At 40.3% G+C, this 69,914-nt stretch overlaps 1 protein-coding gene and 1 long non-coding RNA gene across 3 annotated transcripts; one reads left to right on the top strand and one right to left on the bottom strand.

Annotated features, from left to right (window-relative positions):
• Positions 1-10,621: 10,621 nt before the first annotated feature.
• LOC139593404 (uncharacterized) lies at positions 10,622-25,483 on the bottom strand. Its single transcript, XR_011680284.1, has 3 exons — positions 25,293-25,483; positions 11,334-11,384; positions 10,622-10,786 (listed from the first exon to the last, which is right to left on the bottom strand). It is a non-coding gene; the product is annotated as an uncharacterized lncRNA (long non-coding RNA).
• A 3,379-nt stretch (positions 25,484-28,862) lies between these two features.
• Positions 28,863-69,282, top strand: STAT4 (signal transducer and activator of transcription 4). Of its 2 annotated transcripts, XM_071434512.1 has the most exons (24): positions 28,866-29,116; positions 31,320-31,448; positions 32,942-33,086; positions 45,469-45,567; positions 46,361-46,453; positions 48,323-48,401; positions 49,968-50,053; positions 50,659-50,810; positions 51,960-52,118; positions 53,048-53,140; positions 53,972-54,031; positions 54,817-54,834; positions 54,916-55,009; positions 55,930-55,974; positions 58,166-58,249; positions 58,513-58,611; positions 59,875-60,010; positions 61,401-61,453; positions 62,249-62,343; positions 62,889-63,025; positions 63,455-63,646; positions 64,860-64,926; positions 65,394-65,502; positions 67,626-69,282. In XM_071434512.1, exons 2-24 carry the CDS (start codon positions 31,321-31,323, stop codon positions 67,650-67,652), a joined length of 2,250 nt encoding a protein of 749 aa, XP_071290613.1. In that variant the 5' UTR covers positions 28,866-29,116; position 31,320; the 3' UTR covers positions 67,653-69,282. The 2 variants fall into 2 exon arrangements, with proteins under 2 accessions (XP_071290612.1, XP_071290613.1); XM_071434511.1 differs by lacking the exon at positions 67,626-69,282 and having other exon boundaries at positions 28,863-29,116; positions 65,394-67,602.
• Positions 69,283-69,914: the final 632 nt, after the last annotated feature.

The raw sequence follows: 69,914 nt of genomic DNA, 5'->3' as shown, positions 1-69,914 counted from the left end.
CTCTGAAACTATCTGCAGTAAATAATAATAATAAAAATCTAAAATAGACTAAAAGACTTGCCTAGTCACAGATGATCAGTTGGACCCCAAGAATTATTTTCTGTAAAATATGGCTCATTTCTTAAAGGCAAATAGTATCTCCTGGGCCATATAAGAGATCAGGGATAATCAGTATTCAGCACACATTCAGGTCTCTCTCAAACACAGGGTATAACCTGGGGGATATTTAAGGGAATTTCCAACTATTGAATCATTAAATATCCTCTCTTCAGCACACAGATGTCACTCTGAAGGGGCATAGGCAGGGCTTTGTTCACCAACAGCCTCCAGCCATTTCAGAGAAGAAAATGGGAATGTGTCTGCATCCCTTTTTGCAGGTCCTGCATCCCAATTTACCAAAAGCTGTGACAGACATCCACGTACATCAGAGCAGCTTAAGAGCTGCTTATTTACAAGAGCTCTTATTCACAAATAAATAAATAAATAAATAAGCAGCTCTTTCAATTTTTTCCTTTTCTTTTTCTGGATGTTTCCACAGGATGAATTACAGTTTCTTGATTGCAGCCTTGCAGTCTACAGCTTCACGAGGCAAGGAGCTGGGTACAAAACCCACTGTGAAACTGAGACTGAAAGGGCCAAACTGTGGAGATTTAGGGTATGGTTTAGCCTGACAAACCATGAATCAAACACACAACAGCCCTTGGAGTGGCCTCTGACAGTCCCTGGCAATCAGAAGAGCACTAGTCAGGGGCTGGAAGCACCTCCTAGCCAGCCTTGCAAGGAAGAGAGGTAAAGAAGGGCTGACCCAGCCGCTTCAGAGAACAAAATTATTGTGAGCTGCAATTTGCACAGCCTGTCAGGATTTGCAGCAAGGCAGGAGAGGAATCTAGTTCCAGTTCATGGTGCTAGGATAAGGACAGCTCACCAGAAATACAGAGACACCTGATGGTATCAATTAAAACTGGATGGGAGTTTCCTCCAATGCATTGAGTTGGTTGAACCATGTATTTAAAGACCAGAATTAATAAATCAATACATAAGACAGGTATTATTATTTGTAACTTAAAATTAGTTTGTGATAGCTAAAAAGAAAAGAAAAATATCAATCCTTGTTTTTCTTAATCTTTCATACTGAAGGATATTTACTGATTGCCACGTTTTTATTATTTAATTTTTTTTTTGAGATACAATTTCCATATATGGTGAGATTAACAAGGCAAGATCAATTTTTTTTCCTATTCATAAATGAAGAAATTGAGTCAGCAAGAGTAACCCAACCACAAAAAACCCATAAACACAGCATTTCCTTGATAGAGTGGAAGACAGTTTAGATGTCAATGTTTCTTAGCCACAAGAGCATGCTCAGCCATTTTTCCTATAATCGGTGAGAAAATTCTGCCACATTTCATAAAATGTGGTAGCTATACCTCTATTGTAAGTGTATCAGGAGTTGTGGGAATATACTTTACAGTAGTTGGAATACTTTTCTACTTCAGGCAAAAAGAAAAAAACCCAGTACTTGTAAAACAACAGAAGATTTTACTCTAGGACTGAGCAGGAGATATAACAATGGAAAATGGCTACAGGTTTGAGCTCTGGCTGTACTCAAGTGAATGATTCAAGAAACTGCCAGGGCACCAGCAAACTCCAGGTTTTAGTCAAAAAACCCAGAAAGCACAGCTCATCCTTCCTTCAGCCACCTGTGGCAATTGAACTGCACACAATTAGTGGCTCTGTGCAGCCACTGGCTGGAATTGTCTTCAGGTGCTTTGGACAACATCAATTCATTCAGTACTGAGAGAGATCATCTGCCTCCCTTGAGATGGAGCTCACACAGGATTTGTATTTCCACCTGACAAAACACCATCAGATTTCCATTTTGCCATAATGTGTCCTCATTTTGCCAAGGAGGGACTTTGGCTTTTTGTCCAGAGGCAGCAATATTCCTCCAGTAACATGGCATTTTTCTCCTTTCAGCAAAAAACAGCTTGAAGGTCTAAACCCAGAATTTAAGGGAAGAGGTCACCCAGGAAAAATCTTACCTTGTGTGATAGGATGAAGTACAGGATCTGACAAGCTGTGTTCACTTAGTAATTCTGCTTTTCAGTTCAAGAGTAAGCACAACCATTAAAATTAAGAAAAAAAACAAAACACAAGAATTACAAACATGAGAGCTGCAAGAACCTTCTGAACTGCAAGAACCTTCTGAACTGCCATCTTGCTAATTCTGCAAACTTGGAACATATTTCAAGAGGTCAAGGAAGAGTCTGATCAGAGGTAAGTCTTGAAATTGCAGGTTTTCTAAGTAGTATTTCCCCACTCTCACAAAGGATTTTATCATTGATGTTACAGAAGAAGACAAAGTCCTATTTTTCCTAGTAGAACAAATTAATCTTTCCTCCCTCTGCAAAAGAAGTATTTTTAAGACATAGCTGCATGCATCCCTTCGCAAGTATCCCCTCAAGCAAGTCACAGAAATTGTAATTAGGAAAGGGGAAAGCCCAGTGTCTCCTGTGAGATCCAAAAGTTCCTATCAGCACATTTAATGGGAAGAGAAAAATCTTCAGTTTGAATCCACACAGCAGCAGGGAGATGTCCCTTATTGCCAACAAAATCACCCAACACAAAGGCATTGAAATTGAACTGTAAGTATATAAAAGCTTACTTTCAGAATAAACCCAAGTATATTTTATAACACTACATCTCCCATGCCACATTCTGTGGTGTAACAAATTGCTAATGTCTGGGAATGACCATCCCTGTGTGGTACTGTGAAAAGATGTGAAACTCTACTGAGGAGTTATGTTGTCTTATTATTTTTCACACTATTTAAAACTGTCTGCAATTTCCACTAGAAATTTTTAAATGCACTCCCACTCCTTACATAAGGAATTGACAGAAAGTGGTGTTAGAAAAGCAGTAGCCTCAGAAACTGAAAAGGAAATGACTTTTTAAGAGGTCTTATCCTAAATACTAATACTGAACAGCATCCAGGCAGTTTACAGACAAAGAAATGATGATGCACGTGATTTCTTTAATGTATGGCTCCCCTAAAGAAGGGTTTAAAAGGGAACTGACTATGCAAGTTTTAAGCTGTGGATCCAAACCCTTTTTGAGTCCAAGCAAGAGAGCAGACAAATTCAGCCAGGCTCTTTGCTGGCTATGCACCAGTCTATAAATGGCAGCAATGATGGAAGCAGTAGGAATAAGAAAGAATCACAGCATGGAAAAATCAATGGCTAAAGAACTTCAAAATTAGATGTTTCTGGAAGTTCCTTCTTACTAATTCTGTAAACCCAAGAGCCTTCCAGTTTGCCTGCCAGCTAAAGAAAAGAGATCAACTTATCTAGGGCACATAAGAACAATTATTTCTTCCACCTTAATTGCAAGAAATACCCATGAAAGGTAACCCATCTGTGAAGGATGTGACTGCACATGCCAGGCAGATGTTGCCAGCACCAGAGCTCCTTCTATGTTCTCCAAATGTTAACTCCTCACTAGGGATTATGCATGTCTTCTATGTGGGCAAAGAGCATTTTCTTTGTTCTCCAGCTTTATTACAACACAGTGAACTCTTTGGGAGTGCAAATTTTTGCCAAGAAGCAGCAAATTAAGAACATATGTATGTGGTGTGTTTCTGCTTCCATCACAGGTGAATGCAGTGCTTGTAAGAGAAGATATTTACAGCTTTCTTCCAGCAAGGATCTTGAACCCAGCCCAGCCAGGCCACTGGGAACCAACTGCAGTTCTGCTGAAAGAAGCAAGGCAACAGAGATGAAACTGCTTCCTCACCAGTGCTGCTACCGAGCCGTTCCACTGCCTGTTTGAATCCAAGAATATACTTTATTAAATGTCACCAAATTAAACAGTCTCTCTCTGTAAAAAGTGTCATTTATAGGAGCATTTCCATTGATTCACTGATTGTGTATGATTTACTTATTCTGTGATTATATAGATTCTCATTCTCACATTATTGTCAAATTCTATGTATTTATGGTGTTTGGTCCTATGCATGTCCTCTCACATGTATTACAAACCATTTGCTTTCATAGATCACCTCAATTAATGCTTACAGCCTGTCTTTCCTTCAAAATATTCACTTTATTTTGTGTTCAATTATTAAGAAACATTTACCTCCAATACTGGTTTAACTAAAAAGGCCCTTCTGCTAATTCTCAGAGGGCTGCAGCCACTCAAGCTCCTAAACCACGTTCACATTTAAGTGCTATTCCTAAATGCATGCTAATTTGAAGCAGAAGAATTGGCCTGAGCCAGGCTTTAAACAGAAAATACTCTCTGCAAAATCCATAATGACTGCTTAACACAGATTACTGCTTTTTTTCCTCAAACAGATGCACAGGTTTGGGGCTGACAACCCACAAAAATGTGCCCACTTCCAATATGGGGTAAAAAAGGTGAACAGAGAACAACACAGATTAAAACCCCATGCCAAGACATTTTGGGGGCATTACCCAGCAGACTACAACAGGTCTGAAAGTCACATTTCATGGGCATATATAGAGATATTTCTAACTGACACTTACTGAACAATCAGACTGGATACTTTCTTTAGACAGCCCTGAACAAGTATTAATTGAAACCATCTGCAGGACACGCTATCTCTGAAGTAACTAGAGATGTTCAGCTGACTTTGGACTAAATTACCCAACAGCTTCCACACAGAAAAAGCAAATTCATGGAAGTGATTTACTGTTTTAATATAACACACACAACTATAAAGGGCTCAACCACGACCCTATGGTTTCTATGATTATTCTCTTTAGGAAAGCACAGCTGAGAGAGAAAACAGCTAAAAGCTGCCTGTTCTTCTGCATAATTTTTTCATGAGCTCTGAAGTGCCTGCTTAAGGGATGAATTAGTTTTTTTGCCTTGAAAAAAATAAAGGCAGTGGGGGTCCTGAGGGAATGAGATAAAAACCAAACTTTTCCTCCTGCACATCACCCGTCCCAGTGAGAGTCAGATGCAGTGTACTGAGAACACAGGGATTGTTCCTGTCACATATTTTATAAATATTGGAAAACTGATGAGGAAACAGTGCCTGCTCCTCTTACCCAGCCCATTTACTTAATACAAAAATAGTAAGAGTCCAGACTGATCAAAATTCTTGCTGTACTGCTCCATATCTAGCTAGGGAGATTCGGTGATCTGGTGAAAGAATGGCTAAAACACAATTTGTCTCATTGGAAGAATTAGGGTTGGTATCAATATCAAGATAGCACAGCAAAAAAAGATAGCAAAGTCTCCAAAAGGCTGGAATCTTTACTGCAAACAAAGCTGGTCAACTTCAGTAAGGCTACGTAGGCTATAATGAATGTTTTTGACTGTAGAGAGAAAAATGCATGGCTCAAATCCAGGAACTGTCTCAGCCTACATACAGAACTAGGTCTGTAGGAGATCCTTATTCAGCACGTTTCCTACAAAAGACATTAATTTACATTTTCTTGTTTAAAGAACAGATAACTTCTCCATGTGAGACATTCCAACCCAGAGGAATGGAGGAGCACTGCAGAGACCACTGCACATTTCATACAAACACTCACCAACTGCTGCCACTTGGAGATTTCAAAGCTCACAAAGAAAACTGCCTTTTTTTTCCCCCCAGAGCAGAAACTAGGATATCAATCCTGATTACTTCACAGTTGCTCACCCTTAGACAGTGCAGTTTGAGAGGTAAGAGGCCTTAATCAAGCTCAGATGCAAGGAAGGATTTCTTTTAAAGGCTATTAATGTTAATGAACAACTCAGTCTTCTTTAAACATCCACAGTGTGATATGGGCAAGTGTCTGAGTTTATCATGTCCTCAATCTTTTGAACAGCCAGGTTTTATTTGCTAAGCATTGATCAGGCCAGAAGGAATGAGCTTATCCCAAGTGACAGTGGCTGGACTTGAATTCTGGACTTTAGATTGCAAAATGTTCAGGATTTGATGCAATTTTGCCTCAGCCAGCTATGCTGAGTTTTGGGCTGTCATTGTAAATCCAGAGACTAAAGGAAGCTGTTCTGGAGTCTGGTTGGAAAACAGAAAGGCACATCCTCACTCTAAAAGGCTTGTGTATCCAACAGCTAAAAAGAGATGCTGAAGCTTTGTGCCAAAGGTAACAAGTTAAACAACTGGATGTACTGATTTGCTATTTCTTATTTATGCTAGGAGACAGGATTCCAAATTAAAAGCCATACTGAAAACCAGAAACCAAATATTGGTTTTAAAAATAAACCCTTTAGAAAACTAGTCCCTTCATCTCATCTATGAGGTGAATTTATACAGGTTCCTTTTATCCATTCGTTAGTTATTTTATTGTCTTCTGATTATGCCAGGACTCTACAGCTGCAATATTCTTACAAAAAGCACACAGGTGTTCAATTTAAAATAAAAAGGCTTTTGTGCAATTTTTTTAATAATGAAACTATTTCTACTAGCATGAGATTTTTATGAAGCCTTTTGAACTTATGCTTTTCATATCTATTGGTTTAGCTGACCCAGTGAAATATCTCCTGTGAAATTATAATAGCCCTGCATAATTATCAGTCTACTAAAGGAAAGTTTTTCAAATGCTTACCTACTGTCCTTTTCAGTGCCCACACACACACAATAGCCCCTCATGAACATATTAATCCTGGACATATCACTGTTAAAGCATTCAATATGTTACACTGGAGCTTCCCACTCCTCCCCTCAGGGCAGAATCCTTTCTTACTGCACAGGCTCACTCAGCATCTGTATTATTCACTTTTGCAGTAATACTGCAGTTTAATCTTTGAAGCTTTTCTAAAAGGGCTGCAACAGAAAAACGTGCGTGGAAAGAGGTGTGGAATAGCAATTAATATGTTCAGCAATCTGCAGGAACACAACCCTATCCTCTGCAAGCAAGATTCAACTAATTAGGGGGCAAGTGCACCCTTACTTGCCAGTGATACTCAAGCTACTTCTGCATCCTTCTTGCTTTTTCAGTCCTCACTCCAAACAAACTTTCAGGAAATTTGGTAGAATTCCAACTGGGAGAACAAATTGCTTCCTGCAAATCATGCACTTACCCTTGAGCTTTGCAGGTATCAGGGGATGAAGGCCATCACCTTTTAGCTTGATCCTGTGGCTGCATTAACACCTCCTCAGGAAAGCCCGGGTTTATTTCTGATGCTCTTCTTATCTGCCACCACTCCAAATACAACACATCACGAAGCCCAGACTCCAAGCTAATTACAGAAAGAGGTGATGGACATGTCATTGTTACCATCATCATGCTTTGTCCACATTACAAGGACATTTTAAAACAGACACACATTTCAGGGCATTCTGTTTAGAAGCATTTCATCTCTGTACTTCAGAAAAAATATATAGCAAAGCCAACTTCCTGAAGCTCAAGCACAGTGCAGGATCATGCCACAGCTTCATACAGGGTTAAATTCACCACCACACTGTTATCCTACAAAAGAACACCCACTTAGCACTGAAATAGCAAATTTTTCCTTTAGGACACACAGCTCCTCTGTCCTCTTTAGCAGAAGACCATGTCACAGCTGAGAAAACTGCTCCCCTCAACTTGTGTTTTCCCATAGTATTTGCTGCAGTTGAGACAGACAGAAACAAAGGCTCTTATTTATTGCTGCACACTCTCCTCTTTTATACCCTTCATCACACATGCATTGCACCTGTGTGGGTTCTGTTCCCTTTGGTGAATCAGCTCACCTGGGCACTCCATGGCTCATTGCTGTCAGTGCTGCTCACAGCTGTGCCCACTGGGCATGAGGCTGGGCCACAGCCCCACTCCCAACCACCACAAACTGTGTGTGCCTACAAGTATTGACAGAAATAAAGCTGAAGCTGAAAAAAATAAAGGAAGAGGATCCCTTTTTCCAGACACCAGGAGAATACCAGCTACAGCAGCTGAAACTCTGGCTGGGAGCCCCAGACTGACTCTTGAACCACCTTTGATAGGGCCAAAAGCACAGTCAGGGTGGAATGGAGCATAACAAGGACTCCTACCACAAGCTGAAGTCATCTTTTAGTCCTCACTGCAGGTGTTCCCATAGAGTTGGTCTATTGAGACATAATCACCCATTTAATTTAACATTACAACAGTTTGTAATTTTAACTAGGGGCACCATATATAGCTATAGTCTTGCCTTAATATTTTTAAGTAAGACTGATGACTGATCTTAGAAATCACATTTTTTTCAGTTGGGGCACTTAAAAAGTAAACCAAAAAGCAGGCTTATTTGTTTTTTGTTTGTTTCAAAACTAAAAATCTTTCCCATTTGCTTGTTCTTTTCTTTCTCTGAAAGAGAAATCTTGAGCAGCATTTCCTTCCCCTGCCCCTTCCCTTGTTAATCACTTTGCTAAAGCTGCTTTCTAACACAACAGTAATGTATGGTGGCTCATTTTATTGGCACAAAGGATGTGCTAAACATTGTCTTGTTCTCTTCCTTCAGTGTACACTTCCTAGAAAATGAAGAAAGCATTACGTATTCCCACTCTGCAGGATGCCAAACACAGACGTCTCCTGAGCAAACAGAATAAGTTATTCTGTGTAATAACTATAAAGGCAAGAATGAGATTACAAGAAAACATCCTCTACAGCTGTAAACACTATCTGTAAGGCTCACTATTCACCACCATTACATTTCCATGCTGAGCCATTTCCAACCCCTTCTCTTCTCAATGCTAAAGCAAGCACTGTTTCTTTTTTCCATTATTTTGGATCTCCTATGTAGAGTTTTTGCATAGAGGAAGAAACATGTGTTGATACATAAGTCTGAAAGTCAATCAAAACCAACACTGAATCATGCATCCCTTCTTTTAAGGTTTAATACCCCCCCCCAAAAAAATATTTTTAAAAAATCAGGAGTGAATAGCCTAGGGAGTTTCTGCTTTGGCAGAACTAGAGTGAGACAGTAGCCAAACACATTGCTGCTGGCATTCAGTCTTGGATATTTTAAGCCAGCAAAATCATAGCTTGATTCAGTATAATTAAAAGAGATGCTCAAAGGGGGCACTGTAAGGCTAAGTGGAGAAATTATACAAAATGTATTTTAACAATCAACATTACTTGGGCAATCAAAGGAGAGGGAAAATGGTGTTTTCTATGCTTTGAAACTAAATCAGGAAAATTGAAAAAAAGACACGCATAGTGGTAATTAGATGAGAATTCTCCCCAGCTCCCTAAAACAGTCTGTTTGGAACAGTGCTATGTATTAAATCTTGTGTGCTCCAGGCCTGCATTTCCTCTGCACACAGTCAGAGATTGTACAAAGAATTGCAATCCACTAACCAAGGTCTGCTTAAAGGCAGGTGTTGCCCTTGTCTTTAGAACAATGTTGGACATTTTGCTGTCATTGTAAAATGGACAAACTTACACCCACATGGAAAGTCTTTCATAGCATTATCCACTGCAGTGTTTCACTGCAGCTGCTTTATCTTGATTATGGTGAGGAAGGAAAAGCCATTAACCAGTTTGATGATTGGTTAAAGACAGCTCATGTCTAAAACTTTTAGTCTCATCTCAGCTATTCTTGTCAAGCTCCATATGGTCCCTATAACAAACAATTATCACTCTATAAGAAAATGTGAATTTCTGTCCAGTTTGTCCAGTTTCTAATGGAGTTTGGACACGTTCTGCTCATTCTGCTATTTTGAAGTCACTCTTCTCATTTTTTAATGACTTTATAAACAGAGCAATGAAGAGGGCTATTGTGTTCTGCTGCAGCTGATTTACATCTGCATTAAATACTCCTTATGGCTCCCTCCAGCAGCACACAGCACTTTCAAGGAACCATATGAAACTCAGCCTAAGGCCCAGGGACAATGCCAGAATCAAGTCAAGGCGTCTCCTTACCAAGGGAGAAGTTGGGGTCCCCTAGCACTTAAAGGGAGGGGGAAAGAGAACTATGAGCCATGCACACTGATTTTATGTTTTGCATGCATGACAGTGATCCATATGGTGACATTTCATCAATAAATTTATTAGCAACATTAAGCAACACTTTTCTAGCCTTGTGTTCAGAATTGATGCCCACTGTACTCAAAATGCTACAGTGGGCTTGTGGCAGGGAAGTTGTAAAGATCTTTGACTTCCAAGCCTTCAGCATTAGTAATTTGGTGGCAGAATAAAGGTAATTCAGATTGCATTTTTATAATCAGGCTGTGTAAAGCAACATGGATAAGATACAGGTATGGCATACAAGATACAAGATAAAAGAAACCCCCTTTGTCCAGACTACAACATGGTCCCTGCACCCCTCAAGATCCATGGTAAAGGAAGCTCTGTACAGTTTCTCCTTAGAGAAATCTGATGGGGATCATAAATCAGGTCAATATATTAAGGCTGTTAAAAGAATGACTGGAAATATTAACTTATTTCCAATTCAGCTTAGTCTAAATTACTTTACTGAAGCACAGTAAAGTGAAGCACTGATGCAGAGGCATCACAAACTGCTCATGGCCAAGCCCATGCTCTGTCCTACCCTTCCAGCCACTTTTTACATCACCTTTCAGTGCACTGAGCAGTCTGGCTCCAGCCATCACACAGAACAATTGCTCCACATGCTAAGAGAAAAACCTACCTGTCACAGGCAGATGTAACTGGTATTCTGACCTTACCTTCAAATAAATAGATGATTATTTTACTTTGGTGTTGTTTCTTCAATGTATTTATAGGCACTTTTTTATCATCAATTGGGAATGAATGTGAATCCAGAGAGTACAGGTGGTGTGAAATGGCATTTTAGAGTGGCTTCACTTTTTGAGAAAAAGCATAGAAGGCACATGAATCTGTAATAAATGTAAGATTAATTCTGTATTTGTCCAAGTTCTTTTGATTAGCCTTAACATGCATCTTGTACAGTATAAAAAAATAAAGGCAAACATAAAACCACAATTCATTCATTCAGGTAATGTTCCAAATGCATCCAAAAACTCTACTCAAATATAGAGGACCACAGCCCAGCCTGAAAATCTGGTAGTCAGGCTATCCATAGTGATCTCATTGTTCTGCTATGATTCAGGAACATAGAAATCCATTAAAATGCTTTCATTAATCCCTGATGCTTTTACTGTATGCAAAAGGCACGCAGCTTAAACATCAAGTTATTCAACAGGTTTTAACCTTCTGCCATGACTCCTTCCCGAATCTCACTGGCTTGGGGAGGGAAACAAATGATGAATCTGAACTGCAACAATTAAACATTTAGAGACAAGTTAGGGCAAAAGGTTTTGCAAGACATGACTACCACGACCAACACATTTGAGTGAATATATGGTATTGTGAGGGCCATGGTTCATCACCTTTCTAGATGAGCAGGAAAACATTCAGCTTTACCTTGCTGCAAATAAATTGTGCAACTCCCATACAAACTGCTGCAGACAGGAGCTGAAAAATGAAAAAGGAGTTAAGGTAGAGCAAGAGCCTTTTTTACTGAAAACAAGCAATTTATCTGTATTTCACCTCAAAGCTCATTGATGCTCATTTACATGCATCGTTACGTGATTGCTTTTGGTTTTGTTGCTTGAAGACAGATGGTAAAAATTGGATTCTGCTCCTTGAGTTTTCATTAACCTAACAGCCAAAAAAGGGCACCAAAAATAAAAATAATTTATAATAGTAATAATATAAACATCTCATAAGCAGACACAAAAGATACAGACTAACTCATCAGCGCTATATTCCCAATGAAAAGATGTGAACACTGTCCAGCACAGCTCCTTCCAGACCCATTGGAACTTATCCTACTCACAGGAATCAAAAGTAGTAATAACTGTGGCCTTAAAAAAAAAATTAAGCACTTCCATGAACTCAAGAATATGGCTTTTTATCTTCCAAGTCTTTCTGGCAGCTCTTTTTCACATGGCAGCACTCAGGCAGCTGCAAACACAGGCACGCTACAGAGCCAGCCCTGCCAGCCAGCCAGCTGCCACCATCTTCAGGCTGTCTGCAGCATTTAGCTCCTTGTAGCTCTCTGCCAACTCAAACTGTTCATTTTTTCCTGATGGATTGCTCTGGTGCTGGGTCTCTGCCACTGTCCCCTCAGCCCCACACAAGCACCATCCCTGTTAGGGGAGGTGAACGCCTCTGCTTTGTCTCACCGCAATATCGAGGCACCGGGTCTGGGATTTTACAGGGAATTGTCTCCCTGCAAACACATTGACACAGGTACCCAGCTCCCCTATCCTGATCAAGCCACTTCAGTTTTGTTACCGATGCCTAGAACACACCCACCACACCCATCTTTTAAAGTTCACTGCAGCAACTTTAAATTAGTCAGATCAAGGGGAAGGGAAAAAAAATGCCAGAACGAAGGAAGCAGGGTTTGCGTCATGGGACATTTGCTTGCAAGCTTCTTTCAAATCTAAATCAGGACCCACCATCTTTTTGTCTGCCAATTTTTTTTTTCCAAGCTGTGCTAAAACTTTAGGCAGCACAATCACAATAGTAGGTCTTGTAGCATTCAGTGATAAACATTTACCAGAGCAACAACAACATAAATTTCTTAATTTAAAAATCAACCAAGAAAAATAATTTTTCCTTTAGTAAGATAAAAATCAAAACTGTCTTTATTTCCTTTTTTTTTTAAGATAAATTTTAAATGAACTACTATGCTGGAAATACATCAGGGGAATTTATTCTTCTGTTTCAGATTTGAAGGATTAACTCTTCAATTATTAAGTTGTACCAACTGCTGATCACTTGCTGCGCAGTCTATTTTTAAAAGTACATGAAAGATTAGTGTAACCAGAATACCTAGAATGAGAACATTTAGCAAAACCCTGCCATGCAGAAATCTGAAATTAGTGTTTGAGAGCCAGTATATCAATTTACAGTTAATGCCAGGCTTGATCTCAGGGGGGCTCAGGTCACTTTTTAATGGCCTTCAACAGCTGCACACACACAACCCTCCTCCCTCCCCAAACCACCACCCAACATACAAGTATTGTTTCCAACTATGGAGGCAATTCAAATCCTTACTAAAACATTTGATGCCTGCTTTACATTCAAAATTACATATTAATTCACAAAACGAAGGACATCACAATTTTCTCTTTTAAAAAAAAAAGTACTGGGGGCTATTTTAAACTGGGATTGATGCATTCTTCTGGAGCTGTCAGCAGGTCCCTTTGAGGTCCTGCTAAAATCCTGGTGGCCATATCCCAGAGGACTTGTACTTTGCAGAGGTCCAGGGTGAGAAGAAAAGAGAGAGGAACCAGAAATCCCTCCAAAGCATCATTCTCTGCTTACTGGTACTGTTTGCAAGTCCCTCTAACTGAGGTGTTGGTCCTGCAGGAGCTGCAGGCAGGTCAGGAAACAAGAGCCCTTCATGCAGGTCCTGTCTCCGCTGAGTGTGTCTCCTGAATGTCTCACCCTGCCTATAAAACCCAGTGATTTCTCTGATAAACCCCTCAGTATGCACCTCTCTGCATCTGTTTCCTTAAAAAATTCAGCATGTCTAAACCCACCAGAGTGCATCTTTCTGTTTAAAGGAGCACCTCACTTTGTAAGAGCTCATTTTCAGGATCTGTCCCCAGGCAGAAAGTCTAGTAAAAGTTGTCCAAATGAATGATGGCTTTCAGCATATCCTTCTGAAAATTGCACCCCATGAAGGGTTTACTGCTGTACCATGACCTGCTAGCTCCAGGTTACAAGGACCTGGCAAATACCAATATCAAACACAAGTTACCTTGTTTTAAAAACTCCTTTAACTTAAATAAAGCATTACCTCACAACTCACTCCATAGACCTGAGTAAGCTGAGACAAAAAGGGACATGAAATAAATCAAGTCCTAATAAATTTATGTGACCCCCTTGAGCACAAACTTTATTTCTCCAGTAACTTCTGCACTGTGCAAGCCAAAGCAGAAGAGAACTCAGGCACAGCAGCAGCCAGGTGAGAGGGTACAATGACTGATCAGCTTTGAAACAAGAATTACAACTCTAGCAGGCATTAACAAGGCATCAGCACAGCAAGAGTTAAGAGCATGGCCTGTACTTTGCTGGTGGGAATAGTTTGGAAAACAGAAATAGTAGGAATAGGATCCCTTAAAATTACTTTAGTTTTTATTAACATATTTTTACAGGACATCCCAGTTAAGCCAGGCAGCATGTTGACAATAGGGTCCTGTCTAAGGACAGCTTAAAACTATTATACAGTACATACAGAAGGACAATACAGTCCCAGTACAAGCTACCAGCAGGCAGTAAATCACTCAAAACCTCATGTTACACCTGATTAACTGCTTGGCTCCAGTACTGCAGCCTGCTCCAAGAATGCTTGCTTCAGTGTAGTTAGGAGTTGTCAGAGAATTTATGTCATCTGATGGCAAGTTACATAAAATAGTGCCCCAGTGCATCATTTAAGAAGCATTACTTGGCATGAGCTGCAGTAGTGTGTGGCTTCACACCTGCAGTATCCTCTGGTGCTATGTATTCCTTAAAAGTGGACACCATTTAGATGTCTCATTTACTAGAAGAAATCACATCACCTCTGTCCCAATGGGATCATACGAGCCTGGATTACAACTCTATCTGAATTACAAACACATCCAAAATTTTATCACCCATGAGTGAGTCTACCCTCAACATGGTAATGCAATGAAATGAAACTTCCCACAAAACTCCCTGATTCTACACATGGCTTAAAAATAGATACCTTTGTAAATATGAAGACCCTACATTTTTCACTAAATGTTCAAGCCTGAGAGTGGACCAAACAGTAAAATCTTTCCACCACCTGCACTCCAAGGAAAACTTGTTTCTCTGACGTTCCAAGTCAACCCAAGCCACTAGAGAGGCAAATTTCAAGAGCATCCCAAGGTCCATAGATTGGATGTTTCTCAAACACACAAAGTACTGTGAAAACCAAGGAATAATCTTTATGAAGTCTGTGTTTATCTGACAGTCAATCAGCAAGACACTTGGTATTATCTGAGATGTTGTGCATCTTGATCAAGGGTTAGAATCCTGTAAATCAGCAAAAGTGTTCAATTGTACAGTCTGCTAGCCCTGCCTCTGTGTGCTCCTGCACAGCTTTTTTCAGAGTTGTGCTGGAATTCAGCAGAAAGCTGGATGCCAATTTCAGCAGTAATATCATCTACATCACACACACAATCAAATGAAATATTTCTATGGAGTTCATCACACTTGGCCAGCAGGAGGAGGCTTGCTTATATTCTTTTGTAAGATTAAGTAATCATCACATATTTTAAAGTGCAGTCTTATTATCTCTTTCCTCAGGCAAGGCAGTGATACTTCAGCTTTACCCTGGATAAACTGTTGAGGTGGTCTGTACTTCAAGTGTCTGCAGGAAATGTAAACCCAGTAAAGAGGACAATTTCTTGCATTTAGCACATGGCAATACACACAGTAGGCTGAGCCCCTGAATTCCTCCTCTTACTTATTGGGACAATTTTGTATTAAAACAATTAGATCATAGGAAAGCATTTTCTTCTAAAATTAAACAAGGAGTTTAATTAAAATCAGAACAAATTTTCTAGAATAACAGCAGAACAACAGAGCACAGATGTCTGGACTGCAAACATATTTACCTATGTTTTCTGCTCAGTCAAAACAGCATTTCCACAGCTATCACAAGAAGAGCTTTAACAAATGAAAAGCCTGATGTTAAATCACTTTTCCCTGGTAGAAGATGAAAAAAAAAAGTCTTCTTGTTTTAGTAAGGGGTAAGACCCAAGCAAAATGCTGAGGCCATGGTGAAACAGATATGAAAAATCCATTAGAAAGCCTGATATGGAAATGCAGATCCATGCATCCACAGCTGTAGTGAGATTTTAGGGAGAGGAGAGCATCTGAATGGTGCCATCATGGTGATCTTTAGACTCAAGCACCTGAGGAACTGACAGGAAAGAAAGAAACCAGCACCTGTTTCCTAGCAAGGTGTGACATGAGACATAAGCACCGAGCACCAGGGAGCTGCAATCTGAAATGGAAATACACACAACAGCAACAACAGGAAGGTTTTTGGCTAAGCAGTTAATGCTGGGAGAAGGGTTTGAGGATTGCTAAGATGAGAGCAGCTGTTCAGAGAACTTCTCTCTGAACCCAGAATAACACAGGACTTGTCCTTACAGATGGCAAAGCTTCAAGGGACAGTAGCTCTGGCAGGAACACCACTAATGATGCCACATTTTTGGATTCAGAGCTTGTAGCTGGGAAAGGACGAAATGTAGGTGCAAGGGAAGCAGCTTAGCAGTTGTAAGAGTCAGCAAGGCTCCCGGGATTTAGGGAATTGCTCTCCAAGCCTTTGGGTGAGATGTGGCCAAGGAGCTGTGCTGCTGAGACACAAGCCACTGGGCACAGTCCAGGATCTTTGTAGCTACCAGTCACACTGCAGGGCACAGAGAGTCCAGGAGTGTGCTCACCAGTTGCCATTTACAGAGCTCAGGACACTGTGCAGCCTTGACCTTTGCAGATTTGAAGTGATCACTTCAACCGGCTTTGGTTTGGAAAATACAAAATTAGTAAAACAGCTTTCACCCAGCTTTCTAAACTCCGGGTGCTTTTATTTAATGGCAAGAAAAATCAGAGGCTCATTCTCAACTAAAGTCTCAGTGAATTTAACAGCTGAAAATGTGACAAAGGCTGGCTCATTGCCTTGCTCAATCACCTGCAGATGCACGAAGTGGAAGCAGTGGTGTCTGCCCATACAGAGTCAATGACTAAGTGCAGGTATTACTTGTACATGATTTTCTTTTCCCGGTATTGCAATTCTTCACCTGGAGCATCAAATACCAGAGCCGTGATGTGTTAACACCACCTTTCCTGTGGGGCTGTGCTCTACCACTTCACAGAAGGCTTCCAAGAAGCTGTGTGCCTCCGGTGATTCAGACTGCTAGAGACACCCAAAAGGCAAAACTGAACGGAAACTGCTGTATTACTTCCAAATGGATCCATGCAATTTTTAAATCTACTTTCAAAAATGCACCAAACATACCCAGGGGAAATAAGCTAACAATGTGGATTGCTGCCTGAAATAATTATACAGATAGCTCAGGGCATTTAGAGTAGTGATGAAAGAGAAGAAACAAGAAAAAGCTATTACCAGGCTTCACAGCAATAACGTGATTTAGCAAATCCCGCACTTTCCATTCCACAACAAGAACTTTGACATTGCCTAGATTTATAAATACCATACTGTATGTATTGGTTTTCCCAGTTTAGGAGTCCCTGCTGAGAAGCTCAATATTACACTGCAAACACTCCTATAGCAGAGGGCTATCCACTGCTCTCATTTTGACATACCTGCAGATTTGTCACTCCATCCTTATTTCAATACACGGCTTTGTGAAAAGTGATTTTACTGCAAATAAGACCACCTGCTCATAAAAAGGCTTGCACATTCAAGTGCAGTACTGAAAGACAGCTGTGCTTTGCCAGGGTGCCAGGCTAGATCAATTCTTGCTGAGGAGCAGCACAAAAATAGGTAATGGACTTCAGGATGCCTCCAAGCCAGAGCTATGAGCTGAGCTGTCTAAACACATAGCAAGCCTCAAAATCCTGACAAGCTTTCTCTTATTGAACTTCAAGAGAATTTAAAGGGAACTCAGGCATAATTTCTGGGTGAGCACAGTTTGACAAAGCTCTGAAAAATAAGCCTTTGGAGTTCTTTAATATTATCTTTAAATTAATATTCATCTGATAGCAGTTAAACAATATAGTGGCAAGTTTTAACGTGTGCAATGAAATGGTATTTCACTACCCTCAAATAACCAGCAGGATGAGATATCAGAGGCATTAGCCCTGACTGTATTATTCTTCCACTGAAACTACACCTACAGTATTTCAGCATTACAACAACTTGCACTTGCATCATCTTTTCCCTTATTAAAAAACCCTAACACAACCTGACCAGTGTCTCTACAAGCAGCTCTTACTCAATTAAAGTACTATATCCAAACAGATTTACACTACACCCTCTTTTGTCATGAAAGCACTAAATTCCAGATGATGAGCATACGTGGGTGCCTGCTCCTGACTCTAAATCCTGTTTTAAACATATATTTCAAAGATACTTTCCATTTGGTCAAGGTCAATGGGGAGGAAGCAGGAAAAACTGAATTGTTAAAACTGCACAGAAGGATTGAGAATACTCTGCACAAGGAGTTTGTTTCAATGCTAATTTTAGCAGGATTCAAATCTGTAACTTATTTGAATGCCTTAATTTATTAAGGCTTGAAATCTTGGAATCCATGAGAGGCAATCACCAAGTAGAAACTACAGTGTGAACACAAACAATAATAAATAACCTAGTTTGGAAGATGCCTGTAAACATTTCTAGTACTAAAGCTGCCAAATTACACCTAAAGTCACTTGTTTGTCTCATCTCAAAAGCATTCCCTTTGTTTGTTACATATCATATCCCAGAATGTCCATTTCAATAGAAACCCAGGCTGTTTGAGACCTATGTGTCAGGGCCACAGCACACCTCCCCAGAAAACTGAAAAGAATAACAGGGATACAAATAATAAAAGAAGGAAACACAAGTTAACAGATAAAGGCAGAGGTGATCTCAAAATTACCTAGGCTGTACCCAAATATCCTTATTTATTTATATTATGATGATTTTAATAACACAGTCTCCTCGGGAAAAAAAAAAGTTTGGTAAGACAGTTCTAATCATATTATAAGCTCCTATTAGCAAAAATAATGCCAGTGCCATCACAATGGCATTCTTATGCAAAGCCAAGAACTTTGCCAGGAAACACACTTTCCAGATGGATATAGCTACATGCAATTTACAGATAGGGAAACAGAGCCACTGAAAGCCAAAAGCTCCACCCTCAAGGGCTTTGCCTCAAAGTTTGTGTTAGATATTCAGCTGAGCAACTTGCCTACTGCTTCAAATGCTGATCATTGCTCTGCTTCCACCTTCTACTCCCCTTCTGCATTTCTAGTGTTTATTGAACTGCACACCCTCTGAACAGAGCACACCTGGGTTGAGACATGCATACAGTGTTTAACAAAATACAGCCAGGGCCTCTAAGGATCATCACTACACACACATTATCAGAGTGACAATAGTCCCAAGGCTGGCTCTAGGATGGATGGGAAAGAATGACTGCAAGAGGGAAATGTTACTGAAATAAAGCTCTAATACTTCTATTTCAGAAAACTTATGCACAACCTCACCACTCTGGAGCACCTTTGTTATGAACATGTGTTTTTTTTTCTCCAGGTCAAACAAGAGTATCTGCCAGAGCTTAAGATATAAACACTAAAAAAGAACAAAAAAGGAACCATAAGTAGAAAAATCCATTTTCAGACAATACCAAAACAGCAAGTAAAGCAAGTACTAGAATGATTGAAATATTTTATTACAGTGGACAAGTGCTTAGTGCTGTGATCTGGCAGATACTCTGACATAGACAAACCTGAATTCTGATGAAAGAAATGGGCTCCTACAATTTGAATCTTGCCTTTGCTCCTGGACTGCTTGAAGCACCTTTTCCAAGCAGCATTCTCTTTAACCAATTTTCCATATTCAGAAAGGCTATTTGCAACTGATGGAAGGAATGCTGATCTCATGTTTTCATGGACAACAACTCCTTGGATTGTCTGAATCTCAGGGCGAGACACAACTTGCTTTACAAAATGCTGGAATTAAACACACCCCATAACACCCGTTACTTTGGCTTCTTTTCAAGTGATCCTCCATGTCCTACCCAGCTGGCAGAAGATGAAGCCAAGCCAATGTTTAGGCAAGTTAAAGTAGCTATGGAAGGAAAATCTGGTTTGGAAAAAAGCTACGTCAAACAGGTCCACAGGAGTGCCATGAAGACGATCAGGGGGCAGGAGAATTTTCTCCATGAGGACAGGCAGAGAGAGTTGGGGTTGCTTAGCCTAGAGAAGAGAAGGCTCCAGGCAGAGCCTGTAGCAGCCTGCCAGCACTTCTGGGGGCCCACAGAGTAGATGGGGAGGGACTCTTTTATCAGGGAGTGTGGCAATATGATGAGGGCTAACAGTTTTAAACTCAAAGAGGGTAGATATAGATGAGATAGTAGAAAGAAATTCTTCACTGTGAGGACAGTGAGACACTGGATCAGGCTGCCCAGAGAAGCTGTGGATGCCCCATCCCTGGCAGTGTTCAAGGCTGGAGCTGAGTAACCTGGTCTCATGCAAGTTGTCCCTGCCCATGGCAGGGTATTGGAGGTAGATGCTCTTTAATGTCCCTTGCAAACCAAATCCTTCTGTGATTCAGTATCTGTTTCCTTTCCATAATATGAGGCAGAGCCTAATTTTAGGTACTGTCTTCCTCAAACAGGATCTTTTTCAATGGCAACACAGTTCTTTTAATTTTGGTAATTACATCAAGATAACTGTTTATAGCCACCTCCTTGCTATATAATTACTTGTTGCCTTGCACAGCACTAGGTTTTGGTAAAGAAAGCCACATGGAAAACACAGTGTTTATCTTGGTGAACTCAGCAACACAACCACACTGCTTAAAAACAAATGCATTCACAAAAATGCTGCCACCTCTGAATTACCACACAAGTCCCACATCAGCACACAGCCTCCTTAATGTGAGAGCCTCATTAAACTTATCAACACACATATCTTTTCAGACTGATGAAACAGGAAGAGTTTTGAGACAGCAGCAGGCTTTGCTGTCCCCTAGCTATAATATGCTGAATTTGGGGATTCCCTTCAGAGTTGTTTCCCCTCTTAATGCTAATGGACACAGCACAAAGACCATAGATTCTGCATTTATTCAGAAAAATTATTCTCCCATTGAGAAAAAAAATGCAGTCCACATAGCAATGTAAAGATACTTGTTCTCAGCAGAACTGCAAAACGACAAATCTTCAAATAAGCAAAAGAAGTCTGATTTTTCAAAAAAACCCACTTTAATTACTGTGTGGTTTGTTCAGTTTCCTTTTGAAGATGCCTAACATATGGTATGATTTACACAACACTGGCAGTGAGCTTGAGACAGAAGATTCAAATCTAGCTGCAGAAGCATGCAAAACTTAACAGTACTCATCAAGAGTGTCCTTCTCATCAGCTGAGGATGGCCATTTAAGTTTGCATGAATAATTCCTGTTGCTAAATATTCTTTAAATACTAAAAAATGTAACTTTAAAAATTTTTATATGTACAGCTGGTCCTTGTAGCTAGTGGCACCAGAGCCACCAAGGGGCAGAGATCACTGGCTTTCTCAGGCAGGGCAGTCCCCTCCTTACAGGAGTGCACTTACACTCCTGCCTTCAACAACCTCAATTTAAAGAAAAAACACTCATACACAAAGGAAACAGCACTTTATAAGGTGCAGCATTCAAAGTGTGCAGCACACAGACCCCAGCTGTGCCTCCCTCCCTCGAGGGTTTGTGCAGGTCCCTTCTGAGCCATGAGTCACTGGGCAGCCATCTCTGCCAGCAATGGCCAGCAGGCTGGGCAAAACCCCTCAGCTGCCTGGTTTATTTCTAGGGCACCAAGGAAAGAAGCTGCAAACAGGGCCATGTGATACAAAATACTTCAGCCTTCAATAAGAGCTCTCCTTTTTGTCTCTCCCAGTGCCCTGCACCTCCCAGCGCTGTGTGTTCGAATGCAGCATTAGGTTAGTTCCTTCTCAGTAAAAAGCACCTTAAAAAACAGCAACAGAGGGCTTGTAAAACAAAGTTTGAAAAAAAAAAATACCACAAGAGTTTAACTGAGAACCTCATGCTCAGTTCTCAGGAGTTCAGAGAACCCAGTGGTTTCTTTTTTGACAAAAGATAGTTCTAGTGGTGTAAGTTATCTGCACTCCTGTAGTGTTGGTGCAGCACTTCTCAGGTCACAAGTAGGTCATAAACCTTCACTCAGCAGTTTGCAAAACAACTACTCAGAGTAAGATGTTTTTGGAAGATATTTGTACCTTCCTTAGTATGGAAAGAACTAAACAAAATCAGCACTGGAAAAATGATAATAATTCAAAAGCTTTGCCTCATTATTTTGATTGCAAATGATAACTACTGTGGCAGCACTCCACAATGCATTTGTGATTCATTTTTTCCCCAAAGAGGTTAGGCAATTCTCAGATTTTTTCCAAGAAGTTTAGAAGGCCATAAAAAACCCTTGGTCTAGATGGCCTCACTATCAAGGCTGGTTGTCTGAAAATGTCACTTGCAGATTCTCACCAGGCTGATGCTGGGGACCCTGAACTAGAGGAGGAAAATTGAGATCACAGATTTGCACTCATGTTGGGTTTAGAACCAACCATATAAACGATACAGAAAGGAATTGTTTATTCTGTGTTCAAAGCATCAAGAGGTTTAATAAATACATTAAGTATTCAAAATTATAAAAGAGTCAAAGAACATGAGGAAAGGGATTTATGATTTACATTTTAACATAGAACCACCATTTTCATATTTTGGCTGTATTTACATTACTAGACACAGGGTGGAAGAGGAAAAGTCCTGGTTCAATTCCTGTTACCCAGAGGGAATCTAAGAGCAGACTGCTTGCTGGGATGCTCCCCTGCACACAAAGGCCTGACAAGGACATATGCAGAAATACTCGAGCAGTTCCTTCCTGTGACCCATCCACCCAACACAGCCACATGCACAGAGCAGCAGCAAGGCAGGAGCTGGCTGTCTACCACAAGGCAGCACAGCAACACAAACCCCATTTTTAATTTTCAAGACAAGATCCTAAATGCACTTAAAATGGAATCTGGGCAGTGTTTAAGAGCCAAGCTGAGGAGCACATCCCTGGAATTTCTGTGCAGTCTTTCACACACTCAGAATTTGTGGGTGTCCAAGTGATGCCACTCAAGTTGTGCTGCCCACACCCAGCTTTGTTCAAAGCCTGCTGCCCACTTCAGCCCCAGCCCTGTTCTGATTTGGGACTCCCCAGTTTGGGAGTCTCAGCATGCTCTAACCCAGAGCACATCTCAAACAACATGACACACTCCAGTCTCAGGGAGGATTTCCTGCTGCAAACGTCACCCTTCCCTTCAAATTCATGCACTGCATTGCAAATAAACCATTAAGTCAGTATTTAAAGCACTCAGCAGGACTCAATTTTCCAACCAGACTGAAGGAACCCAGACATATTCTGTCTTTTCCTCTCCCAGCAGACTCCTGCAATCCTGAAACTGCAGGGGGAGGATGTACTTTCTCCCCCAGCTGAAGCTATGCCACTTCACCCAGACCAGGAATGAAAGCATCATTATGCCCAAAGACAAAGGCCCTCAGCTTTTACTGGGAAGATAACTGGGCTTTGATTCCTTCTGCTTGTATCAGACGTCATAGCTTCTTCCTGTTAAGCACAAAATCCTTGGATTCTGATGCTGGACTGTCTGAGTGACCAGGCAGCAGTGAATAAGTTAATGGTCTCCTTGAATCTCAAATCTGTTTCTCCAGGAGAAATAGAAGAACACACATTTCACTCTACTGGAGCCTCATGAGCAGAGCAATTTTAGGGGCAGTACAAGACAAGAACTTGATAACCACAAACTGACAAAAGAATCGAGCTTTTGTTTTACTCATGTCCTTTTGCAGCCACAAGCTGCTTTCTTGTGTATTGGCATTTCAACCTCATGCTAGCCAGCCCTAGAAATCACTTTTCTTTCTCCTTGGGAAGGCAAAGGAACAACATGAGTATTGCTTGCATCAATAGAACAACTTGCAACATTAACTGAGACTGTATGTAGAAATTTATTTTTGTCATCCCAATTGTCTCCTAGTGAAAACAAACCCATTTTTGTTTCTGGTATGAACTGATTGGACTAAAAATTGCTTCACCTGAAAATTTTGAAACATCCTATAAAAAGCCACTAGGAAATTCAGACATTTTCAAAATAAATAAAGGATGGCTACACTCATCCATAATGTTCCTCCTTCCCTGCTGCCATGGGAATTGCACTGAACAGGGAATATGCCATTTGCAGCTCAATTTCCCTCCACAAGGGTCTTTATCTACAGCATGCTGAGAGGCTGAGATCCAGAAAAAAAAAAAAAAGGCAGGTTTACAGAAATAAAATAAAATCTCATCTGACCTGTTCTTTTTAATAGGAGGCTGGACAAGAAGAGAAGAACCCAATCAAATACCATTTCTTATGCAGCCCCAAAGAAAGACAATTAGTCCATAACAGGTGTGGCATTACCATCCTGCTTGTGATATCCAACAACACAATTATGATCAACTGTACAACTGCTTCAGATTTGTTCATGTCTTATTGCCTAGCCAAGCCAAAGCTGACATGATTTTTGAAGATGTGTGCTTTGTCATACAAAGAATATTAATTGCTTCCTTTGTGAAAATATTTTATTAAATTAATTAACCAAGCTCTCTTCTCAGTCCGTAATACACTACTAATTCTAAAATTACTGATCTTTGCATTTGGAAGTCATTGTTTGGCATCAAACTGGTTTTTGCAATTCACATACACTAGCAGGCTTTATAAAACTCAAGGACTCCTCTAAGAGACTACAAAATGAAAATATTCCTAAGTAAGCTCAGAAATTACCATTATGCATGGTCATCTTGACCCCAGGCAAGGAAGGCATAAGAACTCAATCAACTATTGACAGCACAAATCCCAAGTGAGCTAACTAGGAAAAAACTCTCCTTTCTCTTGTCCAGCCAACACTGACCTATTTAGTAACCAGGTTAGCAGCAAGGGCCTTCATTTTACCCTGCAAGCTCTACCTCACAGGCACATATATAAAACCTCACAGCATTCACCAACTAACACTGATTTTGTATTCCTTTCTCACATTCTAATTTGGAAACCACTCATCTTAGAGTCTTCGAGATCTGCACAAACCAAAAGTAATCATTGCCAATTGTCAGGGAAGCTGTTGTATAAGAGAAAAGCTTCCTGAGCTCCCACAGATGATACTGAGTGAGAAAGCCTGTTAAGGTAACACTACCAGCATTCCTAACAATTTACATAATCACAACCAAAAAAGGAATCCTGACTCTAGAGTAATTCAGGAACAGTAAAAATCAAATATGCATTATATCATTCAGGAAGTGGACAGGTTAAATCAATCACACATTTCAAGAAAGAAAACTGCTGATAAAATCATGACTGGAACAGACATACAAGGCAAAGTTTATGTTCAGTGGTGTTCTGCATATGCAATATTTCATTTATACTACAAGGTAATTAATACAAGACTCCCAGAGTTTCTCTCCTTCTCCTGCCTCTTCTAAATTTCTGTCTTTACCCCCCCTTCTTTCCATGCTTCCTTCATTTCTCTGCACATGTCCTTTCCATAAACAATGACAGATTGCCACACTGGTGGAATTAAGGCCTTTCTTAATGTAATTTCTTCCTACCTTAATTTTGTCAGTGTAGAAATTTGTACGGTGATTGTAGGACCCCAAGTGGCGCTGGCCTTAATTTCCACAAGATGCACAGGCTTCTTTCTCTTTAAGAAAAAGATTTCACCAGAACTATACAAATCTTTTCTTTTGAGAATAAACACCTCCAAGTCTTCCCAGGATACACATTGAAGCCCCAAGTGCAAAACTGCAAATATGACATCAAGTGGTAAAGTGATGAAAAAGGCATGCATCAAAACAACACACCTGTTGTTCAAAGATAACAGACAATACAAGATGAGAATTCCTACTGTCCCAGCTCAACAGAAGCTCTCACCTGCTGTGAACTGGTGTAGAAGATCCTCTCCCCAGTGGTAGGGATGGGCATGGACCCTCCATTAGTGCCTGGGCAGCAAAAAGGACAGAAGTCATCTACCTTCAGGGCACTCATTCTGACCTGCTCATGCACTGCCAAGTGGTCACTGTACCTGCACCGACCAAAAAAAGAAAGGACAGAGATTGCAGTACCAAAAGGCCAAATTGCCCTGAAAGCAGAAACTTCAACAAATCAGCAGGAGAAAACTTCAGTTTCTGTAATTCATTATTTCTCATTGTTCTCCACGTAGCAAGTCAACTTTTTTCTAGTTGATGTTACATTGAATTTGGGCAAGATACGTACCTTTATATAGATTAAACATCTACACATATAGTTCACTCATCACTGGAAGAGGGAAAGCAGTAAGTATTTCAGCAGTTAAGAACCACCAAACAGCCAAAACCCTCTTTTTCTAGGCATAACAACTGTTATTTTAGCTACATACAAACACAGAACTAAGAATTCTTTCCAGCATCCATAAATAGATTATTATAACACTTAACTTTAGGTCAATGCTGCTGCTCCTTATTGGAATGACAGTGGAGGCACAACCAACACCAAAGAAGGCTTCAGGCATCTGCCCATTCAGAGTAACACCATACTACTCCAGAAAGCTTCAAATGTCCACAGCTCTTTCTTGTTCTTTAGCCCAAACTTTTATACCCCTCATGTTGATGCATTGCACCTGTGTGCGCTCTGTTCCCTGTGGTGGTTGGTCAGTGCCCCTGGGCACTCCATGGCTCGTTCCCTTCAATAGCATTCACCTGTCCTGCACAGCTGTAGCTCATTAGGGATGAGGCTCAGCCCAGCCCCACTCCCAAACACCACAAACTGTGTGCCTATAACAGTTTCTGTCTTTTTTCTCCAAACAGAGGACAGAAAGGGATGTCACTTGCAGACAAAATTCCTGATTTATGGTGTGCTGACTAGAAGGGACTACTCTGCCAGCAGGACAACTTCTCACAATTACAGTGTTTACTTGCCTCACTGAGACCAGAAGTCCATGTTCTGAATGCATGAAAAAAAGCTATGGACAGTTCAGATACAAGACATAACACATGTAGAGCATGTTCAAGCTGAGTGTCTCCTTTATGTAAAAGACAGATGACACATACTCTAATTAATGGTTAGTCAAGGAGTATAATGACTAGAGGCCAAACATGAGAGATGGTAATCTTGATTACAGGTTGGTCAGAGAGATCAAAGTAATAAATTGGCTCAGTGTTCCTAGAAAAACCTTTGTGAACTCTTGATGAGAAGATTACTATGTCCTGAATTCCTTTTCCATCACTTGAGACCTTTTCTTCCCTTAAACAGCCCACACAATGCAGACACTTGCTTCTTGTCCTCTGCTCTGACCAGTGCTGAAGCACCAATGAAGTGGAATGAAATGTTACACAGTGAAGATTAGCTTTGACCCACTAAACCCTCATGGGTTTTAACCTTTGAGGGTTTTAACCTTTCCTGGCCTTCCCTATCTGTACTCACTGAACTCCTCACTGAGTGTGAGCCACAACTCCTTGCCCCTAAGCTTCTCCTTTCAGCCCAGGCACTGCCCCTTCACAGCCTCCTCCTGTGCTAGACCAGCAGTATCCCCCACACGCCTGGAGCCAGCTCTTTCAGGATCCTATCCACACAGATCTCCTCCAGAGCTTACCTGAACTGCTCTAGGCCATCCTTTCCTACCTCAGTCCAGCTTCTCAGCAGTTTCCCTCACACCTCCAAACACCACCACATCCTTCACAGTGCGCTAACACGCCCCCAACCCTTGTCCAAGAGCACAGAGCTGAGCTATGCTTCAGGCTCAGAAGGGAACCCTCAGCCCTCCCCACCCTCCTCTCCCACCCATGGTCCTCACACAGCCCCCATCAGGCTGTCCCTGCACACCTCAGGCCTTGTCACACCCAGCCACACCTCAATGCTTTTGACAATCCAACTCTAATGCCCTTGGACCACAATCCTCTTTATTCCTCTCCCCCAAACAAAGTGCCCTTCCCTTCCTCTTTCTCCAACCAGCTTCTGCAAAGCCCCAGAGGTCCCCGACTCACTGTAACATCACAAGTGACTCCATCCATTTTCCTGCTCCCCTTGCTGTGAGGATCATGCCCCTGTTCTCTTGCCTCCACAGCTATGGCTCACATCCAGCATCCTGCACCCCCAACAGCTGGCTCCACAGCTGGTTTCCATCCCAGCCACTGCCCTGCCTTCCCTGCCCTACCTGCCAGGAAGGGGGGGAGAAAGGAGGGAAGAAGGGAACAGTAATGATCTTCCCAGAAATGGATCTACAAACCTCTCATGAAGAATGACCTCTGATTACCCTGGATTTTGAGGTCACCGAGCTGAACTTCTGGGTTATGGCTTCCTGAAGCAGGCCTGAACAGATACTTCTATCAGATAATAGGAAACATTGTGTTGTCTTAATATCAACCACTCCACCATAAGGATAATTTTCTCAGTTAAACAGAGAAACAGCAAGCAAAAAGGGGATTGAAAACCTGTTACTATCTTGTTTTGTTGCAATGGTATGAACTACCTGTCTTCTCATCATTACAGACAGCAGTTGCTTAAGGATGCTCAGAAAATGAGTGCTTAATGTAAAAAGAAAAATAAATAGCTACCAATATTTATTTAAAAGAAATACAGTGCAATAGTTCCCCCTACTGACAGCACAAAATCATGTTGCTAACCAATGATATTTCCTGAGTGGTCTTCAAATTACTAATTCACTGTCCTGACGTGGTCCACACAAGCTAACCAGCCTCCTATGCTTGCTGAACCCTAAACGACAGAGGGCAGGTCTGAGCAGAGAGCCAGTCTTAAGCTGCACCAGGGGATGTTCAGGTTGAACATTAGGAAGAATTTTTTCATGGAAAGGGTGGCTAAGCATTGGAATGGACTGCCCAGGGAAGTAGTGGAGCCACCACACCTGGAGGTGTTGAATAAACAACTTGACTGTGGGTCTTACGTTGATACGGTGATGCTTAGCCAAATGTTAGACTCGATGTTCTTGGAGGTGTGGTCCAACCTCTGTGATTCTAAGTCGCAAGAGGTTGGAGAGTTTGTTCCGCGGCCCAACTCGTCCAAGAGCCGTCCTTTGCCTTTTCACTGAGCAGAGCTCGGGCCGTGGGGACACCGGTGCCTCCACGGCTTTTGGGATGCCATCGGTCCCCCAGCGCGGCGGGACCCAGCCCTCTGCGCCGACAGCAGGAAAGGGAAAGATTTCGGTACTTTTCAGCTTCCTGAGGGCAAGCAACTCCCTGCAGGCTCTGAGCTTCGCCCCGCTCCCTGTGGGGACGGGGGCTGCTGCGAGAGGCAGCGGGCAGGGCCGCGCCGCGGGGCTGACGCACAGGAAGGCGCCGCTGCTGCCGCGGGCCGGGGGCGGGCGCGGCCGCTTAAAGCCCGCGGGGAGGGACCGGGGCACGGCGGCGGCAGCGGCGGCGGAGATCGGCCCGAGCCGGCACAGGCAAGAGCGGCGGGGCGCGGGGGACAGCGCTCCGAGAGGGACGGGACGGGATGAGATGGGACGGGATGGGGCGCGCACCGACCCCCGGCACGGGCAGGGTGGATGGAGCGGGCTCCAGGGCAAAGCCGGCAGCCGGGAGAGCGCCGGGGCAGCCGGAAATGGGGCTGGACACGGCTCCGTCCCCGCAGCACCCGCTCCCTGCCGGCCGCCTTACAGTGACAGGGTGCTCAGGACGGGACAGCTTGCACCAGAGACCAGGATGCTCAGAGCCCCATCCAACCTGGCCTCGAGCACCTGCTGGGATGGGGAGTCCATATCTCTGGCCAGCCTGTTCCTGCCCTCACAGTAAAGGATTTTTTTAAATGCCTAATCGAAACCTACTCTCTTTCATTTTGAGCCCATTCCCCCTGTCCTCTCTTGTAGACAGTGTTGCCCCATCTTTCCTGAAAACTTTCTTTCGGTTCCCTTCAGGGGGCATTCACGATGAGCTACAGCTGCCCCACCTTCCCAGCTGTCCCTGCAAAACCTTTTGTGCAAAGGGAACATGGGGTGTACGAGCACGTCACAAAAATCCCAGGGACAAACGTTACCCGTGTGCTTTGCAACAGTTCATGCATGTGAGCATCCCTGCAACTTACATGGCAGGCCTAAGGAGGCTGCAGGCTGGACAAAATCTTGCTTTTTTTTCTTTTCTTTTTTTAAGCTTTGGATAAAAATATTAAATTTCCTCACTAATCTTCTTAGGATATCATAATCACCAGAATTCACTAGCATTTACAATAAAAACTCCCACTGAAAGTGAACAGACTTTAAAATCGGTTGGTTTTTTTTCCTGAGTGTGATTTCAGAAAAAAAAGTTAGTCAGACTCAGTGATCCTGGAGGTCCCTTCCAAACCTTAGCAATTCTTTGATTTTATTCTATAAATTATTAATGCATTCTGATTTGATTCCTTGTGTGTATCACCAGAAATAATAATATAGGATTCTTTCTAACTGTCAATACAGCAACACAGACAGCAAAACACTTCTGTGCCTAACTCCTCCCCAGCAATTTAAAAAAAACAAAGCAAATATTCAGGCAATATTTTTTTCCTCTCAGAATGGAAGTAATAAAGAGGAAGGGAAAGTGACTGGGCGCATTTCCACTGACGTTATATACAGTGTTCTCCATACCACACACAGAATCATCCTATCAGCCTTCCTTGAGAAACTAAAACCTGTCACTTTTACTTTTGCATGAGTAAGTGCTCAGGACTCCATTAAACCTTCAGATACTACTTTTTTTTTTTTTTTCCCTGACTTTAAAAATGCAAAATGAAAGACTACAGCATTAAGATATGATATCCTTATTTGAAACTGTTGACATTCTGAAACTACAATTCAGAACTGGAAATAGAAAAGCTGCATATGAAAAGGTCAGCTTTCTACAAAAATGTCCATTTTGATGAAAACTTGTCTTTTTCTTCAGGAAAAGTTTCTATCAAAAGTGTTCAGATCTATAGTTTGTTGGCCCACTTCAGTCTTTAGCCCTGAATGTATTCTGTGACTTTTGTTAAGAGGAAATGGAAGAACACCTATGCTGTGGGATCAGGGTGTTGGCAGAGCCCACTGATCTCAGCCCTAGGACTGACATCCCAGGGCACATCAAATATAATTCTCTGGCAATTTAAAGCATAGATTTACTAGATTTAGGTTGTAAAGCACTACTCTCCTAACAGAAAATGTGGGGCTTTAGGAACAGCACAGTGACACACAACCATGATGACTTCAGGAAAAATTTGAGTGGTATGAATTCACCAAGAAGAGAGAAAAATCATTGCTTTCCACTACCCTTCAATAAGAATAGTTCTACCTGGGTTTGAAGAGTACAATCCTAAACTTCTTCTCTTGATGAGAGATGGTGTGTAAATTTTGCTACTTTATAAGCATCATAAAGTATCTCAAAAAATTTACATAAAGGAAGGGAATTGACAGACGTGCCCATTGAAGTGTAAGAGACAAAACTTCTTCAATGGCCTTGCTCACTTTTCCCCCTCTTCCCTTTAACTGACTAAATTTACTCAAGTACCAGCTGTTTTGATAGACAGAATAAAATGTCAAAGTATATAAGAGCAACAATGAAAATAACCAATTTATGCAGTTTAGATTAGTAATTCATGTTCATTTTTCAGTTGCAAACATGTTTAATTCCTTTCTTTTGTAGTATGTCCCAATGGAGTCAAGTTCAACAACTGGAAATAAAGTTTTTGGAGCAGGTGGACCAGTTCTATGATGATAACTTCCCCATGGAAATCCGGCACCTGCTAGCACAATGGATAGAAAGCCAGGACTGGTAGGATTTCATCCATTCTGTCTCCTCTTGTTTCAATCACCAACAATTCTTTTGTTTGCTGGAAGGCTTTAGGGTGCTCATTTACAAACTGTGCAGGTATCTACACTCCAGTAATACTATTTCACTAGTTAATGGATTTAGCCATTTCAACTTAGGGAATATTGGGAGGTGAAGATTCACATTGGAACTTACTCCTAAACAAAATCCAATAAAAAATGATTTAAAAAAATACAAGTTAATTTTTAATGGAAATGTTATACACTTACCTCTTGCAGCAGTGAATAATAAAATTATTCACTTGTCCAGAATTGACCTTAAAGTTGGATAATTCTGGGGAACAAGCCAGCTGTTTACAGGAACTGTTCTCTAGGAGGTCCATTTATGTCCAAATTTGGATTCAATTCACTTGAGCGTTATCTTAAGAAGATTCAAAACTAAATGCAAAGAAAAAAAAATTATTAGTCATACCAGAAAGAGACATCTCAATTTTTCAAGCTAACTCCACAGGACTATTGGAGGACTACTGTGCAGGGGGGAAAAAAACTGCTAAGGAATAGAATCTTTCTTTATGGTTTATAGCTCCGTCTTTATGGGTCTGTGGCGACATGGGTAACATTAAAATCTCCTTTTTGCCAGATGTGCAGTTAGCAGGCATATCTCAAACAGGCACCTGCTGTTTGTGAGGAAAGGAGAGAGGCTATCCCAAGGACAAGGATGCCATGCTGTCCAAACTTTTTCCTCCTCAGTTTTCTCACTAATGCCATTGCCCTGCACGTACCAAGCTGTACCACAAACAGCAGAGCCAGTAAAGCCTGGCTTTGTCTGTGTCCCCTACATACCCTTGACCAGTAGCCTCAGAGTCCTCCTGTATCTCCAAATAGTTTGGCTGGGGGAAGGCTCAGCTGGTGCCTGGTGTGAAGAGATGTATCTTCTGCCTGACCATCTGGCTGTTGCCTCCTGGAGCAAGTTATTGCTGCTGTTTCCCTCAGTGGAGGCGCTAATTTGGATTCCTTTCTTCTACCAACCTGCCAGATTGCCATGAAATTTGTAAGAATTCTATCTTTTGGACTTCAAGGCTGTTGCCAACTTTGTCTGAAACTGGGCAGCAAATTCAGAAATCATATCTGTCTGACTGAGTGAGAGGGACAGTTTGCATAAGCCCCATTTCCTCTGACAAGTGAGCTGGAAGTATTTAAATATTCACTGGACCAGAGACTAGAAAACCCTGGTTGTCTCCTCTGGCTGACTCTACTGTCTGTGCAAATACCTCACCCTCTTTTTATGCATATCTGTAGGAATATTAAAAAAAAAAACCACAAAATCATAAAAATCATTATTCACAAGCTCTAACTATATGCAAGTCACCATATACTTCAAGTCTCTTTTTTTGCTGCCTAGATTTCTGAGTAGATTATAATTTTCTGTACTGCTAGATTGACGCATCATACAGCATTTTAAATGTGCCTTGTTGTTGCTGTTCATTGACTCTTTAGGGAGGCTGCAGCCAACAATGAAGCAATGGCAATGATCCTTTTGCAGAATTTGATAATACAGGTGGACGAACAGTTGGACCGGGTTTCGCAGGAGAAGAATCTGCTCTTGATCCACAACCTGAAAAGAGTCAGGAAGCTGCTGCAGGTGGGTCATTGCTCCCAATGCCAAACTGCACTGCACACTCACTGCTCTCTGGAGGCACTGCTCGAGCTCTCTGGAGTGCAGTTTGTTCCAGTGCCCAGCTCAGAGCTGCCCCGATTGCTGCAGACTCCGAGCAGCTCTGGGAAAACTGAGCCTTCAGCAAGATAATTCAAAATAACAATTCCACTGTCCTTCTGTGGAACAGTAATTCCTGTTTCAATGCATGCAGCTTGGATACAAATGGTGTGACTTCTTAGCTCTGTGCATATCTGTGTTTCACTGAGCTCTTACAAATAACCCTGTACAGTGCTTATAGATGCTCATATTTATTACAAATGTAATTACCACCTCTCAGAGACACCTACAGATATTTAACTGTGGAATAAAATACATGCTTGGGGCTTAAGGCAGCACCAAGAAAAAGGAACCTCTGTAAATCATTAGCATGCTTGCTGTTTTATGCTTTTCTGGGATTATTTGTTATGAATTACTTAAAAGGATTTACCGTTAGGCTTCTGCAAAATGATATTTATTTTGATTGGCTGAGTGTTTCTCTAATAATTGTTTATCTAAGGCAAGAATTCTCAGAGTTCCACTTCATTAGTCACCTACTTCCTGACATCTATCTGTCTTCTGCATAAAGCAGATATGCCATGGAGTTCAATGAAAATGTGGGGGTTTTTCTCTTCTTTGATGGTGTTTTCCATAAGTACTTAAATGATAATTACATTGCTTGCCAAACATTTTCTTTATTTGAGACATATGTGCATACACACACACTGGCCTGGAAAGTCTTAGCATGATTTCATCAATTACTTTGTTCTCTCCATGGCTGTGTCTTTCTACTCTTTATCCCTAATGGTGGCCTCTTAAAAATATGACACTATTTCCATTGCTGCCACTTTTTCATCCTATGCTATGCAAGCAGCCTCCTGTAGTTTAAAAATAAGGTCACTGTTTGTTTCTTTTCTGGTTTTTGGAGCAGCACTTTTCATAATTTCAGTACTCTTCAAACACCAGATTTACTCAACTGCAGAAATCCTGTTGTTTCTGTAAAGATCTTGGCACATTTTACCACAAAGCTGTATCACCTTATAAAGGATTCGTCCACAGGGGCAGATCCATGGAAAGAGCATTTCAGGCCAAGCAGTTACACTACTGTATTCCTGCCTTAAAAGACATTGCATTTATGATTGTACCATCACGATGCGCACAGGCAGAAGGACTAGAACATATTTACATACAAGCTCTACAAAATTAAAGCCTCTCAATGTTGTTCCTTCTGCTCTCTACCCCATTTATTTTGTTCTAAATTTTTTATCAAATCTTGAAGCATCAGCTCTGTGTGCTCTGCCAAATTGGGCACATCAAGCCAAGCAATCAGGCCTTGGGTGAACTCATTTGAGTTCATGTAATAATCAGTATGAACATGGCCTGAATAAAAACCCTTCTTTGAAGTCCTGTCATGTTTGGAAATTATATAATTATGTGCTTGAGGAAGAGCACAAACCAAAGGAGGGTCATTCCAGAAAGGCAAGAAGAGGGGAGTTTCAGGTGATTTGTGATTAAATGGTTTCTCAGGTGCTAGGGTCTGAGTCACAATTCCAGAACAAGCCAAAATGCTCAGGCATCCCCATTACAGCTGAAGAGTGTTATGAACTCCTTGAGACCACATGTGTGATATTGCAATTATTTCTACTGCTTATAAAACAGGATCAGAATCTTGAATATTGCAGTAGAATGTTTCTAGGTGAGAAAAAAAAGCCCAAAACAGCAGCTCTCCCCATCACTAGTAATGTTGACCTTTCTTCATTGCATTAAGACAGCACATAACCTGAATTTAGACAAAAAAAGCTATCCATTCACTTTCAAAATACACATGTAAACCACCAAAAACTGGATGGCACTTTCACTGTTGGAGCTTTTCCTGATCTTGAACACTATCACCCACAGTCTATATTCTGATCTCCAAAATAATTAGAATAGCCTGGAGTAGGACCAGGTTCTTGCAAAGCTTGATAACAACCTATTATTGGATAAGAAAAATAATTTATACTGTCTTAAGAAATCTGTGACACCTGAATTTTTTACTTTTGTGTAAACCACTGTGTTACTACTTATAAGGTATAGGACATGGAGGATAAATGCATTTTCAGCCAAGGTATGGACTGCATGTTCTGTAGAGCTGCACAGGTAGTCTTCTGCTGCAGCTGTTAAAATTATTTCTTCATTGATTAGGTAAGTAGATCAGTAAAGAAATGCTACAGTAGCTGAAATCAGCTGACAGCCTCTCCTTGTTATCAACTGTCAAGTGTTATTAATGGACTGAATATGACACATAGCATTGACAGTATGTTCTGTAATGTCCTTAACTTTGAGTATACAAATTATCTAATTATGGGTCTAATCTTTTGTTAATGCATGGCTGGTTGCATTTTATTGCTGAATATGTGAGAAGATTGGAAACGGGTGTTTGGCTTCCCAGCCACAGCTGGAAGCCCTTGCAGATACCTAACTCTTGCAATTTGAGCTAGTTTGTGACAGCTTTGTGAGACAGCACCAGAAAAATGTGACTGATGTACAGAGCAGGATGCCACGGTCCTTTTTGTCCCAGCACACCACCTGGGAACAGGAGGCTGGAATGCTACACTGTGAAACTAATGAGATTTTTCAGCGACTGATGAAAGAAAGACTCTGTTCCTAAATAGGGGAGGAAGTTGCTTCTGTAAACATCTTTTCCTATCTGGTGACTCTGTGAACAGAGTTGGTTTGACTTTCTCTGAAGGTTGGTTACCATGAGCCCACCTTTATCTCTGCTTCGCTCTCTAGTGCAAGCACTTCTTTGAAATTTCACAGTTCCCTCCTCTTCCTTCCCCTCCCAACCACACACAGATGCACAGACCCTTGTGCATGGTGCACACACACAAAGCTGTCCAACCACAATACAAGATCTGAGTGCAATGTTTGTTCATTGCTTTGAGCCAAATTGTGTTACCCTATTGAGTAACACTTGACAAAATAGATAATGCTGGAAACCAGCACTTATCACTATGTACACAGTGTAGTGTGTTGAGCTGTGGGAAAGGCTATGACAATAGCAATAATAAAGAAAAATTCAATTAGAGAACACACAAAAGCTATTCAAAAGCAACCTGCAGTTCTTGACAAAACACAAAAAGAGAGACTAACAATCAGAAACACAACTGGATGGTTAGTGAAAGGCAGTCTTAGAAGAGGAAGCAATGCACACCTCATAAGTGGCCTCTGCAGCTGTTTTCTAGACAGACAAGGACTCCCTTAGGATCAAGATTCCTGGTGCTGTTCCTGAGTCTGGAGAGCGTTATTTCTAGGAGTCTCCAGTACCACAGCTAAGCACACCTCACCTAAAAGATTTCCCTGAGATTTTTGTTATCAAATTGAGAAAATCTTCTATTCTGACTGTTTACTGAAACATCTTTCATAAATATGTTAGTTGTTCTGTGAAAATAAGAATGGAAGTAGTGAAAGAAGAGAGAATTTGCCTGCCTCAGTTGCAATACAAAGTTTTAGGCCACCTTGGGGGTGGTGGAGGGCAAGGAGCAGAAGTCCAAGCAGGAAGGTGGGTCTGCCTGGCAGCCCTGCTTTTAGATCACAGGGACCATCCCTATTCTCTCAACATTAGAGAAATAACTATGGAGTGTGGCATTCCTGCTTAGACTGCTTACATTTCCAAAATTATCTGCAGGCAAAAAGAAACACTGAACAGTGTTTCAGGAAATATGTAATTTGAAAAAGTTATAAGCACTTGAAAATAGTGTTAAGAAACTATGCTAAGCAGCTGTGGTCACCGCTAGCTCTCTGTAATTCGCTTCTCTATTTCTGACTTTCATGTAAAATCTCTTCTTCTTGACATTAATCTAGTATAAATGCACATACTGTATTAAAATCAGGGTCAGCATTTTAGGTTAAAATCCTTCATATTTGCTTCCTACATTATTATTACTTCTCAAGTCAGTAAATTGGATTCATTTTTATAGCAGGGCAGCCTTTTGTTGCTGTGCTCTTCAGTGGGAGACAGAACAGCACAGCTCCTTTTTAAGGTTTAATTCTCTGTCCATCTTCCTAGACAGCTCCTGCTCCCCCCCAGCAGCAGTCTTGGAAAGGGAAGAGGGAGAAAATGTTCAGAGGCAGTGGGGGAAAGAGCAGGGAAACCTTAAAATCTAGATGGAGAAAAGCAAAGCAGATTAGTCACAAGGAGGTGGTTTGTGCTGTTGTTATGACAACAAAATGTAAAGGGCAGATGTTAGGAAGAACTGCCTGGCACTTCTAGGAACCAAATTGCAGATGTAGGAGTCTGCATGACCTTGGCCTGTGGAGAGTTTCATCCCAGTTTTCAGAAGGAATGTTTGTATGTGACAGCGTACACCTGTCCCTGATGTAACCCCCAGTGGATTTAGTGCTCAGAGACTCTCATGGAAGACAGGCACTGTCCACATTCCTGACTCACATGCCAAAATCCTGGGTTGGGAGAGAGCAGGCAGGCTGCAGTGCAGCCAGGGAGCCAAGGGCAGCCTGGGAATCAGAGATGAGCACTGTGCCCCTGTGTCCCACCCCTCCATTTAGGAATGGTGCTGCTGGCAACTGCCTGTTCAGCTCTGGGATGTCCTTCCCCACACACAGTCCAAGCTGGAAAGCTGGAGCACTCCTCCTGCTAGACAAGAATGAGCTCCATGGAATGAAGCCTGGCCCAAGTGTGGGTTCAGGTGAGCTCTCAGGAGGAGCCTCTGTCTGTGCTGTGCTCTGTGACAGGTGCAGGACAACCCCATCAGGACAAAAGCAGAAATTCCCAGAATCATCCTACTCATAACTGAAGCCCTTATTTATGCTCTAGTCTCAAGATAACTTCTGAAAGCAATCCCTTCTCATTAATGGCAACATGCATCTGTGTCAATTCTCTATTTATGGTATTCAGGGTGAAATCTGATTACATAAATTTTCCTTTATAGAAGTGAAATAACAGATTTCAGGAATAAGAAGGGCTGCTCTGCTCATTTACCATTGAAGCCTGAGTTAATGAGTATACTGTGTGCTCTGGGGAACAATTTGCTGTAAATTATGTATATTCATGAAATTCATTTAATTCTCACAGCAGATTCTCCAGTATTGGTGAACTTTATCAACTCCCCAGCCCTGCTAGAGCCTAGAGATGAGGGGAGGGAGGGTAATGGGATTATGCCTGGATGAACAGGTCTGTGGGCACACACACCATTAACACCTTAGGGTCTGTTTACAAAGGGAGAGGTCAGGCAGAAGCACCAGATCTGCTGATTCATACCAACCAGTTATATAAAATCAAGCTTTTGGAAGTTATAGTAAGTAGCTGGGAAATAGTTTTTTAGCTACATAACTTTATCCTACACAGCTCTGGCTGTTTTTATGGAAAGGTCTGAAATAGCTTCTGAAAATATCTTCTGTCATCTAAAACAACATATATAAGGCACTTTTTTCCACGAATACATCTTTACATGATGCTGCTTAAAACAGTAACCCAGCAGTGCATTCCTGATTCTGTGTCATGTTCCTGGTTATACTGCCCAATTTGTTTCCATCTGCAATGGGCACTGAACACCCCTGTGCTTCTCCAGATAGAACTAAGTGAACAAATAAAGGTTCTTTTGTTCAAGTGACAGTTTACAAAAGCCTCTGTACCAGAAAGGAACATGCATGAGGAATGAAAGGAACAATCCTAAGATTATTCATTTCACTATATCAAAGAAAGTGGACAAAATAGCATTAGATCCGAAACAGGACATTCCAGTTGGTGCTCAACAAACAATTCTAATAAGCCCTGTGCTGAGAAACAGTTGCAAAGAGTGGAAACAGCCATTGGTGTTTTAGTTGCAGTTTCCTGTTAAAGCTTACAAAGGGGTTAGAATGGAACAAAATAGAGAAAGTTCCTAATAAACCACGGAATATCCGTTTCAAAATGTTATTTACACGTATTTAGCACTCATGTAGCCTGCCAGATCAACAACTCAACATGGTAAAGTAGGATGTGTTTTGAACCAGCATGTCCTGCTGTCTAACACAATTCAGATTGTATTAGACTGCTCCCAGTGAGTTTTTCAGTACAACCATTAAAGCTGTTTACAGAAAATTTTGGCGTGCAAATGGGAAACCCCGCACAGAATTCTGTTTGCTGAAGCAGCTAGGTGTCTGCTCCTAGCAACTGCAGCCTGGTGACTGCAGCTAACAAAGGTTTTTAAGAATTACTGGTACAAGGCTGAAAAACGTTGCTTGTTACAAGTAAAATACAGTGGGGTTTCTAGATATTATCTAAAGAATGCAAAAAAAAAAGTTTATAAACTTTCAGTTTGTTTTTGTAGAATGAAAAAGAGTTAACTTGCAGACTGAAGTAAAAATACAAGCAAACTAAACCTCTTGTGGGCTTTGTTCATTCTGAAGTATTAAGACCCCAGTTGCAGCTGAACATCTGCCTGAGAGATTAGTTAATAATATTCAAGTCTTTGTGCCCAGAGGAGGAGGGGCATGTGGAGATCAGTCCTCTCTGTCCTCTGATGTTTTTCCCTTTCTCATAGGAAATACGGTATTTTTACTTACTTTCAAATAAATCTCATTTAAAGAAGTTATTTATTCTCAAGTAAATATCAAATAAGAACTACATTATTCACCCCTCCATGTCTATACAGTTCTACTGTCTGATGATGATTTCTACAGAAATGTATTTTCTGTAGCTTTATCTCACCCTACCTGCACAGAGATCTGCTCTTTCTGTAGGTTGTTCCTTGAGTGGTTTTAGAGTCTGCCAGGAGGGACCCAGCAGTGGAATTTGAGGGGTGGAGAAAAAACTTCTGCCTTCACAGCTCATTCACTGTGCTTTTACAGCTTTGTCTATTGCAATTTAGTTGCACATGCCCCCCCAAAAAAAATTATGATCATCTGGAAGTTATGCATCATACACTTTGAGGAAACGACAAGACTACAAAGCTGTGTATTAGGACTTCCCACACATCCACAAGAGCAGTCTAAATAGATGGTGTCACAGGTACTTCCTCTTAAAGACCTAGATAAAACAGAGGCATCTTTCTAGTAGAAGAAGATTTTTTAGTAAGAATACTGCCTGTTTAAGTACAAGCTTTCCAAAAACTCCCAAGCACTTAGCATTTATCAGGCTAACACAAGGACCAGCTCTTTCTTTGTATTCTGCTGTTGTCTTCATTAGACTTTCTGCCTGGATGCATAAACAAAGACAGAAAACAAATCAAGGTGAAGTGTTATTTGTCATATTTGAAGGTGAAAACGGGAAATATGTATGTACAGCTATGCCTTCCCACCCACACATCCGAGATACACAGCTAAGCCAAATCTTTCTTTCTTTTAAAAAATGAAATGATAGACAAAAGGGGTTTTTCTCTCTGTTTTTGATTTTATGAAAGATGAGATATTTGCTTTTCCAGAAAGATGCTGAGTATCAGACTTAGAAACAGCAAGACAAAGTCAAGCAAAAATACGTTTCCTTCCCTATTGCTTACTTGTGATATGATTATTTTACAATCTCGCCTCCCTTCCATCAGCTTCTTTAAATATTCATTCTGTATGAACAAACACTTCAATGGTCATACTAAATAACTCTGCCACACCTCCAAGTAAAGCTCCTGTTGTATACAATTAAAAGGCTCAAGAAGGGCTTTTTCTAGCAGAAATGAGAAGAAATACAGCTGATGGTTTTGAGAGTTAAAAAAAAAGAAAGAAAAATAAAAGAAAAAGGAGAAAAGGAGCTAAAACCTGAACAAATTCTGAAACAATTTTCAGAATTGGAAAGCACCAAAACTTACTCAAGTCCTTTTTTAGGTCACCTTGAAAACACAGATAATCAGGCAAACCCCCGACTGACTTTCTAAAGGTTTCATAGCACATCCTCCTTCATCACAAGTCAAGACCAACTAACACCTAATCCCCTGCTTTACCCACTGAAAACAGAGCCAGCTGCTCACATAGTGCACATCCAGTATTCACTGATAGGTGTGTACAGAGCCCATTGACCCGTGGAAAGCAGTCAGTGTTAGTGTGGCTGGGACTGATCCACTTTGTGATGGAGCTGCCCACAGGAAAATCAGCTAAAATTTTGAAATTTTAAAAATGGGGAGAAAAGAAGAGTAAGAGAATGACTCTGGTCTGGATTTCTTCATTGCTGTCAGAGCAAGCAGATATTAAAACTGACACTTGTTTGGTGTTCTTTTTGAGAGCACACGTATTTTAAAATGTCATAATAAGTATTTTAAAGTTTCTCCATGACCTTGCAGCTTACAGAATCTAACCTTGCATTTCCCCAGCCACTGTTTCATGCGCCTTTAATATACTCCAAAGAGTTCAAGCTGTTTTAAAATTTGGCTAAAGGGCATAAACTCTGCATGATATAACGTACAAACTGTTTTTGCAGAAATGCCTCTTTGTTTTTCTCCATGATCTAGTAAGATACTGTCACAACAGATGTCCCTGGAGTGGAAAGAGTGCATACCGGGTGGCAGTAGGAAGGTTTTCTCCAAGGAAATGTCATCAGCATTCTCAGAAAATTGTCACCTGTTCAGAATGAAAGTTCAAGTTCCCCCTGTTTGCTTAAATTTAGCATCATGCTGGTAGTTCTTGAGAAGAATCCAGTCCAAATAAGATAATTTGTTGTTTGTTCTAACTCATGGCATGGAAAGATCTTGTTGGAACAGAAGAGAGGAGAGAGAAAACTTCTAAGAACAACAGAATTACAGTAGTATTAGCAGATATTTAAATCTGATAGAAGAAAAGCGAATCCTCAATTTCTCTGTGTTGGTATTTGTCAAAAGACAAATATAAATCTTCTCCTTACATGTTTAAATTTATTAATACAATTTTGCATATCTAAAGAATCCACACTCTTCTTCCTCTTCTGGCTGCTAGTGTACACGTCACTCTAAGTTAGGATTCCCCCATCTCAAGTCATTTGTGGTTAAAGTTCTTTAATTTTCCAACTTAAACTACTCTTTGCTGCTAGGAGATGGTTTTCAATTAGTCATTCAGAAATCAAGGTCATGTTGGGCAATTTCTGCCCTCAGCCAAAGACAAAATGGAAGTGCAGAGCAACAAGAGCTGGCAGTAGGTGAATAATAAGGGAACACCAAGCAGCGCATTCCAAAATGTAATTACAGCTGAGAAGCATAAAACACAGGCAGAAATTTTTTTGTATTATCATTTTTCCAGAGTCAAAAACATGGCTGTTGTGACTTTTAGTAGCTATCGTTATTCAATAGGTTGCAATTATTGAGATATTTAGTGTTACAATTCATTTATCCATTTATTACTGATGAGTTGCAATCCATCTGCTCCCTTACTGCAAGAGAGGCTGCTCCAGGAGCACAGGTGGCAGCTCTCTGTTGACCTTCTTGGCATCTACTCAAACTGAATCAAGTTGAAGAAGCACCAGCCTGGCATAAGTATGGAAATCACTATGGACCCAGCTTGATTCTAGAGATTTATGAGTTAGAGAAGAAAGAAAGGGAGGGGAAAAAGTGAATTTCCACTGCATCTCCTGATTCAGATGTTTTTCTCTTAATGAAACAAAGAAAGGGAAAGGAAGAAAGAGTTTTTGAAAGTTTTGCATATGAATTGTGTCTAGAAACGCTAGGGAAGTCCCTAATAACGGGCATCCTTTGGGGGGAATTTTAACACATCCCACTGTCAGAATTGTTTAGGTCAGAATTGTTTTTAAGAACCTCTTCTACATAAATGCATTTTTCCAGCTCCAAGAGAGGATATTTACTTCTTCTTGATTTGGTTAAATAGTTTTTTTGGACTCCTTTAAACCCTTGCAGTGCTGGAATTCTGTTGGGCAGTGGTAAGCCAGGACTAAGGTAAGCCCCAAAGGTAAGCTACAAAACCTCAGGCTTTGTAGCTTCAGATACCAATGTATGGCATAAACACTTACTGGCCATCTAGGGGCAAGGTGAAACCCTGTTTTACTACCAAAAATAAGTAATAGCCACAAGCAGAAATTAACAGAGGAATTAATATGGCCATCAGTGGATACAGCAGTGGCAGATTTCTCCCCACAGCTTTCAACCCAAACCCTATTATTAATAGGACTTTTCCCCCTCTAATCAAGGTACAGATGGATGAGACAGGCTTAGCCATAACAGCTGAAATGAGGACTATTTCCCCCTTTCCCAACTTCACCTGTGCTCATCCTTATTAATAAACTGATCCTGAGCAGTTTCAGTCCACCAAGGAGCAGAAAACCCAGTCAGTAAAAAAAAGCATAAGTCATTTCCATGCCAGCTAGCAGCCTGGATTGGCTCCTTAAGGAGTCAGGCACTGGGCTGGAGCACAGCCAGGAGCAGAGCCACTCTCTGCTGCAGGTAATTTGCCCTGGCTCTTGCTGTTGGACCTCAGTTCCACATGACATCCCACTCATTCCTTTGCAGGAAGATCACAGCCATTTCCCACATTGCTCTATTCCCTTCCCAAAGCTACATCCTGACACTACAGAGAGAGATGGTGAATATGCCCAATGAAGGGGACTGTGAATCCATTACTGGACCCGAAGTGCAGCGGTGTTGAAGGAAGCGTGCAGCGACAGTGTCGTTACTGTCCTCACAGCCATGGAGCTGCCAGGGAGAAATGTGTAGTGACAGATCTTTGGCACTGTTATTTGACATGGAAATCAGCAGTGTATCCTTAATCAAGTCTCCTCCCACTGCCCAGGAAGGAGCAGGCAGGGAGGGAGTGCTTGGTGTTTGATCTGAGGCATAGTGTGTCCTGGCTAGTATTACTCACCACTTCTTGTTTACAGAGAAGCTCCTAAAACCAGTCAGGTTCATAACTCCTGTTCCTCAGATACAGATGGTTGCTGGAGTAAAGTACCTTCCTGAACTGCTTTTATGGAGATCAAAGGAGGCACAGCACTGGGGCTACTCTGGGTGTGCACTGGCTGCACTGTAAGGCATGTACTTTTCCTGTCCTGAAAAGATTTCAGAAACCATAGAAACCAAAGTTTTGTTTCATTGCTAACAATGACAGGGCAGTCAAAGCTTTCTTGGAAGGGAACATTTGGTGCCTTGGTTATTTAGTTTTAAGAGCCCTGTCCATACCTGGAACCACAGTACATGTGGTATTTAATACCAAGCAAGCCAAACCAAATTGCCATGATCAAAGCTACCATTTTTAATATGGTATTTGTTTATTTTGCAGTTGAAGTCAAAACCTATTACACATTTCATGCATGAGCTCACATGAAATGTTTAGTGAAAAGCATTAGAAAGGTATGTTTAATGCCACTTGTTGCATTACAGAAGCAATGTGATCACATTTCTGTCAGATGCATTCACACCCTTGTGTCTAACATAACAATTGGTGTGAGATATCAAAGGAAGATATGGCATCAATTAAACTATATAAAGTATATAAACTTATTGTGCCACATTCAGAGACAGCTAGAATAAAAGAGATTCTGAGTGGCAGGGAGATATGATGAAGATAAAGACTAATGATAAAAGGAGAAAATACAGTAAGTCCAGAACTGGAAACTATACAGGAAAAGAAATTTAATGGATTAACTCTGATGAATGGACAAACACTATGAGCACTGAATGAAGGGTATCTGAATGAATGATACTGAATGAAAGGCATGAAGGATACTGAGAAACACTGAATGAATATATCACCATAAAGGAAGCTGCTTGAGAGTCCTGGATCATTCCAATTTTATAAATATAGCATAAACCAATATTAGTTTAAATTGTGCCCAGTCCTCAGTCACACATCAGCAATTCAGCACTTTATTTATGGTGGTATAAAAATATAGAATTTTTTTTCATTCTTTGGCTTGGGACAAAAATTACTTATTCTTTCATCTCAGGCACATTATTTTTTGAAAGAGAAAAAATGTTCATAGACATTAAAATTTAAGTCTTCTGCTTTATGCTGAGGAAGCTTTCCTGCTTGCATCATTACCATATTGATATGCTTACAAACTTTTTTGTTGGCAGAAGTGCTACATGCTAAGCAGCAACATCCTATTGAAAATCGAAGACGTGATAAAATTGTGCCCAGAATAGGCTGACAGGAAAGCCCTTTCAAAACAGCTGTGTTAGCAGGGGAGCAATTTGATCTCCAAATTATATACATCTCAGAATTGTATCTTTATAATCTCTGTGGAACATTGTTCAGAATATTTTATGACAGTGGCACTAACTGATGCTGCCCTGAAAGGCTGAACCAGCACGTGAAAAGGGGACTCTTTTCCACCCACACCAATCTGTACCTCATAGACACTCATACATCATATGTTGCTTGTGATTTCCAGAGGGACATCCTGAATTCTGGAATTTTTTTGAGTTGTATTTACTTGTGCTTGCAGGGCAAATATCATGGTAATCCCATGCATATAGCAGTGATCATCTCAAACTGCTTAAGAGAAGAAAGAAGAATATTGGCTGCAGCCAGCATGCCTGTACAGGTAATGAATTACATTTCAGTAATCTGCTCCATGTTAATCTGCTCACATGCTTTTCAGACCAAATCCGGTCCCCTCATTCCACTGAAGTGATTTGTGTGCACTAGGGGTTGCCAAATGTTGCCCTTTAAACTCACATTTGAACTTCATTAGTGGCTCTTCTGCTGGAAACATTGCTATGAGGGACTTCCATGTCACAGCTAATCTTCAAAGACTTTAATCTTTAGGAAAGGCTTTAAAGAGATTATTCTTTGCAAAACAGATGTGTGTGTTTTAAATTATGCAATGCATTAATTCATATTAACTATGGAATGCAAAAGACATTCCATCCAATAGAGTTGGATGATTTATAGAGTTATTGATGATTTTTATGTTGTTTGGAGAAAAAATAAGTCAAATTACATATGAAACTTATTCTGGGAAAATTGTTACATGATTAAAACCCAGAGAGAATTTTTAAGACAAACATGTTCTTGTTAATCACTTACGGATGTATCATGTATTCCTATGAGTCTTGTGCCATGGATATTTTTTTAAAAATCTAATAATCTATATTTCATTTACTAGATGTTTAATGCCTGCAGTACACCCACACCTTTTAATATCTTGGATTTCAAAGTTAAAGCTGCATGTTTTTCAAATGTGTAGAACTAAACTTGTCTGTGTGTTTACAGCAGATGGTTGAACACTGGCTTTGGAATTCCCTCTCTCTGCTGGAACTTGCAGTACAGTTTCTATCACCTATTATTATCATTAATATTACTCACCCACCAATTATCTGTTCAATGTGTTCCAGGGGCCACTGGAAAAATCTCTACAGAGCTCTGTGGTTTCAGAGCGTCAAAGAAATGTAGAACACAAAGTATCAGCGATCAAGAACAGTGCTCAGGTACCTTTTTTGTCCTGTGTGCTGTCTCTGCCCACCTGATTTTCATACCGACACACCTGAGCTATCTTTAAGCTGGGTAGCACAACGACTTCTGCCAACAGACACACCATCCATTTTCCATTATTCCAAGGACATCTGCCCAGACTGACAGCTTAGGACACACCTGGATCCTCGGGTGTTAGCAGCTGTCTGGGTTCAGTGTGAGAGCTCCCTATTTTAAAGCTGTCACACTCATCCCTAGGTAAGTTGCAGGCAGACCACTGAGTGCAGTAAGAGCATAGCTACAGTCTCTAAAAAGAGGTGAGGCTCAGAAAATGTATTTTTGCAATTTCACCTCCTTTAGCTGGGTCAGCAGTAGCTTAACCTTCCCAAGCTCTGAGTCATGCACCGAGACCTTTGTCGAGCCGAAGGCTACGTGACACTATTGCGTGGTTTGGAGTCATGAGGGGACAAGAACACTGGCAGCTGATGCTAACCACTCTCCAGGAGTTTCTCATGCCATGGCTGGCCAGAGCTGGGCTGAGCCAAACCTGTAGCTATGCCCCAGAGACCTTGAAAGCTCAGAGAATACCTATTCAGTTCAAGGCAGGATAAGGATTCAGAGTACCCATGGCTTTTTTGCTATCCCAGCCCCACTTTCAGCTTTGCAGCAGTCTCAGTGTAGAAACTATATTTAAAATACCTGTCCATATGTTGTTCAAGAGTAACACTTCTGGAATACTGGAAAGAGATCCTAGCAGCATTCTCTCATCATTCTTTCACAGAGAAGAAGGGTTACAGAGATCAAACCCTTAGAAGGATAAAGTAGATTCAGAAGAATGTAATACTAGGTCTCTATCTACACATAAAGTTCTAAGATAAGGGTTGCAGAGCTGACAAAGCAGCAGTCTGTCATCCTGCTCCTCCTGCCTGTGTGGGGAAGCACAGCCACCCCTGAAGGACCAGTGAAAATGAGAACATTTTCTAGATAGCAGTGCTGGGGGTTTTTTTTAGTAGGTAATTAAGTTGAACACAGAAATTAGCCAGCTCCTCGTGCATGTAATTTCATACTTTACACATATAATTTAAAACTTTAGTCTCCAAAATAAAGAGTAAGCCAAAATGGCTAATTGTGTGTGGGCTCATTTAGCAAACAAGTTTCTGTATTTTCAGACTCTTAATGTGCACTTCTTAGGAAACCAAAAAGGACTGTTTATGAGTTGCTGGCAAAATCAAGATTCCTATAAACAGCATAGAAATAGACCTTCAAAGTACAGCAAATAATTTCCTACAGTTTCATTTTCCTTCTTTTGATGGAGTGTTTTGAATTATCATTGATTGGTTACTAAAAAATATCTTTAATATTTTTAATAGCACATATGAAAAGAAAGCTGCAAAATGCCAAAGCAGCAAAAACATTTCATTTCTTTATCCAAATTCTTAAAACATTTGTAAATAAATTCTGTGAGCTCTACTCCTGTGTGACTCCACCTTTTTTGGCTTTGCACACCCTGATTTTACATTTACTTAAATGGAAATTTAATTATCCCTTTGCCCTGCTTTAAAGTTTCAATGTTATGCATTACGGGCATAATAATTTCAGTTTAGCTCAGGCTAACACAATTGTTCCTACTTTCCTCTGTGTCATTGCATTAGTAAACAAGAAGGGATAAAGCTGAATCAACCACTGTCAAACGCAGGATAGAGGATGATATTTGACTTTCTAAGCAAGTAAAATAAATCTGTAGCTATAAATTTATTATTCAATCATACTTTATATAAAGTTTACAAGACAGTAAACAAGAGTTCCCAGAACTGTTCACAGGTTTTCAAATGGTAAGAAAGGAAAATACTACATTATGCATTTTGTTCATTTCTCTCCTGCGAAAGATGACTGACCAAGATGTGAAATACTTGGAAGACTTGCAAGAGGAATTTGACTTCAGGTACAAAACAATACAAAGCTTAGGTAAGAGGTTTTATACTCATTTTTAGATTTCCTAGGAAATGGCTGGTTCTGCAGCTAGACTACAGCATCAGGGGGTTGTGTGCATTACTTGATTAACTTATGTAAACATAAAAATGGATCTTTGGTTTATATAAAGTTTTAGTCCTGGAACATAATGACTCTTTTGGGGTTGAGAGGGTAAAGAGGATCATGTAAAGAAAGTATAGTTATTTCCTATGGATAAGCTGACTAATGGCTCATAAAGTAGTACGTTTCTTAATTTTAAAACCTATTTTTCAATATCCCCACATGGCCCTTCTTTGGGAGAATGTGGAAGAGACTCTTATTTCCCAGAGTCATGCAGAACTGATTTTTCTCGCCTCTAATTTAGCTTTCTGTTCTTTTTTGACCACAGTGGTGATAACCAGCTGGTAAGCACTCTGAATGCATGTTTGACCAGCCTGTGATGGCTGAGATCTGCATGTGGAACAGTCCTTGCATGATCTCTTTCAGAAAAGAAACTGGGGTCTGCTTGTGTCTGCTCAGACATCTTTATATTACCTTCTTTTGAACATGCAAAGATGCTGGGCTTAAAACATCCAAGTCCTTAAGCACATCAATCAATCCTAAAAGTTGAAGGCTGGATATGACCCAGCAATCAGAAGAGTTGCCATGGCTTAATGAGTTCCTAGTCATCAGGTCAATCATAATTACTGACCTCAGAGATACCTGAAATGCCCCACTTGCAAAATAAGACATGCTGACAATAAATGACTTTCAAGGATTAAATTTCACTGCTCTGCTCCAGCACAGCTGGCTTAGAGTGTGTGGGAGCAATTGCTGTGGCTGAGGTGGTGCTGGTTACTTGTCTGCCTCTATTGAAACATCTACCCTAATTCAATAGGAAGGCATCCATCCAGAGCTTAGCAGGCACACAGTTGGCACCAATTTCTTTTTTGAATGTAGCAGAAAGATGCAAAAGGTTGGGGAAAGTGAGGGTGTGAAAGAGCTGCATGTGAAAGAGCATGGGTGAGCTTGGGGGCTCTTGAAACTAGCGCCTGACCCAGAGAAGGACAAACATTAGACAGAGGGGGAAATGCCCAGTGATCAGTGCTCCTGGCTGCTGAAATTCCCCTGGTGATGAACACTTCATCTCTGTTTCAAATGCCTCAGCCAGACATAGTAATTCACATCAAGTCCAAAGAGCTTTAGCCTAACTGCTGACACCACGAGCTGTTTGTGTTTGCAGATCAATCATTGATGCAAGCCAGATGTACATAATACACAGGAGTATGCACAGGAATGAGAAATTTAGAGAACTATGGGTATCACCTGTATGTTTTCTGCCTTTTCCTGCTCCCCACACACACCTACAGAGAGGTTTTAACATAAAACCTTATGTTAAGCTTTTACTAAAGCTAGTCCTTTCAAATGAAATAGGCTGTTACATAATCTACTGATGTTCACAGTTTATTTTTCCACTAGTTCTTGCTGCAGCCTGGTTGTGGTTTGTTTTCCTCATCTCCCCTTATAAACAGGCACATACACCCACACATGTATTTATACTGATTTTTTTATCCCCTGCAGAGCAGAATGACAAAAACAGCGCCCTCATTAAACAGGAAATGTTGGCGTTGCAGGCAATGCTCAATACTTTAGACTACAAGAGAAAGGTTAGTGACAATGTTTTGTCATTTGTGGTTTATCTGCTTTCTCCCCTTATTCTCATACCAAATACTCAAATGCGTATGTGTGCCTTTCTAAATTTTCATCTCAGAACAACAGACTCATTTCACTGGAGTTAAAAATTTGCAAGATGTTTGGGCGGGTCTGGGTGATTTGAACTAGAAGTTAAGAAATTGGCAATTAAGTAACAGCTCAGTTAAGGATGTGGTTCTGCACACCTTAAGAGTGAAGCAATTTGAGTCCATGAGGGCAGGGTTAAGATTAAAGCAAGCAAACAAAAACACAATGCATTTTACATGATGCAAAACAACAGCAGAACTTTTTGAACTTAACAGAGCTTGTAATTGTCAAAATCTTGGAGATATTATGCCCGCAAAGAATGCAACACTCTGCCCTCCTACCCTCCCAAAAAAAAAAATTACTGAAGAAGAATTCATAGGGATTCAGTATGAATCCTGTCACTGAAGCAATAGGAACTAAACACGGTTCCTTTCAGAATAATTGATAAAAACATGGTAAGTGCTTCATGCTAGTTGGTGAATTCTGCAGCTGTTGCCTGTGGTCAGTTAGTGGCACCTTTGCTATTTTCCAGGAAGTGCTCAGTAAGATAGGGCGCGTGATCCATGAGATCGATGTGCTGATGAGCAACATGCTGACCGAGGAGCTGCTGGACTGGAAGAGGCGGCAGCAGATCGCCTGCATCGGGGGGCCCCTCCACGGGGGCCTCGACCAGCTCCAGAACTGGTAAGCCTGCCCTGACCTCGTGCTTCCACCGAAAACCACAGGAAGTCTGCTGCACTTGAAATGATCATTCCTTTAGATCAGCTGCAACAGCAGCAAATTCACCAGCAGCTAAGAGAGTAAATAACTCAAAGGTGCTAACTGAAAGCAACATTTGCCATTCAGAATGAACACTAGCCTGGCTCGTGGTAGTCACTAATTTTTGGCTTTGTATCCTCCAGATACATGAGACATGTCCTCTTGGGAGTTTTGCTTGAGTAAGAATGGTGCTGACTGAGTTTGTCATTGAAGGCAGTGGGAGTAGTGTCTAGGCAGGAGCTGGGTAGAGGCTTTATGCTTTGACTCACTCCTCCAGACCTTACACTGTGTAGGGATTGAATGGCAGTAGTCTCTGTGATGGCAACTCTGAAGTGATTGCAAATAAAAAGAAAATAGCGTTATATTTAAAAGATAGCATACCTACACAATGTCACCACCACATCATGGTCATTACTCTCCCATCAAAACTCTCATATGGAAAAGGTGAAGTAAAAAGTAAGAATTAAAAAGGGAGGAAAATTATCAAGAAAATTTTAAAACTCAAAAAAAAGGTGGTCTTTTGCTTTTTTTTTTCCTGTGTAGGTTTTTTTTTTCACTGAAGTACTTTTTTTTCCCAACGAACAAACTAAAAATAGCTTTAAAATCTAATTTTATACACACATACCCTATTGAACTGTTATCAAGTGTGTTTGGATTTCTTTTTCCTTACTGCTTTTACACTTCTTTAGTCTTGTTAACTTGCTCCTTCTATATAAATATTGTCCTTTTAAAGAGTACATTTTGCAAAACTCCTGAGCTGTAGGAAATAATTAATGTTGGCACAAGTGTCCTGCATGTACAACATCAGGACCATGTATATATTTCTTCCAAATTATCACAGACGGTGTTGCATTGTTGTGAAAACACTTATCTTTGAAGATAAAGCAGGTGATTTGCCCAACGTATTTATATAGTCCTATAAACAAAAGAGGGAGGGATGTGAGTTTGGGCAAAGCTGGACAGCACCATTCAATACGGATTCTGATTTTCCCCAAGCAGGAGCTTCAGTAGTTCTTGTGTTCCAAGAAACGGCTTACAAGCAAGATTGCAAACTAATCCTTTGTCTTGCTGTAGCTTTACGCTGTTGGCAGAGAGTCTCTTTCAAGTCAGAAGGCAACTAGAAAAGCTGGATGAACTCCTGACCAGGCTGACTTATGATGGGGACCCTATTCCTGTGCAAAGACCTCAGCTGCTGGAAAAAGTCAACTTTCTGCTCTACAACCTTTTCCGCAAGTGCGTATGTATGCCACTGCCAAAGTGCAGAACTTCACCTCAACTGGTACAACAATGAGAACGCACTGTTAAGAAAAAGGGAAGAAAAAAAGTTTGAATGTCTCTGAGGATTTTAAGCACCAGGTTCCTAACACAAGATGTATGTACAGCTGTCAGCAGAATTCATAGAAACGGAAGGTTCCAGGCAGCTTCTCATGGGTAGCATTTAAGGGTTTGTCATCAAATTCTGACTCTTAACGAATGCCAGAAATCCCCTTTTTCTAGGAGGAGTTATGTACATTCTGCTGAGAAAGAATGCTGAGAAACATTTACCTTTTTTAAGTTAATGTTCCTTTTCTTTCCTCTGTCTCCTCCATGCTATGCTACCTGCTGCCCTCTCAACTCACCCTTCTATTAGTAGATAAAATATTAGCATCATTTCTCTTGCCTTTTGTACAGGCTATACTAGAGATATACCACAAGTGGGTCTCTGAAGTTTGCTCAATTGTTTGCTCTCTATATATATAAAAATTAAAGTGGTCTCAATGTTTTGCTCTCTGTATATATAAAAATTAAACTGATAGTTTAATTATTATCATTTAATTTCATTGGAGCCATGCTTAGTGTATTTTCATACTCTGTTTTACGGCTCTGATAAAATTTTGGAAGACCAAGACTTTTATCATCATTGAAAATTATACCAAATTCTAAAATACAATGTCTTTCAAATATCTGTTTCTTATGGGAACAATTTCAGGGACAGTTAGACCACTGGATCAGTTTGAGAACTGAGAGTTGGAATGCAGTGCTCCCACTTCAACATCTGCAGAGAAATAAGTCTTTAAGAGATACCAGCCTTTTTCCCTTCCTCCCTCCCCCCCCAAAAAAACCCCATCTGTTTGTTCATACCTATTCCTAAAAATCTATTTGTTTCACTTCTTCTCCCACAGCTCCTTTGTGGTTGAAAGGCAGCCCTGCATGCCAACACACCCCCAGAGGCCAATGGTTCTCAAAACTTTAATACAGTTCACTGTTAAATTAAGGTAAGGGAAAACATCTGATATAAGCTCCTTCATTTGTGTGCAGCATTTTATCCTAGGAGAATCTAGAAAGCAAAGCAGGCCAACCTGCATTAGGGATCCATTCAACTGCAGGGAAATTTTCTGGAATGGGGATATAAAGTCCACAGAATCTGTCATGCAGAACAAGTGGCAGTGAAGAGTAAAATACAAGGAAGAAAGGCACATTGTGGCTAAAGGCAGCACCTAAAGGGTTCTGTATGCATCGAATTCTTGTTGTAATGACTTTACAAACTGAGTAAATAATGATCCTTACAACACAAGCCAAAAATCAGAATACTCAGAGCCACTTCTGCACAGAGAAAAGAGGAACTGCTGCATTTTGGGGGTCTTGGGTGAATCACAGACAAGTTCTTTCTCTCCCAGAAGCTCCTTCCCTGAGTTTGTGAAAGAGAAAAGTTTGGAGAAGAACTCTCATTTCATTTCCACCTTGCAGTACAAAGTTCATGGAGGGCTGGGGGTGAGAAGAGGTGCATGAAGGAAAGCACACACACACCTGTGATGCAGTCAGAGATGATACAATTCTATTTCCTAATTACTTTGGTGTCATTCCAGCCACTCCCTCAAACACATGCTACCTTTTCCACACACTTAGAGGGAGGGTCGGGCATCCTCCACTGGAACAGCCCAGCTCCTCTTTCTGAGAATTCAACCCTGTAAATTGTGTTGTAATCCTAGATACCTAATCTGTTTTCAGATTATAATAATTTCTGATACTTTAATCTGGAGCAACCAGTCTAGTGTTTTCTGGTGAGATATTCTGTTATATTCACTCTCTCATTTTCTGTTTTGAAGGTTGCTAATTAAATTGCCAGAGCTGAACTACCAGATCAGAGTGAAAGCAACTATTGACAAGTAAGAAACTTAAAAGTGAAGATATTCTTTTACTCCCTGCAGAGACAACACAAGTTTTTTCAGTGGCTACCCTATCTGATTTTTAAACTGCTTTGAAAAGGAAGAGAAAAAGAAAAATTTTAAAAAACCACCAGTTAAAAGATCAGAGTAACACTTCTTTTTTTATGTGGAAGACTTCTTTTTTGAAAACCAAGCTGCTAAGTCTAATTGATGGTTTCAAATTAGAAGCAAGAAGTCCATTTAAAATTTGTCTCAAGACAGAAAAAAAGTCAGCAGACTGATACAGCAGCGTTACACAAAAGTCTGAAATCAAACTATATTGCATTTTTGGGATAGTTAGTTTTGAAATAGCTCTGAGCTCTCACAATGCAACATCCCCAGCCCTAGGTACCAGCTACCACCTCCTTCTGCTTGTTGTGCTTCTGCAAGCCCCTAAAAACCACCTTGGCTGCATGGACATAGATGTGGGCCCATGAGAAAGAGGGAAAACACCCCGTGAAGAGGGAGCAAGAGAAGCTAGGGCCTTTTCTCTTAGAAGTTGGGTACTGTCTGATAATAAATAGCAAGATAAAATACACTACCTACATATGGCCAGATGCAAAAGTCTAATTGGACAGTATGAATTTCAGTTCTTCAGTTAAAAAATTGTAGCTGTAGGGTCAATACAAACCAACTCTGGGCAGGCAAAATCTCCCATCTCAGATATGCTTCTTAGTACAAGTTCTGTCTTACACATTTACTGATTCACAATCCATTTCCTCTCCCCCACCCCTCCTCTTTTTTAGGAATGTTTCAACTGTAAGGTAAGACAATAAAATATCATATATATTCATTTTTTCCACTAACATTGGTATTTGAGTCCGTAACTGTCACATCCTTTGCAGTAACCGTAGATTTGTTCTGTGTGGAACACATGTGAAAGCCATGAACATGGATGAGTCTGCAAATGGGAGCTTGTCAGTAGAATTTCGACATTTGGTAGGTTTGACACTTTTTTACTATTGTAAAAAACAGTACTTTTTTTTTACTGTTGTGAGTAGAGAAAAGTTCTTTAGAAACTCTGGAGGGAGAACTGTATTACTGTCAAGGCCACACTCATTTTCTTTCTGTTTTTACAAAAAGATTACTCCTAGAACTTCTTTATGCCATTCTATACTTCTTCCATTCTCTAAAATAAGACTATATATTTTCACAGAAGTGAGAAAGCAAATCCTAATTTCCAGCAGAAAAGGAAAGAGTAATCATGCTGAATTTAAAAGCTTCACAGAAACTGAGTTTGGTTAAAAATAAACCTCAAACACCAAACCAACAACAGCAAAAAAAAAAAAAAACAAAACCAAACCAAGCAGAAAAACCCAGCACCCAGAACAAACAAACAAAAAACCTTAAACCACACCACAATTTTCTAGGGGAGATAGAATTGAATGCTTGAAATCTATCGGAAATTTTAGCCTGTGATAAAGCCTCATGAGAGACTAGAGCAGTGCTTGTGTAACTTCTCTGAGAGCCCAGTGAGTCCTGCTCTCTGACTAACACTCCCTTGCCTGTGGTAATTTTGGGGCTTAACCACAGATGCAGCGCATCAATGTAGTTCTGCAAAAGGAGATTGAGATTAATGGGTTTTTGCCTTTTTTTTTTGTGGGATACATTTGGCAAGCACCCTAATTAATGCTTTGTTACATTAACTTAGTTTCCTAAAAATTCTTTTAAAATATCAAAAGACCTCTCACTGAATAGAATTTTCAATGTGCAGTGTCAGAGTCTTCATTAGACTTCATTTGCATATTGCAAATAAAATCTTATTATAATTAAGAACATCCTGGTTATAAATTATGTTCTTTATATGTACTTCTGTGTATAGTTTCTCTGACACATAAATATTGCTTTGCTTTACGCAGCAACCCAAAGAAATGAAAACAAGTGCTGGAAGCAAAGGAAATGAGGTTTGTGCATTTATTTTACATGTTGTTTTTGCATACTCTCACAAGTAATTCAGATTTTATTTTATTTAAATCAAAGAGCTGTTAGATTTTGAAATATATATGAAGTACAGCATCCAATTATTATGTAAGTATAATGAGAACTGTTTGGAATGACTCAAATTGTAATTGCATGCCTGAAGTCTGTATATTGAAAAAGTTACAACAGAAGGTAGAGAGTAATAATTCAAATGTGTGCATTCCACTCAAAGGTTACTTTTTGGTCATTTACATTTTGAAAAAAAAAGAAAAAAAACAAAACCAAATAAGCTTTTGAAGTTTTTTTTCTGTTGTTGAAATAATTGTTTCCTACAGGAAAAGTCCTTCAAATATATGTTCTGCTGGTCAGGTTCACAGCTGAAGTCAGGATGTCATTATCTTTGTATCAAAGGGGTTTGCTGCCTCAGCCAGGATCAAAAATGTGCTTAATTTACTTGCACTTGTCCCAGCCTGGTCGTAGGCTCCCCTCTCGTGGTGACTCTGTGTATGGCATGACAGCACTAAAACCAGCATAAGTGAGAGTAAAGTTGTTAAAAAACATATTTTAAAAATATATATAAAAATAAAATCATTCACATCACAGCCCAAATAGCTGTATTTATACAAGCACAAAAGTTATTTGAAGTATTCTTTAAGTACAAAGCAAAAGGTGTGATGAGCATGAGGAATTTGACCAAAACCTAAAGCAGAAGATTCGTGTGCCCCTTTCACACACATTTCTGAACAGAACAGCTCAGCACCCCATTAGCAAGACTGAAACTCAAGGCTCACCTCCCAGTTACTTGGCTGCTTACAAAATCATTGACACCACAACAAGCAAATGTAAAATTGTAGGTTAAGAAATGTTGGCACTCCAGTTTTAGCAGCATTTTCCTCCCATTTGTACACATTGTGCCTTTAAAACTATATAAAGCTATCATAAGGCTATGGAGAATTAGGACAGCTGAGCTGTGACCTGGTTCACTGCTGATTTCCTCAAACAGAGCCTCTCCTTGGCCAAGTCAGTCTGTGAAAGTGGTTATTAGCAGAACAAGAGTTGGGATTTTCTTTGTTAACAGCAACTATAATGCTTTCAAAACTTGTTTTGTTATAGGACATTCGGTATGCTAAAAGTGTAGTTAAAAATAACTGGCCTCATCAAGAAAAAAGTGGAAGTTCTCTATTTTAGATTTGTCCCTTCATGCAGATGTACCTTTTTGCTCAGATGATTTTTCCATGAGAAAAATCTGCTTCTGCAAAATCATAACGGGGGAAGAAGGGTTATTTCACCAATCCTTATCAACTTTGTGTCAGAAATACAGGTTGAGCTGGATATTTCATCATGGGAAAGCATTTTGATTTGCAATTTTTTATTTCTTTTTTTTTAAAGAAAAGTCTGACAAAACAAATGCATGATGGGGAGGGAAAACACCAACAACAAAGAAAACCGGGAAAGAATAAATATATTTTCATACTTTGAGTTCTGGGGAAGGAAATGTCTTTCAAGAAATCTGTTTCCTAAGGGGCAGAGATTTGGATCTTTGCAGAGCTATGCTGCTTTGTAATCAAAACAAATGCTAATACTACAAACTTTAATCAACAATGACAAACAGATTTTAGTTTTTTTCATCCAAGAAAAGCTTGGGGTTTTAATACCAGATTTACTTTGGATTAATGATTTAGGCCTCTAGTCCTTCAACTAGAACCCACAGCAAACCTGGATGAAGGCCCATTTGTCATTAAAGCTATGGCTCTCTGCTTTGTTTCTAGTTTGTTTCTCCTTGAAGTTGAACATTCCTGTTCAAAATCCAATTGTCAATCAGTCAGGAAACTTTAGGAAAAGGAAAGTTGGAGACAACCTTTATCAGACACACAAAATTATCTGTTAACTTCTTGTGTGCAAATCTGTGTTTAAAAGTACCATTTCAGAAAAAGATAAAACTTTAGAACAATATTAAGGGGTTCTTTTAGATTCATCAGGAAAATTACCAGACTTCTAGACTAATTTAATGTCAGAGTTGAACAAACAAATTGTTTCCTTCACTTCCTTTTCCTGTTCTGCTTATATATTTGATATGAGTTTTCTTTCCAAGTGTAACCTCAGCAGCTGGATCACTAAACTAGTGTTAAATGCCAGCTGTGCACTCCCAGCTTTATAACCTGGCTATTCCCTCAGGGCCCTCACATGGTGACCGAGGAACTGCACTCCATCAGCTTTGAGACACAGGTCTGCCTGTATGGATTGACCATAAACTTGGAAGTGAGTATTCAGGGCAGATTACCTGGGGCAGGAGAAAAAGGCATTTTCCAGCAGTTTATAGAAGTACAACTGTGCTGGGCCACACCACAGGTCTGCCTGCCCGTGCTGAGGCCCCCAGCAGTAACCACAAGCTGACACAAGATTTCCAGAGCTTCTGGAAAAGAAGTTTGTGCTTTGGGAAGAATGAGAGGCTAAAAACCCAAAGCACAGCACTAATACTTTCCTCAGCAGCATTTACACAGGGCATTCATTCTCTCCACCAGACCAGCTCTTTGCCTGTGGTGATGATTTCCAATGTCAGCCAACTGCCCAACGCATGGGCCTCCATTATTTGGTACAACCTGTCAACCAATGACCCTCAGGTAGGTCCTCAGTATGCAAATACTGACTTTCTGCATTTTCATATTTGTATTATTATGATTATTATTGCATTTTCACATTTGTATTATTTACATTAAGTGTAAAAAAGATGTATTTCCCTTTTGAACTGACCTTATTTTTGTCACATACACGGTTAATATCACATGTTATTGCTGTTCTCTTATTTTTCTTTTCCTGCCCAGATATAAAACCACATGCACCCTTAGCTTTTCTTTTTGTAGCCTAAAGAAGTAGTTCTTAAACTAAGGAAAGGTGACAGGCCTTCTTCACAACTTCTCTGACTTTACTAGTTTAATTTATCTTTCTTGGATGTAGCTGACTGAAACTAGACCTGTTAGAAAATAATTCTATCAGTACAACTCCAGACCAGGAAAGCAGGCATATAGGTGAATCTGTAATGTACTTGAATGCTGCTTTCCCCCATGGATTTTATGGCAACTTGTGCTTTCTGTGGAGAAGATTATAAATGTTAAGTAGCAACTTCTAGTGGCTCTAACCCTGAGCAAAGGCAGAATCATTCTAAGGCTCCAGCTGTCTCAGCACATATTTTAGATTCAGCCACTGTTACTGTATTTGCAGACTGGGGAACAGGGCTGTCAATGGCTCTCAGGCTTTCAGCTGGGGATTAGTGCAGTCACAGAGATGCTCAGAGCAGGGAAAGGGGCAGACAGGCTGCCATGGGGGCAGGCCAGCTGACCAGCAGGCTGGACTGCATTATCACTCTGTGATACTCCAAAGAGTTTTTGCACAGTCTTCAGTATGTCTGTTGTGTGTAGAATAAAAAAAAAAAAAACACACACACACACAACTGAAAAAACTAAGATAAGCCAAATGATTCAACAGCATGTCACCATATCAGTATGTAATGGTTTAAAGTTTCCATGCACTTAACATTAAAATATAGTGATAATATCTAGATTTTTTTTGGACAGGATTTAAGCATATTTTCACTGCCTTTACACAGGACACTACCAGAGGCATAGCAAGGCATTTTAACATCCAAGATGCACACAGGGACTTGAGCTCTCTCTAGGAGTCTCACCCTACAACCCTGCTCAGGCACCCCACTGGACCTTGCTGGGTGCCTGCGAGTGGGAGGGCGCACACGTTTACCCCACTGATTCCCCACACACAGAGCTCACTTTCAACACTTCCAGATGCTGCTCAAGTACTTGCAGCCTTCTCTTACAGCCTGATATGTATTTCATGGCTGCTATTTAAACAAAGCATTCATTCTGTTGCAGAACTTGTCTTTCTTCAACAACCCCCCTGCTGCCACTTTGAGCCAGCTCTTAGAAGTACTGAGCTGGCAATTCTCATCATATGTTGGTCGTGGACTCAATTCTGAGCAGCTCAACATGCTGGCAGAGAAACTTACAGGTAAGTGTGTAGAAATGTACAGATTTTATTTGCTTTGGGGTTCTTATATTTGGTAGCTACAGGTAGTAGGGGCTTTAAGTACACGTTGTGGTTTAACACCAGCTAGCAACTAAGCCCCACACAGCCACACACTCCCCCAGAGGGAGATGGGGAGAGAATTGGAAGGGTACAGTGAGAAAAGGGTAAAGTGACAAAACTCATGGGTCAAGCTAAAGACAGTTTAACACATAAAGCAAAAGCCACACGTGCACACAAGGCAAACAAGGAATTCATTCACTACCTCCCATCTGCAGGCAAGTGTTCAGCCTGAAAATCAGGGCTGGATTCATCACACAAAGGAGTTACTTGGGAAGACAGATGCCATCACCTCAAACATCCCCTCCTTCCTCCTTCTTACCCCTAAGTTTACATGCTGAGCATGTCACCATGTGGTGCAGAATATCCTTTTGGCCAGTTAGGATCAGCTGTCCTAGCTGTGTCCTCTCCCAGCTTCCAGCACTCCCAGCCCCTTTGCTCATGGGAGTGTTGAGAGGCAGAAAAAACTTTCACTGTGTGTAAGCCCTGCTCAGAAAGAGCTAAACCATCCCTGTATTACCAACACTGTTTCCAGCACAAATCCAAAACACACTGGCTGCTGTGAAGAAAATGAACTCCACCCCAGCCAAAACCAGCACGGCATGACCTCCATTTCCAGAGCTGATGTCAAAAATGTCACAATGACATTTTTTTCTTTAAAGAAAAGCAGGCATCAGTTTATTCTTATCACAAAGTAATTCAACTTGCAAGCTTCCAGGCTCAACTGAAGGAAGAGGGCATCAAAGTCACACTGAACTGTGATGTTATTTTGCCTCCTTAACAATTATCTCATACATCTGAAATCAAAGGGAAGTATTTTTGCTTGCTTATGAGGTTTGGTTTGGGGTTTTTTCATTTTAAGTACCTATCCTTGTGGGTCTGTTCATTTTTGGGGCCTCACCAGAGATACTTGACTGGTGTCAGCACAGCAAAGAGGCCCTCTAACCTCAGCAAGATGAACTATTGAGTACTCTGAGACCCAAGGCTGCCCCAGAAGGGAAAGGCCCTGGGGAAAGCTGAGAAGTAACATTCAGGCTGAAAACTGAAACTGAGCACGTAATGTTGCAAAAACCAAGTCACAGGCAACTTTAGGCAAATATTTCCAAAACTATTACCACCTGCTTCAAAAGAATACAGAAAACCAGATCTACAGTCCCTTAGCATGCCCTTATCCCTCCCTCCCCAAGTCTGGTTGTATTGTACTTCTCCCCTCACCCCCCACCCAACCATACAGATATCAAGCAATATCTATTTCATAGCTTCAGAATAATACATGCACCATTTGGATTTTTTGGGGTTTTTTTTCCTCTTTCAGGACAGCAAGTCAGTTACAATGATTATCAACTATCCTGGGCAAAGTTCTGCAAGGTACTGTTCCAAAAGTAACGCTAAACTCTTATTTCCCATAACATCCACAGCCATGCCTATATTTGTTTCTGTGATGCTGCTGATAAGATTCCCACTTGCCATATGAGGGACTTGCAGCTCAGCATAATCACATCCCTTGTAAAAATTTAACTAGGAAGAAAACACTTCCAGAAGCATAAAGCTTGGGATTAGGGATCTACTTAATTATCTTGCTACAGATATCAGAAACTGCCATTAGAGTATGCCTTAAATATTTTTGTATATGATCAAATGAAAGTCTTACCAAAGCATGCAATACATTTTTCATAAAGCATAAGTAAGATTTTTCATGTGTTTAGCTTTGACCTAAATTATTTCAAGACAGTCAATATATGCAATAACTTTGATGAGGAAGAGAATGTATTGATAAAGAAGGGTAAGCTCCTTTAATTCATATTAACTACAGTATTTAAACATGTGTAGAACCTTGGAAGAAAGTTCAACTTTCTTATCTTCTTTTCACTCAAAATATAAACGTATAACTAGGAAGAAACCACAGATGTGATTTTTATTCTCCTTGAAAAATGAGGTGCTTCCAATGCATATCTTAAAAATCAGTTGGTTTTATGTCAGGTTGAAAGAGAGATGTTACTCAAAACCACAGCTCAAATTGTGATTCTCACTTGAGAAAAGTAGCTTATTCTTAAGAAACTGAGAAGAAACTGTCATGTGAACGTTGGGTAATATCATTCTCATGATTCTCCTCTAGTGTGTGTTGGTTTTGATTGTGTTCCGTGGTTGTTTTTTAACTGTTAGGAACATTTGCCTGGGAAGTCTTTTACCTTTTGGGTTTGGCTTGAAGCAATCCTGGACTTGATTAAAAAACACATTCTTCCCCTTTGGATTGATGGGTGAGCAACAAGGCAACTGCTGTCTATTGATCTCTCTCCACATTTTCTCTGTCCTTTACTCATCTCAGTTTTAGCCATGCAGAGAAGTATTTGCAACAAGTTTAACACTTGTGTCTCCCTTCTCCCATTCATAACTTTGGGAAATTGCTGTCAAAGGGGAACAATAAGGGATCTCTTACAAATGCAGGTTTAGATCTTTTCTTCAGTTCTGTCTGTGCAATCAAGTACTGGGATAAATTTCACCAGGCTTCATAGTACTTTGAGTTCAATGCCATATTCAATGTATAACTAGACAAAGCTTTGGTCATAGCCCCCAAGCCTTATAAAGTTTTGTAATCATGTTTTGAACACCTGTATAAAGGTGGATTGTTCTGAGCAACCTGGTCTGGTAAAAGATGTCTCTGTCCACGACAGGGGGTTTGGAACCAGGTGAACTTCCCTGAAGTTCCCTTCCAACCCAGGCCTTTCTATGATTCTACACATGGCACAGATCAAAGTCTATTTTTTTCCAAAACTAAACCTATGATTTCCTGTTATACCCTCAGGTACATAATGGGATTTGTAAGCAAAGAAAAGGAACGAATTCTGCTGAAAGACAAGACACCAGGAACATTCTTATTAAGGTTTAGTGAGAGCAATCTGGGTGGAATTACCTTTACTTGGGTGGATCAGCTAGAAAATGGTAAGTATAATTAAAATTAAAAAAAAAAAAAAAAACAAGCCAACAACTAAATCAAAACTAACCCAAACTCTGCAATAGACCTGCAATATAGGAGTCAAGTTTTGTTTGGTTTGATAGTAAAACTCACATGTATCATGTCATAGTATGGTTTTGGACAAGATACAAGTATGATAATTTCTCAAATACAATCCAAAATTCTGACATTCAACCTCTGAGCCCTTCCTATTAACAAAGCTCTCTGTGAGGTGCACCTGCTAACTGCAGGCCTTAGATTTGTTTCCAAATATGCAGAAATTAAATAGTGAAAGATACTAATGTAGCTAAGAACAGGTAAAGCCCGTACAAGTGCAAATCTCAAAAGAAATGCAAAAAATGTGTTCCAGCTGCAGTTGCTCATCTGCAGGTTATGGTTCCTTTGTGTTTTTGCAGGAGATGTAACGTTTCATTCGGTGGAACCCTACAACAAAGGTCGCTTATCTGCCCTGCCGTTTGCCGACATACTGCGCGACTACAAAGTTATCATGGCAGACAACGTTCCTGAAAACCCCCTCAAGTACCTGTACCCAGATATCCCCAAAGATAAAGCCTTTGGCAAACACTACAGCTGTCAGCCAAACGAAGGTTAGGCTCCACTTCCCTATTTACCCTTCCTGCACAGCAGCTGCAAAGTCAAGAGGCAATTTGAGCACTGAGAACAGATTAAGATGCCTCCTTTAATAGTCATCTTCATTAGAGCTATTTAAACACGTGTCTGTCATTTAGGCAGCTTCATTTTGCAAATACATCCCTGGTCTTAGAGGTTACAGTAGAGGTGATGACTATATTTAAAAGAAGCTAAGAAATGGATTTTTTTTCTCTGACTGATGCATCACAAAATTCAGTGCTTGGGTGTTTAACAGGGAGGAAACTGAAAAGTCATCCTGCTATTGGCTTCATAGTTGTGTTACACTGTAGCATGCTGTCTCTTTAATTTCAAGAAAACTCACTATTGCCCACAAAGCTTGGAAGCCTGACTTAGTTTCATTTCATGCAATGGAACCCTAAAACAAAGGCTGCTTATCTGCACCACCTTTTCCCAATATACTGCACAATTACCAAGTTATTATGGCAGACAAAAACCCCTGGCAACTGCACTGGAAAATGCAAAAAGGCCAAACAAGGATGGTTCCAAATATGTTCAGGCCCACGTTCTTTTATGTCCAAGTTACAAGTCAGCTCATTTTTAGATAAAATTAATTCTTGCTTAAAGAAAGCCCTCAAAGCCTTGTTTTTTTAATAGATAAAACACATTCTTCTAGACTTTCAGTATCAAAGGTTACAATTCCATTTGAACTCAAATTCCTACACAACTCAAAAATATTTGGAGGCTACAGTACTTTTCTCCCTCTTCATTTTAACTCTGTGGACTTTGCCTAATGCTCCAATCATCTAAAATCTTACATATATGCTTAATTTCGTGCAAAAGAATTGGAATTCAGAACACATTGCTGAAGCTGTATCTGTAGAGGCAGAGCTCCAAAGATTTGCAGAACTGAAATCTGCAGGCTCAGAATACCAAACTTCAAGAATTGTGTATTTGCTTTGAAGGCCTAACAAAATCTCTTTCATCAGTTGCAGTATTATATTGTGTTTCATATCAAGGGAGCACAGGCAATTCTGTGACTAAGATCTGAACTCAAGGACTAATCTCAGGAATTCCCCTCACTTTCATGGCTACTTATTTATGCAGGGACTTGACAATTTATTATTGCCTGCAGCACTTAAGCAAATAATCTATTTCAAATAGATAATAAAATTACTAGAAAATATTTAATTTCTCTACTCTTTATTCTAGTCTCGAAGCCCTCAGATGGAGGAGGGAAAGGTTATGTTCCTTCTGTATTTATCCCAGTCTCCAAAATGTAAGTAACCTCACAGGTGTGTTACATTTTACCTGTTATTTTTATTTACATCCCATTTCAGAGTTTCCCCTGCCTCCTTTCCCCAGACTATTTGAAAATAGTTTGGCAAGAACTGCTAAAGACAAGAAAGGGAAGTAAAGGACTTCACCTGTAGAGTGCTTTTTCCATTAATGGGGCAAACCATTTGTAAAAATTGAATGCAGATTTTGCGGTACTCTGATCTACTTTTCTTTCACTGACTCCTTTTTTTCCCCAGCTGATGTTAGGGGCAAGGAAAGAGGACAAACCTGACTCAATCTCCTACATTTTTAAATGTCTATCAGATTGTTGCCTGAGCTTACAGGGCCACCAGCAAGCCTGAGGACAGGGTTAATAAACTTAAAAACCATTCATCACACTCCACTGATGGACATAGAGGGATTCAAGTTTTTTCTTAGATTATTTTTGCTTTTTTTTTTTCTTTTTAGCTTAAATGACTCTACAGAACCACATTCTCCATCAGATCTTCTTCCAATGTCTCCAAGCGTTTATGCTGTGCTGAGAGAACACCTGAGTCCCACAGCCATTGAAACTGCTGTAAGTTGTAAACTTTCCCATTCACAAGTAAATATTAAGCAAACAGGATACAGCACAGATGCTGGTTAATAAAAGGCTGCTTGTACAACTGTGAATCAGAGCTCTTTCATCACTTGCTGCATTACATTCTGAAACAATGGTGCAGATATTTCCTATTCTAAATGGTGCAGGATACTGCAAGCATCTTGAAAGCACTGGAATTGCCTGACATGCTGGGCAATGAATCATGAATGTCAGAACACAAAGATCCCAGAGTTCTTGCACAAATGAAGGCTTTACACTGACAAATACATTCCACCTATACTAATTCTCTGGACAGCACAAAAGCCTGGACTTGCTCAGGGGAGCTGCCCAAGGGATATGATGATTTCCAATTCAGCAAACTTGCACAACTTTTTCACACTGCACGATTTTACATGAGGTTTCAAAGTGCAAAATTAAAAGTCAACTAAAACACTTTAAGCAAAGAAAAGTAATGTTAGCTTAGTATATAGAAAGGTTAGGAAAATACTCTATGAACATCATACTTTTTTAAAAAATTCCTCTTTTCCTTATTGACTAGAAATGTTGTTCTGAATCATCATGGCTCAGAGTCCTTACAGCAATGATATATAGCCAGGTGGGAATTTGTCCAGCAGACTTTTCTCAGCAAACACAGCAGTGGTTTGGCTCTAGCAGCTTTAGAAGAAAATCTCCTTTTTTAACACTAGCCCTTAACTTTGTGTATGTTCAATGATTTATGATCTTAAAATGGTTATGTATTTAAAAGCCCACCAACTCCCCTTCAAATGCCTCTCTGTAAACACTTCTCCTTACCCACAAACAGAATAAAACGAAACCAGAATCCTGACTGTCAGTGATTAGAAGTTCAGTTAAACTTTATATACAAATGGATGAGTTCTTTATTGCATCTACCTGAAAATCCACTCAAGAACAAGATATCTTTTTTTATTCTTCACTTTTTTCTCCGACAGCACTTGTAACAAACTAGGTCTTTAGCTGAAAACAAAATAACCAGCCTGAATTAAAATTCTGCATTAAAACCTACCCCACCCAATCCAGGACATGTCCCCACTCATTTCTATTTTGGTTTATAACATGTGGAAATGGTTCTGACCTCCTCAACTACACTTACGAACAATACACGCATTTGCTTTCCTGAACTTTCGTCAGAGTAAAGAACAGCTGGATTCACTTTCAGTTAACATCATCCTCCAAACATTTTTGGTTTCTTCTTGCATGCTCAGTAAATCTCAAACCAGCTCTATTCAGAGCTTCAAAATAAGCTGTGACCATGGCCATCATTTAAGGTCATAACCCGATGAAAAGAATGTGCCTGGCAGCAAACTGCAAGTGTTAAATACAATTTTAAAGGTACCAAGACAAGTGGTTCAGTGCTCTTAGATGGCAAGTGATATTTCTGTAGGCTCTTATTAGAAAGTTCTGCTGGAAATTGCATGAGAAAAATAGTTTTAGAAGATTTTTAAAGAATTCCTTCCCTTTTCCATTCAATTTACCTTGCTAAATGGAAATAAAAAAAAATCTCCATATTTTCCTCATCAAATTCACACAACAATCTACCCTGCTAAAGAGCTGGCTGAGTATAGCAAGCAGACAATCTGCACTATTAAAGCAATACTTTTTCACCATGAAATGCCAATAAAAAAGCATCATGTGAGATACAGAAAACAAGAGTGAAATCTGCAGCAAGCCAAATATCCTACAACTGAGTAACTCAGTCTTATCAAGACATACTTTCTGCAGTCTTGCTGAATTCTCTTCTATTTCCCCCCCATCCAGCTTCCCTTATCCATCAAAAGGACTAGAGTCCAGGAAGAACCCTGCTATACATATCCACAGGCTTCAAGAACCACAACGTTCATACAAAAATAAATACCATGCTTATTCTTACTGCAACAGTTTCCTACACGGTGTCTTCTAAAGAGCATTCCTCTATTTTATAAACAACTAGAAACAGGATTTTCGGATCCTTATCAGTTTGTATGACATTTTCAAAGTGACTCTGCAGTTACCTTGAGCCAGAGAAGGTTTCATCTGCATTTTCTTTTGAATGAACAGCTGTGAGTGCCATGAGACTAATCTTTTGTTTTTTCTTCTTCTAGCTGAGCTCTCCTTACTCAACAGACTGAAGTGCACATACTGGGAAAAAAAAAAATCAGTAATTGTGTGAACACTGGATGGGTTAAAGAAGTCATCTTTTTTTTTGCCTGTCACCTCAAAAGTCAGCTTTTCTAGAAACCATTACATTATTCTTAGGCGTCTTTCAACAACACCTAAACATGGAATTTTCTCCCTAGGGATTCAAACAGCCTTTTGCAAGTCAGATTTGCTGTTGTCACTGAAAAAAGACCAAATCCTTTCTGGCTTGGGCATCATTTGACTTCAGTGGGGTCCCAGCAGAGATAAATTTTACTTGCTAATTTAACTAATTTCCATAGAATTGCTGTAAATATGAGAGCATAAAAACAAAATGTTTTGCTTCTGAAGACAGCATATAAAGATAATGAAAGACATTAATGTGTTTGGAGAAATTAGGATTTATGATGTTAAATACTTTCTGCTTATTCATAATCTTATACACCACTGATTCAGATACTATTTCAAAGCAAAGATTCTTGTTCCCCTGACTTTGAATGTTCCAGAGGTATCTGGGGATTGTTCTTCTCCAAAGATCATCTGCCTTCAACATAGATTTTTATCTGACACCACAGCAGAAGTTGTGGAAGGCAGGTAGGCAAAGCTGGGGAGAGAAGGGAGTTCCAGAAAGGAAGCAGACATAAAACTTGTGGTGTTAAAAAGGCTGTCTCCATTTCTCCCCTTAAAAAGGCTGTCTCCATTTCTCCCCTGGAAGAGAGAGTTAGTAAAACTTCCCCTCTCACAAAATAGCTGCAGAAGTAAATCTGTTTGGGCAGGAGGCACTCAGATACCCCAGCAAGTACTGTCAGAAAGTCTACAAATAAAAAAAACCCAATCTGACACAGTTTGGATGCTAACTGGTCAATTGCACAAAGGAAACAATTTTAAAAAACAGTTACTGAAGAGCTGCAGCATTTGCTGACCACCTGAAAACTTGTGCTGCATGACAGGATATTACATGCCTGTCACAGGCTCACTTAATAAGCAGGACAACGAGTTTTTGTAAAAACAGTAAATTGCCCTCTTTAAATACTCTTTTTTTTTTCTTCCAGACGTGTTTACTGCTTAGTTTGGGTTGTTTGATTTTGTTGTTTTGGTTTTATTTCCCCCAGTGTTATCCCTAAAATCTCTGTTAATAGAATAATAAACAGGCAACTCCAAGGGCACTGTATTTCACAAATGCAGGCTCAATCAAAATGCAAGCTTTGCCCACAGAACACACAGTTAGTGTATACAAAGCTCTTAAAACACAAAGCCTTGAACATTTGCACCTTAGAGCTTTCTCAAGCAGGTATAAATGAGACTTCTGTGATGAAAACAGAACCTCCTTGGATCAGTAAGATATAGATTTTACTTTCATTTCTCCTTTCACCCATGCTATTTAGGTTAGTTGAAAGTGAGTGAGCGGAAACAAAGTAATGAGATATTTTTGTGATACATGGAAGTAAATTTCAAAGAAACAAGCATTTCTCTGTTCATTACACTGAGTGATTCAAAGCAAGCTGCACATAAGCAAGCATCACGTATAAAATAAAAAACAAGAGCAATTCTGTATATAGCTTGGTAATATCTGTAATTTATATAACCAGCATAAATAAAATCAGGTTTTGGCTTCAAGCTGCATACCCGGACTCTGTGGATTTTTTCCAAGGCACAACAAAAACAGTCTTGCTGCCTTTTGGTTGACCTTAAACTGAGCTACAGACAGTAACACAGAATTCTAAAGCAGGAAACATGACCTCCCTGAGATCAGCTGTTGCAGGCATTTTCATTCTAACCTCTTCTCACAATCTTAATGCAAACAAAATGGGGGATGCCTTTTATTGTTGACCACCTCAAGCTCATGAGAAGTACTGTAAGACAAGATCAGACATGGCATGAGAACCAGTCTCCTTTTTCCTTCTTCCCTGCTCTCCATGCAAGGCAACCCTTCAAGACTCCCAAGTATTAATTTCAGTCCAATATAACTGGAGTTTCTGAACAGCACCATGGATCAGGCTTTGGCATGACAGTTCCTGCTATTGCTTCTGAACATTTTTTTGCATAGGGTAGACTTAATGTTTTGTTGAAAAGATCTGCCTTGAGATCATTTGACTGCTTTAAAGGAACACTGGAATGATTTATCTGTAGGATGAATACATACAGCCCAACCCTTCTTCCATTAGAAAAGTGAGAATTTTGTCCTTATTCCACGGTGAATAAGAACACAGGTCTCCAGTGAAACAATGGTGGGAGGAAAAACACAAAAATGGGGT

Source organism: Agelaius tricolor, unplaced genomic scaffold (assembly GCF_023055355.1).
Source record: "Agelaius tricolor isolate 1412-34295 unplaced genomic scaffold, bAgeTri1.0.p SCAF_10, whole genome shotgun sequence".
Taxonomy (NCBI): Eukaryota; Metazoa; Chordata; class Aves; order Passeriformes; family Icteridae; genus Agelaius; species Agelaius tricolor.
This window is presented reverse-complemented; position numbering and strand designations above follow the sequence as displayed.

What these genes read in the sequence shown, in the direction of transcription:
- STAT4 (XM_071434511.1), top strand. Translation starts at nt 31,321, where the DNA reads ATGTCCCAATGGAGTCAAGTTCAACAACTGGAAATAAAGTTTTTGGAG. An exon ending in GAGTCAGGAAGCTGCTGCAG is followed by an intron (nt 33,087 to 45,468) that starts GTGGGTCATTGC and finishes TTGTGCTTGCAG; the next exon opens with GGCAAATATCATGGTAATCC. An exon ending in GATTGACCATAAACTTGGAA is followed by an intron (nt 58,250 to 58,512) that starts GTGAGTATTCAG and finishes TCTCTCCACCAG; the next exon opens with ACCAGCTCTTTGCCTGTGGT.